The sequence below is a fragment of the Lygodium microphyllum genome, chromosome 7 (assembly GCF_053477565.2).
Source record: "Lygodium microphyllum isolate KBCC chromosome 7, Lygodium_microphyllum_v1.1.10, whole genome shotgun sequence".
Taxonomy (NCBI): Eukaryota; Viridiplantae; Streptophyta; class Polypodiopsida; order Schizaeales; family Lygodiaceae; genus Lygodium; species Lygodium microphyllum.
Genome location: NC_141141.1, coordinates 58,118,356 through 58,183,450, shown reverse-complemented (window position 1 = coordinate 58,183,450; position 65,095 = coordinate 58,118,356). Strand labels below are relative to the sequence as shown.

Sequence of the window (65,095 nt, the reverse complement as noted above, 5' to 3'; positions counted from 1 at the left end):
GTTACAAACAAGGCTACCCAAAGGCGTACGATGCCACCCAAGTAGGTCTCATAAGAGCCACGGGTCACACTACTATGTAGTTGTTATCAACCCAAGTAGCAAGTAATATCTCCCTTTTCCTCATGATGTATATCATCATCTACCTTTGGGTAGATTAACACAAAAGCAGCCACAGTTCATCACAAATGCCCATAAGGAGGATTTAAAGAAGAACCAGATAGTCACTTATATACCCATTTCAAAAATATTTGCAAGAGATTACTAAATTCAATGGTGAGGGTATCATTTTGAAACCCCTTGTCTCTATGCTTAATTCATTCCCCTTTGACAAGGACCACCAAAAAAGCAAATGGAAGTACGAATGCCACCTCTATGTGTAGGGTTAAAGGCTATATGTGCCTAGCTATCTATATTTACTTTGTATAGAGTGCTCACACACCTATACACTATAGGTGGCAATCACCCATCACTATCACTTTATTCTTTATTCTCTCTATAATAATAGAATAAGAAAAGTCAGGTCACACATTGTGACTGTTGGAGTTTCCACATATCATCTTGCTTGAGCCTCCATAGCTCTTATTTCCTCTTGCTTCCACTTGTACTCTCACCCCTACTCCACTTTCCAAATGGTATCATATCAAGCATTTAAAGAGCTTCATCGACCTTTGCTTCAACATGGGAAAGCAAATTCATTCATAGTTTCAATGGCACCTACTCATTGAGATATGCATCAATCCCTTTGCTTCTTTGATCATCCCCACACCTACCAAGCTTGTTGAGGAACTTTCAGGCATTGCTTTGAGCCTTCTCCAATGATCATTGAGCTCTAGTAGCAACAACAATATCCCTAGAGATGGGATGTGTGAATTGTGTCTATTGACTTAATTGCTCCTCCTCAATCCTCTCTAGTCCTACTTTAGCTCGAGCTTGGTAGTCCTTGGCATTTACTCATGGGTACTTATGGCTTGTTCTTCTTTAGCAGCTTTTGAAGAGATTGAAGTCATCCATTGCTCTACTGTTCAAGATGTTGTATATTATTTAGATAGCAAGTATTTGAAGTGAGAGGGTAGGGGGGAACGGAGGGAAATTTCTTCCCTCCTTTCTCTCATAAGAGAACAAATTTTCCCCCTTTTCAAACCTTCTTTCCTTCTTAAAAACCAAGAAATAATATTACTAAAATTAAAATAATATATAATTAATTAAATTTAATTACTAATAAAAAATTGCTTTTCAAAAAGTTTTAATAAATTATTAACAAGTGATTTCCAAGAGCATCGTTATATAAAAATAGATATAAATTTAAGAAATTTTCAAAAATAAAAAAGGTTATCCTTGTATTAGGAAATTTCCAAAAAGTATTTCCATCGAAAGTAACATCCAAATTTATTAAAAATTAATAGTAATATTGATCACATAAAATTAGATAACTGTCATTTATGAAGGAAATTATTACTTTAGAAATTAAAACGATGTCATTTGTCAAGAAATGATTGCTATGAAAAAAAGTATCATTACAAATAGATAATTTCAAGTCAATTTCTTCCACCATTTAGTTTAAAAGACAAATATCATTGTTTTTTTTCCTAGTTAAATTAATTAATGTAGGGAAAGCATATATGTATCGCATTCTACATAAGATATATACATACATATCAACTTTAGTGATGTTATTCATTAGCAAAATATTTGCCAAAAATTGTTGTATGATAAGTGAGATGAAATTCTCCTTAATTAAATATTCGCATTGTCTAAAAAAAGACTGTTTGTCTTAGTCAATTTTATGAGATTAATTGTGATCGTTGCGAATCCTCTAAAATACTAATAATCCTCTATACTTTTCACAAAGCCAAGCAAGATTAGGATAACTTGCCTTCCCCCAATGCCAAGTGCAAGCCCTTCACCCAAAGTTAAATAATACTACCTAAGATGGTCAACCACCACTTAGGTATATTTGGTTTTCCATATAGGAAGGTTCCCCCTTATGGCGAGCACAAACTAGTGGGGCTTTGGTCAGATGTTGTAATCATTGCATCCCATCCTTTGATAGGGAAAGAAACCTATACTAGCTTGACGAGGTTTAGCATTGAAAGACCTAAGATGAACAAGGTAAGGTGTCAACTTAGGTTTTGGGTTGGTTTTAGCAATAATACAAATGCCTTGTTTATGAAGGAATGTCTTCATGTTTGTGCTTAAGAGGGCATGTGAATGAACCATGTGTAGAAAGCTATTTTTATATATCTTACAATAGATTAGCATGCTTGTTTTAAAAATGAAAGTATGCCTCATTCAAAATAGAAAAGCAAGTGGGTAGCATCCCCGATTAAACTATCCCATTGTCGAGTGGACTTAGTTAGCCGCATGGCTTCTCACAATTATTACAAACAAGCCACTAAATGTGACTCCGATGATTGAGTTCTAAAGCTAGCATAGCACTATTTTGGGAGGTTGCTATGAGACTATTCCTTATGGGCAAAGGGATCGAGGCTTAGCTCCCCCTTGTTTCTCACTCTTGTTGAACCAAATGCAATTCTTGCTGGCATCGAGTCTTTGGCAACTTGTGTAATAGTGACCACCTTAGCTCGATGCTAGTATGCCATTAGAGATCATAGATGTGTCATTAGGAACCTACAAGTCGATCCTTGTGGGTTGAGGTCAAGATGCTTTGCTTGTGAGACTGAACTAGGGAACACCTAGTTGCCTAAATCCACATGTTCATGGATGGCACATATGATGACGTCTTGGATTGGATCCCTAGATGGCTACCAAACTCCCTACCTGATGAAGAAGGATCAGGATGTCTCAATCAGTAAGTTGGTAAAGTTTTTTTTTGTCTACCTTATCATTTGTTAAAACCAGAACCAATAAGTTGGTAGCTACCAAATTGATGTTGCTTTGAGCAACTCTTACTCAAACCATGTGCCTTCTAACACTTGCCTCATTTGTGGTAGCTACCATCATTAAGCTAGTAGCTATGAATTATAACACCATAAGTTGGTAAGTTTATCTAGCTTACTTCATAAAACTACCACCAATACCAACTTCATGCTATTTTCAGCACGTAGCAATCAAAACTAATGCCTTCTAGTGCCTATCTCGATTGTTGGTAGGCTACCATTAGTAAGCTACTAGCTACATATTATAAGTTGGTAGTAGCCACCACCAAGCTGGTGAGTTTGTTCTTTAAACTGTCACCAGTAAGTTTGTAGCTACCAATTGCATGTTGCTAAGGACTACTCAAAACAAATATCTATCACCAATAAGGTGGTACCTACCACTAGTAAGCTGGTATTTACCATCTCTAGATTGATAGCTATCTCTCAAAACCACCACCACCAAGCTGGTGAGTTTGTTCTTTAAACTATCACCAATAAGTTTGTAGCTACAATTGCATGTTGCTAGGGACTACTCAATACAAATATCTATCACCAATAAGGTGGTACCTACTACTAGTAAGCTGGTAGTTACCATCTCTAGATTGATAGCTATCCCTCAAAACCATGTTTTGCACACACATACTTCTGAAACAACTACACACACACACACACACACACACACACACATCAAGACTTGATAAAAAATTGTTTAGCAAAAATACATATTCAACTTATGCAATAGTCTCCAATAAAGGGTTTCATTTACATATACTACAAAGCCAAAACAAGTTGATATAGCTTTCTCAATGAAAATACATATTCAACTATGCAATGGTCTCCGATAAAGGGTTTCACTTACATATACCACAAAGCTAGAACAAGACGATATAGCTTTCTTAATGACCCTGATCCATGTAGAAATATTTCCATTTTTTCATAACCCCGATGCTCTTTGCATCAATTTCAATCTCCAATTGAAAGGTGCCTATGCAATGTAAGTAATAAGAAACTCTAAGCCATTAAAAGAACCAGGAAAGCATAGTGAAGGTGATATATTTTCCCACCTTCTATGGGTTTTGATTCATAACTATTTCACTTACAATATGGTGCAATCGAGATTCAACATAGCATTGTAAAGAATGTGATCAACCAAAACTATACTAGTTGGGTTGTATCTGGGGAAGGATTCCCAAAAACTCTATAACTTATTATAGAAGATGGGTCTTTCATTGTCAATATTGAACAATTCCTCTTTGTTTCATTGCTCTTGTGTGAATGCAATTTTAATTTGATGACAAGATTTTGGAAAGCACCATGTTAGCATATTTCTAGCCTTAGGATGCATGACACATCCAATAAATTTTTTTAAAATTCTCAAGGCACTACTCTAAGAAGTCACATACATCTGACTACATAGGAACATATGTTCTCTTTCTATGCTGAATGTGCTACTTTCATGAATTGGAAGAATGCACACAAGGCCCTCCATATGAGGAAAACATGAGCACGCCATTGAGATCTAATATCAATGTAGATTTGACTCAAAGTCCTAATGATTTACGTCTTTCCAAGCTTGATACCTAACATGGATGTCATTCATTTCACAAGTTTTTAGTTGGACATCTATTTCACTCTTCTTCATCAAACACTTTTCCTCCCCCCTTTGGCCTCAACATGATGGCGTGAAAGGTGGTGCTTGCTTCTTCTTCAACCTTTTGACAGTGAGAGGGGGAGGTCTTATTCTCTTGGCGCTTACAACATTATTGTCATTGTATTTATATGATCATGTATTTGCATCATTATCTATTAGCATCTCGATGATCATGCTTGTAAAAGGGTTCTTGGGCAAGTGAACAATTCTTCCATCAAAGCACTGCTCAAGCCATACCACTAGACTATGGATTTCATTCTATTTGAGCATGACACTTTGCATTACCACCTGCACCTCCCATGCATTGGCATTTGGTTTGTGTGAAATTGAGCACTTTGGTATGGAGGAAAGCTTACATGATAAGATGAGGAGCTACAAGCATGAGAAAGTAAGAGAGAGTAAGAGAGCAACACACAGACACATGTGCATGCGGAGAGAGGACTAAGAAGTTGCTTTCCCTTTTTATGTTCACTTTGGCTAATCTCTTTTTAGTTTTCATTTTAGTGTTTCTCTTTCCTAACTAAGCTCCATCCATTGTAAACAACCCTCAAAGGCTAATCCCTCCTATCTTTGTTTGAACTCTCATCATGACATCAATTGTAATGAAAAGAGGATCTTCATCCATGTATTGCTCGACTTTGAAAAGACTCAGGGAATAGAAGGTTTGATTTCCTTCTATTTGATGTCTTCTACTAAGGACAATCCATGAAAAGATAAGTATTGCTATATTTAGAGCATGTCTTCTGCCAAGGACAATCCACAAAAAGATAAGTATTGCTATATTCAAGTAGGATTTGTTGAAATGGGATTCTTGATGCATTGATATTGGCTCTAGGACCAATGGGTCTAACTTCTAGATAGGCTATTAGGGCAAGGGGCTACTTTTCCATATGGGAGTCCTATATCATCTTGGTATTGATTCAACACGATTCTATGGAGCGTTTTGTTGTAAACTTGGTTCATTGCTATCCTAGAACAAAAGAACAATGTTTTGGGCTAATCAAGATGCTTATTCTTGATCTAGAATGGGGTGTTTTATGAATGTAAAAGTTGAATAAGTGCCAGGCCATTATGTATATGAACAAGACTATTCTTGTTGCATAAAATGGACACTTATACTCATTCACTATGGTTTATGTTGAGCAAATGTCTCCAAAATTGAGGTATATATTGTACATGTATCAGGTGTTTGCTTTTATAGAATATAGTGGATGTAGACAAGCTTTGAACCTATTTGTCTACCTTATTTGTAAGATAAACTTTATATATACTCGGTTTTAAGACAAATAACTCTAAAAATTTTACTTATCTTTTGTAAGTTCTTGCTTTGTTCTCTCCTTGCCATCACTTTACTATTTTTAGTAAATACTATTTATGGTTGTTGCTATTTTTGATATCTTGTAAATCTAATGCTATCAATAACTCCTAGTACCCTTAGCAGCTTCCTTCACACTTCTAAACTCTTGCAATTGCTAATTTTTAAAATTTTCATGTTAAGTGTTAAATAGACACACCCTTGCCTTTCAAACAATTCCATTTATGGTAGAGAATATCTAAATGTCTTACTACTCATATATTACTTATATGAAAAGAAATGTCTAAGACCCATTAAATTGGGCTACTTGTTGAAATAAGATATCCATTGCCTCTACAATCATGGTAAGCCCTTGGGCAACCCATTGCAACACTCTTGGTTCGATGCCTTGGTTTTTTTTAAGGGATGGGACCTTTTAGGTATAAAAGAGGATTGAGAGGTAACTTATTCACCATCTTAGGAACATTTTGGGCCTAAGAGGGGGTGTCAAGCCACTAAAATTAGGGTAGCAATAGTGTCAATTTATAAAGCATTAAATCTTATTTTATTCTCCTTAAAACAAACCTAAAAAGCAACTGATATTGATTACCAAAAATAAATTATTTTATATTTAAAAATAGTGCAAATGCTTTAAAATCATCTAAAAATAGAGTTATTTGTATGCATCCTTTTCAATATCTATATTATTCATCAATATTTTTAGCTTTCGACCACCTTCCTCACACCACTATCCACACCCCATCCAAAGCTACTCTCACCTACCGAGCTTGCAGCATGTTGCCCTATTAACATCATCTCAAAGATGTTGTAGCTAGATTTGGTCTATTATTGCTACATTTTAATTAGAGACTAGCTGCCCAATTGTGATCATCAACCCAACTCACTTCCATCATCATTGGTGACCATGTACAAGTGTGGATTATTGGATTTCAAAATTATTGCATTTCCACGTCATCATTGACATCAAGCGCACATCATCAGCATCCTTAGTGGACCCCTAGTATTGCATTTTGGATACATTATGAGTACAACACCTTCTAATATCATTCACCTAGTATTGCATTTTGGATACATTACGAGTACAACACCTTCTAATACCAATATCATTCACCTCTTCCCTAGTTCTTGAGACACATAGGTTCAAAGCTCCCTCATTGTATGGTTTAATCATTCTCATCTATCATTCTTTAGATCATGTTCATAATGTTGTCACACTTTTTGTATTCCTATGTGATTGTCATACTATGCCTTCACTTTTATGATTATAAAGAAAATGAAAAAATCCAATGTTTGAAAGAAATAAGCTTTAGACCTAAATAAGTTGTTACCATGTCCATAATTTTGATGTAGTGTGTGCTCATCTCAAAATCTTTCTTAATGGATGGTTCAACAACCACAATAACATGGGGGGGGGGGGTGTGAAGCATCTCATGTGGCATGTAGTAATGGATTAGTTCATGTTAGTGATAGGGGGGATTAGGTCATCACCAAGGGGTTGAGCATGGCTCATCTCACATAATGTTTCAGTTCACTTTAGGGTGACCCCTTGTGAAGATAATTTGTGTAATACTAGAGAGAGAGCTATTTAGGATGGAATTACTTTGTTGCTTGCCATTGTGAGGAACTTTGTAACCATCCATTATCTATTTGGGTCTCATTGTGTGACTCTCCTACCCCTCAAGAGGGTCTATGTTTGGTGTTGGAGCTTGAGAAACAACATTCCTAGACATCTCTAGTCCTCATAGTTCATTATCCGATGTGATGGTCCAAAGCCGCTCTCAAGAGAGGCAATGCTCATACACCCATTATTCAATCTTATGATCCAAATCCCTCTCAGAAGGATGTAGTATTATTGCCTTGAGATGAGAATATAGTGCATTGACATATGTAATGCTCCTCTGACTTTGCCTCCACCTCGTATAATTGGCATGTATGATCCTCTAGCACAATTCCCTTATATCTCCTTATCTTTCTCCATAGCTAGTATGACAAGGTGCTAATCTAGCCATGACACATCTAAGACTATGTGAAAGATGTGTATCATGAGATGTGCCTATATGAAATATGTGTATCTTGTACATCAAGCATGTGATAGGTCCATCCTTAGAGAGCTACAAGGAATGGGTTTGACAATGCGCCATCTTCTTCTTGAACTATTGCATGGGGTTCATTAAAGTCCTCTTAGCATCCAAACTCACATTGTCCATCCTAATCACTCAATTTAACTATAAATATTTGAGTTCAATCTAAGGATAGTCATGGCTATTATCAAATTGGTAGGAGTGCAAGTACCCTTATCCCATGCAAGCTTAACCAAGTGCACATTTGGCATTTCGGTAGTAGATATCTTCCTCCTATGTTAAGTATCCAGAGGGCGGCATAAGTACCATGTGGGGGTACCTCTACCATGGAAGCTCTCATAATCTCCAAAGAAATGTAATTGCATAAAAGGGAGCGTCTCTAACTATAAGTTTAAGAACTAATTCAATTGCCATAATCACATGGGGTACTAATTGTTACTCTTGATCATATGTGCTATCATCATGAACACATAGTCTCTACATGGGCTATCATAAGCATCCACTTGACCAGTATATCAAAAACTCATAGTTTGGTTCATGATTGATGAAAGCGTATATGTGTCTATTGTTTCTCAAGTGCACCTATACTAAAGATTCAAACCTAAATGAAAACACTGAAAACTAACATGTATGTACAAATGTGAATCATGGAGCTAAGATAAGTTTAATTGTGTTTATGTTTATCTAATGTGCACACATTTTAGAGTTTTTATGTTGAAGGAAACATGAAAATATAGTAAAGTTGAAAATAATATAGGATACCTTCCTTATTTCATGTGTCCCATAGAGCAATGATGGAGTCCAATATGAATCTCCTTATATGAACCCTTTTTGTTCCTTTCACATCCATTTAGTAAGGTTAGGGGATAATCTCTTGGCTAGGGCTTTAGTAAAATTGTTGTAAGTTGACGTGAGGTACGTGATTGGCCTCTAGCTTGTCTGTTTATCCTTATCCTCTCTATTATAAATGAGTTTTATTCCCCCTTAGTTAATTTTGTAAGGGGTGGTTGATATATTAGAGATTCTTCCCTGACCATCAACAGTGTCTGAAATAGAAATTCCTTGGATTCTTTAATAGGTTCATAAGATTATCCCTCCAGCTTTGGACATTTTCCTTTTACTAGAGAGTCTGTTGTACCATTGATCTACATTTTTGTGAGCTCCCCATCTAGAATCTTAGCTAAAGATTATGGGATTACCATTTATCTTGTTCTTGCAAATGGTAACCTTGGCTAAGGTATCTTCATGTTAACTTGGTCTAGGAAACTAAAGATATTTGAGAAGAAGTCTTTGGCCGTATGCAAATTTTCTATATTATTTCGAGGTTTAGTTCCATCTACTTTTATAAATAGGGGTATCATGCCTTCTTTTTCCTTCTTTATGATATGGAATATGATGGCTTTGTCTACCTTGCCTACCCACCAAAGTCTGGTAAACTATTGGTAGTCATTGGCTTCTAATTCCTAAACTTTTCTAAGGTTCATTTTGGCTTACTAATTTTGAATGGAGGTGAGTTTTTGCTTTCTATTTTATTTGTTCTAGTTGTGGCATTCCATCATTTGAACTAGCTTAAAACTGACTCCACAACCCATAATATTATTGGTTCCATTTTTTAAAAATAAGAGTTATTTTTTATTGCTTTCAAATATTCTTGAGTATTCTTGATAACTTTAGACTAGGGGAGTACCTATATCAAGGAATGCCTTGTGCTAGATGTCCTTAATACCCTCCCTTACATGGTTGAGTTTAAAGAGGGGTTAATGTGGAACTAGCCTATCTTTATTACATTATCATTCTTGGAAATGTTTAATTGTAGGGTCTATGTGCTAGTAGATTAGTGAACTCATAAGAGAGTCCGCATGCAATTTACTCGGATGGGCACATGAGCTTTTTTTTTTTTTTGGTGCTTAGTTATGTGATTTTATGCCATTATTTTATCGTCAACAAGAATCTTATCATTATTTTATTACTAGTTGACCTAATCTAGATTTAGGCATATTTGTTACCTATCTATTATGGGCTCCCTTATCTACATTACCTCAACACTTGTAGAAGAGTAGATCCTATTGAAGAGAGGGAGTCGATGCTAGTGCCCACATAGCTAGTGACTCACTATTGCATGTGACTATCTCATATTTGGTATATGGATTCCATTTCTCAAGCATATCTTTGAGTTCTCTCTTTGTAGTGTTCATGTGTTCTTGTGTCTTCTATTTTCTCTCTCTCTTCTCCCTTGTGCTGCGTGCAGTGTGTTACAATAGACTTCTACACTTCCATCAATGTACCCACTTCTAACTATATATTGGACTTAATGCTAGAAAATGACAAATATAAACTCATAGACATGTAATATCTATCTAGCTTTCTTTTCTAGGGTTGGAGTTCACTTGGTTCTTTGCCTATGGAAACCCACTTTCTTAGTAACATCTATTAAATCATGAAAAGCTTTAAATTGGTAAGATGAATCCCTTTCCTTAATCATTGTTACTTGTCCCTTTTTTATGTGCTTACCCTATATAGATTCAACCAAAATAAAATCCCTATATTTAATGAGGGAACATACATTACTTCTCTCATTAGAGCTATTTGTGCCACACAATGAAACTATGGCAAATTCAGTAGAAATAAAATGAGAAGCTAACTAGTTGTTGTCTTATCTACCATAATTTGTGTAAAAATGACACTAACTTATTAGTGATTCAATTCTTGCTCCTCCACATCTTGTGGGGTGCTTATTGTTTAGCATTAGTTACTTAGAGATTAGATTTAGGTTCTTTCATAGACATGGGAGAATTTTAATTCTTGTAGAAAAATGATATCACAGGTTGTGGCATCGATTTTAAGCAAGTCCCTAATAATCCAAGCCCTCTTAGGGTCAGTCAACCCTTTGATATTCAAGGTTACAACATTTAGGTTATTAATCATGTTGAATTTTCTTATTGGATTCTCCCTTTTTTCTATGATTCCTTACCTTGATGGAAAGGGTTATTTTCACATTGTTTGACTTTGGAATACCTCTTTTGGAGGCAATAGCAAAAGAACATATCTGTTGTTGTTTTTCTCCTTGTATTGTAATTTTCAATGATTAGATTCTTTTGATTATTGTTAATTTTTCTTCTATTTATAGACTAAACCCATTCTCATAGGACCTTTCTATGTTATCTTGGGGGTTATCTTTTTTTTTTAGAGGCTTGTTTAGTTGGTCTAAGTTATGGGCATTTGTTAATGATGTGGCCTATTTTTAAGTATTTGAAGCAAGCATCGGGAAAGGTTTTGCATACTATTTGCTATTTTAAACAAGTTATCATTTGAGTTCAAAATACTCTAGAAGTTTATTATTTAGGTCAAGCTTCTACTAGCAGGAGTGGATGCCACCTAGGGTTTACATTAGTGAAAGGCCTTTGGCCCAAAAGCTTGGCCAATGGAGATGCTAATTTTTTTAAAAAGAAGGGGTATAAATTTGAGGGTAGATTGAGAAATTCTACCCACGTAAAAACATTGGTTGGTTTAGGGCCTGTGAGGTTGAACTTTATAGTCCATTTGAACATGGACAATGGAGAGTGAGTAAGTATCCACTAGCCATATTTTAGAATATTTAAGACCATTTGCTCACATTTGAATAGGAAGAAGAAGAAATTATTAATGAGAAAATAGTTGGGTCAATGAACTCATCATTTTGTAGTCTAGATGTCCGTTGACGAGCTCCAAAGCTCCAATGATTGTGCCAATGACCATGCTCGCAAGCTCTACACTTCTTGGTTTGTTGTCCTTCATGCGCAAGAAGTTGATCCCCTCAGCTTGTTCCTCCAAGCCAAAGTGAGTCCTCTCTCTCTCTCTCTCCTCGAAGCCCCCTCAAGCTCTTTGGTTTGCATCACAATCTATCTTTCTACCTCTCAAATTGGGAAAGAATCCCAAGAAAGCGAGGAGAAGAGATGGAGGATGTGCAATCAGAAGAAGCAAGAGAATAAGCTAGGGTTCAACACCTTAGCAAAGTTTGCGAAGGCTCTAGCTTGGTAAGCCTTTGTAGATTAATTTAAACCAATGGAAGAGATAGGGATTGGAAGGGATTTACCTAAAAAATTTGATTGATTGTTTGCTAGGTGGAGACCTTCTTGGGTTTTTAGGTTGTTGGTTGGTGGGATGGTGATCTTCTCTTTTCCCTTTTGAGATGAACATTTAATAGTGATTTGATGAACTCCAAAAGTTGCCTCGTTTTGAGAAAGCCCTCAACTTCTTTGTTGCCTTCTCCTTGCTTGTGGAGAGCTCCTCCATAGCTTGCATGTTGGAGACCATTGTTTCTATCGTGTTCTTCTCCATGTCGAAGATGTCAAATGTCTTGGACCCATTCTTGTCCTCCTCCTTAATGGCAGCTAGCTTCTCCTCTATTCTAGAGAGTGTGAAGTCGTGCTAGGTGTAAAAGCGAAATATCTATTGACTAGAGGGTTGCAGACTATTGATCGATGGCTCTTTTGGAGGGAGTTGGCCATGTTGGAGGGTTAGGCTTGAAGGAGATCCTGGATGTTTGCATGATGGGGGCAAGGATCATTCCAAATTGGGATGGGATAGGAGAGAGATTTGAATCAATGGCTCCAATAGAGGAGAAGACCTTTGGCACGCATGCATAAGGTATATCCATTTGTGGATGCATTATGGCTTAGCCTCCCCAAAGGTATGATTATCCTGAGGAAATGCACAGAAACTTAGAATGATTGCCATGCGTAACTTCCAACAATGTGACAAGGTTGTATGCTTGCATGAGCCCCATGAGGGAGGAGGGAGAAGGAGATGGAATGACTACTTTCATTCTGTTCTCTCTCATCCGATCACAAGTTTTCGAGTCAAAAGCCAAAGAGATTCTAATGCGGGGTGTTTGAGTCGTGACTTTGGGATTTGTACACTTGATGCGAGTGTTAAAAAAGAAAAGAAAAGAAAAGAAAAGAAAAGGTATTTAGTTGGTGTTAGTGCTTGGCCTTACCCAACCCTTTCATATATGAATGGTGGTTGTATGTTGGCACTACAGCTAGACAAGACTGTAGAGGATCGATCCCATATTTTGATTCACGAACAAGAGTACACTCTCTTTCGATCTTCTCTCTCCCTCTCACATCTCTTCATCAGTCTCTCGAGACAAACAAACTCACCCGAATAACTGTTTTTTTTTTTTGCCCTGCTCCTCGTTGCGCCTCTTCCCCCTTGCATCCATCCATGTGAACCCTCTTCTTGTCCTTCTCGTTTGGTTGGCGGGGTCTCTGCCCCCCCCTCCCTTATCCATCTCCACTCTGCTGCCATGGGGAAGAACCAGGCGTACAAAGCCATGCAGCGGGCGAAGATGGCTTCCCAATCCACCCCGGGAGGCACCGAGGATGTCGAAGACGGAATGGTATGCGTCCTTCCATACCCCTACTGTGAGCTTTTCGAAATTGCTCGCTCGGAATTCTCCTTGTGTGCTCTCAAATCAAGCATGTGTATAACATTCTTACAATGATCACCTTTGCCTGACTATTGCACTCGATGTTCCTTAAAGAAAATTCAAGAATTATACGTTTTCCTGGCGACTGGACATTGACTGCATAAAAAAAACCTGCATGATCACTCAATAGTCTACAGCTTACATATTTAGTAGAAGGCAAAACATTGAAAACAGAACAATGCTGAAGTTTTGGGGGTTATGATATTGGTATCACATGTTTATGCAGAGTAACTACTTATGTAGTCCTGGGCTTTCTGAAGTTTTATTCAAATTCCAAAGTTTCCGCGTATAAAAGCTTGGATGACTAAGTTGGGCATGCTGTTTGCTTGTGTGTGCGCACCGTGTGCTTGCTTGTTTCATGAAAAAGAACTTCTGTTTACATAAAGACTAGCGATTGATTATCCAGTGGGATGTGTGCCAATGTTTTCCACATACAAAATTACGGTTTTTGTGTCTAATCAATCCTATAGCCTGCATGAGGTTCTTTGTAAAGCAAAAATTGTAAGTAGGTATCATGAACAGTTATTGACAAGGTCCGTCACAGATGGATGGATCTTTCCATTCACCAGAGTGGCATGCTGCTCGGTTGGCAAGTTTACAAACTTCTCACACAATTACCTGGGAGGAGTACAGAAGGCGGCAAAAGGTGTGTATTTGAGGGTAGCTTAAAAGGCTTATTATATTGTATTGCAGTCATAGATTTGAGCACCAGCTTTCGATGTTCTAACTTTATTGGTCAGGAGGAAGCCAAAAAGAAAGAGGAGCAAGAGGACGATGAAGTCCGCCTCATGAGAGAATATAGAGCTCAGCTTGATGAAGAGCGGGCTCGTAAATTGGCTCGTGGCATCAATCACAACAAGAAGAGGCTGTCTTCGAGAGGTAATTATAGTACCTTGTACACTTCCTGTGGCTATAGATGTTGTTCTATGGCAACAATAGTTTCATGTTGCGTTTTGGTAATTAGGTAACACATTTTAGGTTTCATTCTTGGTCACTGACAAAGGTTTCTGTGTTACTTCAATTATGATCTGCAGACAAAAAGAGCAAAGACAAAAACAGAAAAAGGAAGGTATTTTACTCCTCTGTGTCACAGCTCCTTAGGATTGAATACTACGACTTGGTTCCATTGTTTGGCAATGTAGATGCCAACCTGAAAAAATATGTTTACAAGTTTCCTGGTTAATGTTATTTGTCTTGATAGCATGAACTTCTACCCACAGGGTGTGCCACACATATGCTATTATACAGCTATTCTAGAGTGATTACACAGTAGGCATCTGGATATTAGTCTTGATAGTTTCTTGAAATATTTGTACGACTAGCTAGATGTTAAATTTTAAATAGCAAGAAAATGTTTTAATGGAGTTTAGTGAGGCAGTGGCACTTTGGACTCACATTATTGACTCAGCTACACGTGAGTCCTGCATGACTTTGTGGTAACGGATCTTGCATTATTCCAGCTAAGGGCATTTGCCTTTTAATCTAGGACTCAAGTTTTGGATTAGTTGCATTTTAGGTGATGGCCTGAAACCAGTTCTCTAAGAGGTCAGTGGGCACATTTTGTGCTTCAAGCCAAGGACACAATTTGAGCCTTGAAGCACAAAATGTGCCCTGCTGATGTTGACCACCCTGCTTGCCCCTAATGGCTATGAGGAATCTGGAATTTGTGGATCATTTGTTGGTGGCTTGTTTGATACCATCTGGGCTGATCTAGAGATTTGTGATCCAGTTACCACAGAGCTTGTCAAGCAAGCTTGTGTGAGTGTGCAATACAGAAGCAAAATGGAACAGAGAGAGAAAGAGAGTGTGTGACAGAAGAAGAATGCAGATAATGAAGGAATCAAACTCTGGTCTGAAAACACAAGAAAGGATAAAGCAAAATGAGCACAAAGAAAGAGAGAGATTCATCATCAAACTCTGATCTGAAAATGCAAGAAAGTCTGCATACAATCAGGCCCTGCATGTATGGACTAGCCACATTATTGAGGCTGCCAGTGCTGACTGCCCTACGGAAGGGCTGGGATGCATCGCAATTGCCAAAAGATGGCCAATCAGCATGAGAATTTAGAAACGTGCCACCCAGCTGCTCACTGTGAATGCACCCGTCTGGCTGGAAATGCTGAATGAAAACAGGCTGAAAATGCAATGATGACAGCACCCTACAAATACATGACAGTTAGGGCTCCAATGTCCCTAACAGAGCTCACAATCAAGAGATGACAGGAGAAACACATATGCTAACACCCCCTCTCAGAATCAGAATCCAGATCTTATGAGTGGTCGAAGGCCAAGAATGCTGATGTGATGGAGTATAGAAGGCAATGGAACGACCTTTGTGAAGATTTCTGCAGCATTGCCATTTACAGGACAGTAGACCAACTATAGCTCTCCATCCAAAACATGCTCTAATGGTACTGGGCCTTGATGTATTTTATGCAAGGAGGAAACATTGGGTTATTTGCCATGGGAAGAGCACTTTGGCTGTCGACGCGAAAAAGAGTAGATGTCACAACTCTATAGAAACAGAATTTGTATCCTTTTTCATTAATTTGTCTATATAATGATTTATTAAAAAATTGTTTTCTTTGCACTAATTAGATATAAAGAAAAGTGCATTGGAGCTGGCCACTGATGAGTGGTCACAGGTTATGGTGGACACACGTGGTGGGTTAGAGAAAAGATAGTTCACACTTCCACCTATATGGCCTGATTGGGCGCGTGTGACCAGAACTCACGCATATCAGGGTTAGACTCGCATACAGAAAGGATTGATGCCTTGAAGTGTGGGCTAGATCCACCAGAACAAACAGTTACAATAAACAAGATGGCATGATCATGAAATGCTTGTACAATGTGCATGTGTGAGCTGAAAGCTTGAACTGCACATTTCTTTGCATAGGAAAGTCACATGAAGATTCTGATACCGTTTTTGCGATGTACACGGAAAAAGCTTTCATATGACATCCATATTGGGGGGTCCCTAAATTTTAGGAGGTCCCTAAATTTTAGGAGCCTCGAATTAGCCTAAAAATGCTAGTCCTAAAAAATAGGGATGTCATTCTAAAAATAGTAAATTCTGTACTCTGACTGTGCTTACTAAATTTGGTTGTTTCTATTCTTGACAGTATTTAGCCCAAAAAGGAAGGCCATAGAGAAGAGACAAGTGTCAAGACACTTGTTACACAAGTTTCCAAGTGTCCCACTACTTGTCACATCTCATGACATGTGGCTGGGACACTTGTCTTGTACTACTCCACTATCCCCTTTTGTACTAGCTCTTCCCCCTCCTATAAATAAGAGCTCGTTTTTCTTCATTCAGCATCATTTTTCTTTGCTGTAAACTCATGTACAGCACCCACAGATAGCCAGAAACTGGCCCCATCCATCCCCATTATCATCCCCCACTTCTCCATTATCAAATTCCTCCATATTCCCTCTTCTATCACTGCTGTTTTACAGGATAGCAAGCCTGTAAATTCATTACAACACCTCCTTCTCGAGCTCTTTCTTCCATTTTAGCAACAAGAAGCAAGCCCTATCCATGTACTGCTGATCAACGATGGAGAAAGGCTGATTTCCCCTCTTTCTTCTCTCATACTGTAAAGAAATCAGTTCTTATCATTGCATAATAGATAATGTATGTGTGTTTGTACATCTTTGCATGATCTTGTGAGAGTGAGAATTACTTCTCCTCACTCTCAGGTTGATTGTAACCGAGCTCTTCCCTAAGGGACTTGGGTTGAGCAGAAATACATTCCTTCGGGGGGGGGGGGGTTGCCCATCTTCAACCCTCAATCTTGTCTCCATTACTTTTACATTTTCATGGCTACAATTTGTGAGTAATTTTCATTTTCAGCTTTAAGTGTTCATTCTCTTTTATATTAAAACTCGAAAACAAGCGAATATCATAATTGTTAAGTATACTACGTTGTTCGGGGCGTTTACAGTGGTATCAGAGCTTTGGCTCGGTCTTGACCCCAACACTGGTAGTGCTTACAATTATAAGTTTGTTTGTTTTCAGCCCTTGCATTGAGTGCTTGAGCATATTTTTCTTAAGAGTCTCAATGGATCAGTCGAGTGCTATCCTTCAAGCCATTCAAAGTCTTAGAGAGGAGAATCAACAAATTGGTGAGTAACTTCTCAAACTAGAAAAAGTTAAGAATCCCAAAGAATTCAAGGAAAAAAGCCCATCTGCTTCAAGGAGACAAAGCCATAACAATGAAAGGAGCCGATCAAGAAGTCCAACTACTTCTAAGAGGCAGTCCCGTTCTACTTCAAGACAAAGAAAGAGATCGCGTCGAAGCTCATCCTCTTCTTCAAAGTCATCTGGCGCCTACTCTGATGGACCCTTTTCTAGTGACGAAGAGTCACACCCTTCTTGTGGAAGACCTCATCATCGTCAAAGGCGTCGACATTCTTCACCCTTGTCTCCATCTTCATCCCTATCAAGCACTTCATCATCTTCAACCTCAAGATCCGGACATGGACGAAGGCATAAGAAGAAGAAGAAGACTAAGTCACTATCTCAACTTGAAAAGAAGATCAAGTTCAGTATATATGATGGTTCCCGAAATCTTGATCTTCTTCTGAAGTTTATTCGTCAATTTCAAATTTTATATGGTCGTGACAAGTATAAAGAAAAAGAAAAGATTAAGGTTGCAGCTTTGCATTTGACCGACTTAGCCCATACTTGGTGAACGGGGTTGGAATATGATCATGCTGTCCCAAAATCATGGCGGTCCTTTGTTTGCATGATACAAAGCCAATTTCTTCCTGTTCATTTCAAAAGAGATGTAAAAATGGAATGGGATCGGCTTTGGCAAAGGAAAAATGAGTCACTTGGTGACTATACCAAGAGATTTTGGGAGCTACTTTTGAAGGTCCAACATTTCAAGAAGATCAGTAGTTCGAAAAAGCTTAGGAAGTTTCAAGGAGGTTTGCATTTTAAACTTCGTACTGCTCTTAATTATTATCATTGTTCTAGTCTCAGGGAACTCATGGACCATGCTGAGACATGGGAAATGGAGCACAATGGCAACAAATCATTCCAAAAGAATGATAAGAAGAAAGTAGCTGATGATGAGGAGTATTCAGCCCCAAACGAAGGACAAAAACAGCGGCAAAAGCAGCCATCAAATCAAAAGAAGATGAAACCTTATGCCCCTCCTAATGCTCCTCAATTTTGCTCCAATCTATACCCACAAGCAAAGCAACTTTCCGAAGAAGAAAAGCAGCGCTTCATGAAAGAAGGAAAGTGCTTTAAATGTGGACAAACATGCCACATAGCGAAGCAATGTCCAAACAAAGGACAAAGCAAGGTTTTTGACAACAAGCCTAAGTCGCCGGTGAAAATCAATGCTATCAGTGATGTAGTTGCAAACACAACTCACACTCCAGAGATGCGCAAATTATTAAAAGCTTGGGGACAGTTGCAAGGTAAGCAAGTACTATTCTTGATAGATCTTGGGGCGAATGAAAATGTCATTTCCTTGCAATTAGCTAAAGAGCTTGGATTAAAGAATGAAGAGATGGACACTCCGGCAGAAGTTCGCCAAGCTTTAAATGCCGATGAAGGTGACACAATGAAGACTGTGACACCCTACATTGGCAAGCTCAAGTTTCAAATTCAAGGCTACAGTGACGAAGATACCTTCTGTATCGGAGACCTTGATGGTTGCGATGTGATTCTTGGCATGCCTTGGAATCATAGAGTAGATTCAACCATCTTCTCTTAGAAAAAGAAGGTAGAACTCACCAATAAAGGCAAGAAGTACGAGATCCAAGCTGGAGTTTCTGGAGACACCATACCTATGGTAAGCCATATGCAAGTCTCTAGAGCAATTAAGGATTGTATTCAATGTTGTTTGCTTTATGTCACTGATGTAAAAGATAATATGAATGTTGAAAGCCAAGAGCGACTTCAGCTCTTGGAAAAGTATAAAGATTGTTTTTTGGAAGATCTTCCTTATCAGCTTCCCCCAGAAAGGCCAGAAGACCATCATATTGATATTATTCCGGACAGTTCTCCTCCTAATATAGCACCATACCGTGTGAGCCGTCCTCAACAAGAAGAAATTAGAAAGCAAGTCGAAGATCTACTCAACCGTGGGCTAATTAGGCCAAGTAGCTCACCATTTTGTTCACCGGTTCTTCTTGTTCAAAAGAAAGATGGCACATTCAGGATGTGCATTGATTATCGAGCCCTCAACAAAATCACTGTGAAGAATCGGTTTCCTATTCCCAGAATTGACGACATTTTGGATCGACTAGGAGGCTCAAAGGTTTTCAGCTGCATTGATCTAAAGAGTGGTCATCGTCAAATTAGGGTAATACCACAAGATGTACACAAAACTGCTTTCCGCACTTCATACGATCTTTATGAATTCTTGGTGGTTCCTTTCGGATTAACCAATGCACCAGCCACCTTTAATCGAATGATGGAGCGCATCTTTAGACAGCATCGACAATATGTCGGTACTTTCTTTGATGATATTCTTGTCTTTAGCAAGAATGAAGAGGAGCATCATCAACACTTGGAGATTGTTCTACAATTACTTCAACAAAATCAACTCTTGGTAAATGGTAAAAAGAGTGAATTTTTCATGCATAAAATAAATTACCTTGGGCATGTCATCTCTTCTGAAGGAATTCAGATGGATCCTGAAAAGATCAAGATAATCCAAGAATGGCCTCATCTTCATGATGTACATGAGGTGCGATCGTTTCTTGGCTTATGCTCTTATTACCGCCGCTTCATCAAGCATTTTGCACAAATGGCTTCTCCACTTCATGACCTTACAAAGAAGAAGACCTCTTTCCAATGGAAGGAAAAAGAGAAGGCAGCCTTCACAAGGCTGAAAACAGCTCTTACTTCTGGACCTGTTCTTATCATTTCAGATTTGGTAAAACCATTTGTGGTGGAAGCAGATGCTTGCGGTGATTGTATTGGTGCAGTGCTAAATCAAGAAGGCCATGCCGTAGCCTTTGAAAGCCGCCATCTAAATGATGTGGAGAAAAGGTATGACATTTATGAAAAGGAGCTCTTAGCAGTGGTTCATACTTTGAAGATATGGAAACATTATCTTTTAGGCAATAAATTCCTTATTAAAACTGATCATCAGAGCTTGAAGTATTTCAAGACTCAAAAGCATTTGCAGGAGAAACATGCAAGATGGGAAAATTTCTTGTCTATGTTTCATTTTCAAATTATGTACACTCCAGGGAAACAAAATGTAGTTGCTGATGCACTTTCTAGAGTGCCTCGCATTGCAACTATTACAGTGGCTCATCATGAAGATTTTCAAACGATGAAGAATACTTATGATGAAGATATTGATTTTGTAGCAATTTGGTCAAATTTACAGCAAGGAGGTTCTCATCCAGATTATTCCATCAAAGGTAGTTACCTTCTCATGAACAATCGCCTTTGTGTCACTCTTCCTGTTCGACAAAAGGTGCTTAAAGAAAGTCACGAACCCCCTTATGCAGGGCATAGAGGGAGGGCAGCCACTCTAAGTGCAATTGAGCGCTACTTTTATTGGCCAACATTACGAAGAGATATACATAACTTCATTGAGGCTTGTCTAGTATGCCAAAAATCCAAGTATGATAGGCAGAAGACTCTAGGATTGTTGCAACCTCAGTGCCCAAAGATCCATGGGAATCTATCACAATGGATTTCATCTCAGGTATTCCAAGAACACCTCAAGGTCATGATATGATTTGGGTCATAATTGATCGATTCAGCAAGCAATCACATTTTATTCCATATCATAAAACATTGAAATCCGCACAAGCTGCAAGACTTTTCATTCAACATATCTTCAGATTACATGGTAGGCCTTCTGAGATCATTTCAAATAGAGACTCCAAATTCACAAGTAACTTTTGGTGTGCTTTATTTGAGAATTTGGGAACCACTTTAAAGTTCTCCTCAGCTTTTCATCCTCAAACTGACGGCCAAACAGAGGTGATGAATCTTACTCTTTTTGGATATGTTGAAAGCTTATGTTAGTGAATATAAGTCACAATGGGAGAAATATATTCCATTATTGGAGTTTGCTTACAACAATACAGTGTACTCATCCACAGGGAAAGCTCCAAATGAAATAGTACAGGGTAAAGTGATTCCTCCTCCAATTATTCGCACTAAAGATAAGATTTTTGTTGCTGATGAGTTTGCTTCAGATTTAAAAACAACCATGGATCAAGTTTGAGCCACTATCAAAGTTGCCCAAGAGCGACAAAAGAAGCAAGCAGATAAACGAAGAAGACCTTTGGCTTTTGAAAAAGGTCAATATGTCTTGCTAAAGTTTGATAAAAGCAGGCTCAAACAAGGTTCCGGTCAAAATTCATCTTTTCCAAAGCTCTCTAGTAGATACTTTGGACCCTTCAAAGTGATTGAGAAAATAAATGAAGTTTCTTATCGACTTGAGCTTCCTACTCATTGGAAAATACACAATGCTTTTCATGTAAGTTTGCTAAAACCTTACATAGGACCAGAACCAAAGAAACCCATTACTGAAGATCCCCCAGAAATTGAAGAAACAGAGCAACTCTTGGAATCTGAACAGATTTTGTTTCACAAGGATCGAACCACGAGAAGTGGCCTTGTGACACGAAAATTCTTACTAAAATTCAAAAATCTATCCACAACAGATGCACAGTGGGTAGATGAAAAATTCATGAAGGATTACCCAGACATTCTTCAGCCATATCAAGAAGCTTTTCGGCTGAGGACAGCTGAATAAAAGCCAGAGGGCTGTCACAACTCTATAGAAACAGAATTTATATCATTTTTCATTAATTTGTCTATATAATGATTTATTAAAAATTTGTTTCCTTTGCACTAATTAGATATAAAGAAAAGTGCATTGGAGTTGGCCACTGATGAGTGGTCACAGGTTATGGTGGATCCACGCGGTGGGTTAGAGAAAAGATAGTTCACACTTCCACCTATATGGCCCGATTGGGCACCTGTGACCAGAACTCACGCATATCAGGGTTAGACTCGCACACAGAAAGGATTGATGCCTTGAAGTGTGGGCTAGATCCGCCAAAACAAACAGTTACAATCAACAAGATGGCATGATCATGAAATGCTTGTACAATGTGCATGTGTGGGCTGAAAGCTTGAACTGCACATTTCTTTGCATAGGAAAGTCACATGAAGATTCTGATACCGTTTTTGCGATGTACACGGAAAAAGCTTTCATATGACACCCATATTGGGGGGTCCCTAAATTTTAGGAGCCTCGAATTAGCCTAAAAATGCTAGTCCTAAAAAATAGGGATGTCATTCTAAAAATAGTAAATTCTGTACTTTGACTGTGCTTACTAAATTTGGTTGTTTCTATTCTTGATAGTATTCAGCCCAAAAAGGAAGGCCATAGAGAAGAGACAAGTGTCGAGACACTTGTCACACAAGTTTCCAAGTGTCCCACCACTTGTCACATCTCATGACATGTGGCTGGGACACTTGTCTTGTGCTACTCCACTTTCCCCTTTTGTACTAGCTCTTCCCCCTCCTATAAATAAGAGCTCGTTTTTCTTCATTCAGCATCATTTTTCTTTGCTGTAAACTCATGTACAGCACCCACAGATAGCCAGAAACTGGCCCCATCCATCTCCATCATCATCCCCCATTTCTCCATTATCAAATTCCTCCATATTCCCTCTTCTATCACTGCTGTTTTACAGGATAGCAAGCCTGTAAATTCATTACAACACCTCCTTCTCGAGCTCTTTCTTCCATTTTAGCAACAAGAAGGAAGCCCTATCCATGTAATGTTGATCAACGATGGAGAAAGGCTGATTTCTCCTCTTTCTTCTCTCATACTGTAAAGAAATCAGTTCTTATCATTGCATAATAGATAATGCATGTGTGTTTGTACATCTTTGCATGATCTTGTGAGAGTGAGAATTACTTCTCCTCACTCTCAGGTTGATTGTAACTGAGCTCTTGCCTAAGGGACTTGGGTTGAGCAGAAATACATTCCTTCGGGGGAGGGGGGGGGGGGGTTGCCCATCTTCAACCCTCAATCTTGTCTCCATTACTTTTACATTTTCATGGCTGTAATTTTGTGAGTAATTTTCATTTTCAGCTTTAAGTGTTCATTCTCTTTTATATTAAAACTCGAAAACAAGCGAATATCATAATTGTTAAGCATACTATGTTGTTCGGGGTGTTTACAGTAGATCCCACCTGAGGAAAGCCAACTTCAGCTAGCATTCATTGAAGTCAATTTTTTTTTGAGAAGGCTTGAAATTTGGAAGATGCAAGATGCCTCAAGGTTGTATCCAAGGTTTGAACTCACACACCCATGTGTAGATCCATGCAGTCAAACCACTTCATTGAAGTCAAATTGCCTCTTGAGTGGAAGAGCACATCACATAGTACTCTACCTTCGTTGTAGAAAGGACAACGGTAGGTTGCTTCTTGCTGCTCGCTAGATCCAAGGGAGAAAGCATAACTTATCGTAGATGTGTAAGTGTTGATAATGAGAGGCTTCTTCATGAAAGAAGAAAGAAGAGCCACCATATAGGAGATGCTGGGTTGGGTATGAATGAGCCCCATATAGATAATCCAATCAGATTGAGATTGTGGGATGCCACTGCTAACTCTTTGTACTGCCGTGGAGAGAAAGTTTGGAATTAGAGGCCATGGGTTAGGAGATGGTCTTGCATGGAGCCTTTGCGAATACAACAAGCATCTCAAAGATATAGTGTTGTTGCAAGATAAAGATGTCAGAGTGAAGCAATGCAGAAGCGAATGACCGTGACAAAGAGTGAACGGAGAGAGAAGAGAGAGAGAGAGAGAAAGAGACAGTGAAACGCAGAAAATCTGCAGTGAAGAATGCTGTATAAGAATGCAGAATTATACGTGGGTGTAGAAAGAATATCTGCGTATGTCTCCGCCTTGAAGACCTCGACCTCCATCAACCCGAGTGCTGTCTCTGTCACTAGCAGGCTGTAATCTGTCAGATACAAGTGAGTGACAATGTGTTGGAGGGCTGCTATAAATAGCAGAAAAAAAAAGGCAAAAAATGACCAGGTCAGCTGGTTAATGCAGCCGATTGGTGCTGAACTGTCCGACTGCCCCTGCCTGGCCAATTGCCACGTGGCATATGCCCTAGGTGCTGATGTGGCTGCTGATGTGACTGCTGCGCTGTCCTGCTCTGACATGCTCTGCACACGGTATCACTCCTAGCTGTCCAAGAAATGACAATCTCTAACACCCTCTCTCAGATCCTGGACTGGTCATAAGATAGAGGGATATGGCATGTCGGTGAAGAAGCGCCTGGGGAAGTGCCTTCGTAAACAAATTTGCAAGATTATCCTGTGTCTTGCGGTACTCCACATCAATGGTCGCATCTAGAAGCTTCTCCCTAATGAAGTGGTACTGGATCTCTGTGTGCTTCATCCGGGCATGGAATACAGGATTTTGTATCAAGGCAATACAACTCTCGTTGTCACACCGCAGAAGAGTGGGACGAGACTGGGGGCAGTCAAGCTCCTCCAACAATCTCCGAAGCCACACAACCTCACATGTGGTGGAAGACGTGGCCCGATACTCCACCTTAGTAGAAGAAAGGGCTACGGTGGGTTGCTTCTTGCTACTCCATGAGATAACACGTGCACCCAAGGTAAAACAATAGCTTGTAGTAGACCGCCGGTGGTCGACATCGCTAGTCTAATCCGAGTCGCTCCAACATGCAAGAACAAGATTTGAAGCACCTGCACCTGCTAGACAAGAAATCCCTAAGTTAGAGGTCCCCCTCAAATACCGAAGAACCCTCAGGGCAGCCTGCCAATGCACCTGTTTTGGTTCACTCATGAATATTCGTCAAGAGAGAATCTGAGTATGAAGTGGCCTTTCAGTTCGGATCCATAGGAGTAGAAATGGTCTCTCCATCTCAAAAGTCACCAAGAGCTCCTAAATGTATCTTTGTTGAGAGATGAAAATGCCCCTCTGAGGCTGATAAATCTTGTGACCCAAGAAGAAATGAAGAAGCCCCAAGTTCGTCATCTTGAATGTTTGATGTAAAGCCGTCTTTGTCTCTTGGACCTTTTGTGCATGGTCACCTGTAAGAATCAAATCATCAACATACAACATAAACAACACACGACTAGCCTCAGAAGTGTGTACATAAAGCTGCGGATTGGCCTTGGAGCACTGATATCCCAACTTTGACTGAAGGAACGAGTTAATCTTCTTGTTCCATGCACGCAAGCCTGCTTTAGGCCATACAAGGCCTTCTTCAACCTGTATACTTTCCCATCTAAGGATCCAAAGCCAGGAGGCTGCTCCACATAGATTTCCTTCTTCAAGCCACCATTGAGGAAGGCCGACTTCACATCCAACTGGTAGACAGGCCATCTCCTATGGCTAGCCAAAAATAGCTCGAATAGTTGCCATACGAGCAGTGGGGGCAAAAGTATCATGGAAGTCAATGCCTAGGCGTTGAGCAAAACCTTTAACAACAAGGCGGGCCTTGTGCTTGTCAAAGAACCATCACTAAGATACTTGGTCTTGAAGACTTACTTGACGCAGATCACCTTCTTGTAAGAGGGACGAGGCACAAGGTACCAAGTGCCATTCCTCTCAATAGCCTCCAACTCGGCTTCCATAGCTTTTTGCCAATGGTCAGATTGCAAAGCCTCCTTCACGGGGGTGGGCTCGCGATCTTGCCCACATGGGTCATCAAACAATAGTTAGAGCCAACAAGCTCCGTAGAATGTGCCTGGTGTCTCCGTGACCTCCGCGGTCCATCTTGCGGTTCCCACTTCTCAGGGACCCCCTCAATCCCTGAATCTCGGAGTGTGTCATAGTCCCAACGAGGAGGAGGCCGGATCTCTCCTTGGTGCTCTCCATCTGTTGAAGACTCGGGTACATCCATAGGCGGAAGCTCCATTGGGGTAGTCGGTGGAAGAGAAAACTCTGTATCTGAAGTAGAATCATCATCAAGAGGCTGGGCTCCAAAGGAACCGTCTCGAGAGTCCAACTCTCCCGTGGATCTCCAAGTATGGGGTGCTCCTCATCCCCTTTTGTCACGAACCGAACATCTCCACTCGTGTAGACATCTCGCTTGATGAGATCAAACAAGCGATAACCTTGGGACTGGGAGCTGTAGCCAACAAATGCTTGTCTTCAGGAAGCCGCCTCAAACTTGTCACACTGTGTCTTTGGGATGTGCACATAGGCGTCACACCCAAAGATCCGGAAATAAGAGACATCAGGCTTAGTCCCAAAGCAAGCCTCAAAAGGTGCCATCCTGTCAACGGCCGAAGTGGGAGATCGATTTAGGATGTGGACTGTTGGGCCGACCAGCATTTAATGCTAGTCTGACCAGCAACAAATGCTGAAAAAATGGTCTAGTGACATGACAAAAATGCTAGGGCGGTTGGATATTGTTTGACAGATGGAGACAGCCTGGGAAATCAGAAATTGCTCAAGGAAAAGCCAATAGAAAGCCAAAAAAGGAGGAAATGCACAAGAATGCATCCAGACGGTCACTCTAGAGTGAGATACCTCCTTTGTCAAAACAAGTGACAGACATGTTGGAGCTCCTAAAGTCCTTGTCTGACACAGATTGATGTTCATAGGTAGGAGATGACAAAGCAAGAGAAACATGACTGCTAACAATACGCACTATGTTTTGTTTTGCAAACCTTAGCATATCTCTTCTTCTTCTTCTTTGAGATTTTCTTTTTTTCGTTGAGATCTTGGTCATTGTATACTTTTTGGACAATTCTGTCATGGAGAAGGTGACTTTCTCATAGTTCTATTATGATAAGTCCCTCTATTTGTGAGAGGAACAATGCAAGGATTCATGGGGACTATGTACGACAAATATCTAAGTGAATGCTCCATGAATTTGTCTTAATTGCTAGGCTATCAACTCTAGGTTTTGGTAGGCTGAAGTCTTTACGTGGTTGTTTGAAAAGTCTAGAGTTGGTAAGAGACTAGCAATGAAGGTGATAAAGTTATTGAGCGATTGTGGGTCAATTGTGTTGTGAGAAACTATTGGAGATTCAGCCTATTGTAACTAATTGAGAACATTCTCTCCACATCAATCTTGCTAGTGTCAACCATTGAGCGTTGCACTCCCTTGATTTGGTGTCTTTACAAGCAAAGTTGAGAAATCTAATCTAAGCACTACATAGTTGGAATCCTTGAAGGGTTACCATATTGCTCTGCCCTTGTGGTCCCCCTTTGAACTTCACTCCTGTGAATATGTAGATACCATTTACATGCAATTGATTATCAACACCCATAAATTTGGTGATGTGGGTAGATGGGTATAGTGACTCCATTGCCGCCTATTCAGATGCCTCACACGTCCTCTAAGGGTTGCGTGAACTTCACTAGATCACTTCTTGTGTCTTGCAATCTTTGCATGCATGGGATGTGCTTGACAAGCTCTCATACATGCAATGGGTGGGTCACAATTTTGCAGGTCCAAAAATACTTAAAGAAAGAGTGTTGACTTTTGAAACAAACGTGGCTGATTGTGTTAGGTTAGGGTTCAGCAACACGCATCTACATTTACAATGAACAATTGAACAACAAGAGAGAAGAGAGGGCTAGAAGGTCACATCCACTACAAGAGAATGAATGAAAGTACAATCCCTTCTCATACAATCCCTAAGGTACTAAGTACCACACTCGCACACCCACTGACGAGTGTTCACACGGTGAAAAAGCCCTTCTCTAGCTAGAAGGTAAAACGTGCGCGTGAGATAAGGGAGCGCTCATACCAAAACATAGGAGAAACATGATAAGTCTAACAAATCCCCTTTGAGTGAATGGTGTGACATATATATGGAATAGACATATCAATCCCCAAATAGTATGAAGTTGAGAGCCTTGCGAAAGGCTTCGAACTTCTCTGTAGAGAGAGCTTTTGTAAACACATTTGCCAAGTTGTTTTGTGTAGGGACGTAAACCAAGTCAATCTCCCCGATGTGGAGGCTCTCTGTGACATAATGATACACCTCAATGTGCTTAGTGCGAGCATGAAAAGATGGATTTCTTGCAACTGCCATGGAGCTCTGACTATTAGTGTAGATAGGAGTGGGTGAGTGTTGTGTCACACTAAGATCGACCAAAAGGTGTCTACTGTCTTCACATCCATTTGAGGCACATGCCAATCATAATGAATAGCCAAAGCAATGACACTACGAATGGTGGTCGTATGTGAAGTGGGTGCAAATGCCTCATCATAGTCAATCCATGCTGTTGGGCATACACTTTGGCAACAAGATGTGCCTTGTAGCGATCAATAGTATCATTAGATTTGTATTTTAATTTGTAAACCCACTTAATGCCTATAGCACACTTGCCAGTAGGCAAGTCATATAACTCCCATGTGCCATTTTTATCAATAGAGTTTAACTTTAATTGCATAGATGCTATCCGTAAAGCATCATGTAAAGAAACATGTTCTTTATTGCATGCAGTAGCTACAAATGCATGCACAACCAAGTTACCCTGTGCATGGCGTGTGGTGTCAAAAGATGACGTACCAGCGAGACAGTAGGGTTGGCGGGGAGGAACACGAAGTGAACTCAGCAAACATAGAGAAGAGAAGAAAAGAGAGAAGAAACTCTGATGAATGGAATGATGAAGTTCCGAATCATGGAGTGAATGTGATACAAGGGACCAAGGGTGCCGTAGCACAAGGAAGATGATGAAGACAGCCACGAACCACGAACCGCATTGTCCTCTTGAAGGGGTATGAGGGTAGTGGAGAGGCTGGAGAGAAGAGGTGACAGACTGAATGAATCAGCCCCAGAGGAATGAATGAGAGAGTGGCCTATAAATAGGCATAGTCTAGGATGGCGCGCCTTTTTGGGGCTGCAAACCCTAAATGCAAAATGTAGAAACGCAAAAACGGAAACTGCGGGTGAAGGGTTTCTCAACACCCCCTCTCAAGCCCAAAAAGGGGAACAAGAGAAGAGTGAGATGGAGATGCAATGCTACATGTTGAAGAATGCTCATGCAGCAGGTGCCACTTGGATAGTGTCCCTCGTGGGGAAATTGCTCTCTTGCCGAAGCGCCCTAGTACAAAGATGATGAAATCATGCAATGCATAGGAGGTAGAGGATCCCTAAGATCCAAGATTTCCACCTGAAAGGGAACCGCAGTAAAGGACAATAGACAGAATGAACTGGAGAACCCGAAACTCAACCTTGGGAGAGAAGCCACTAGCTCTGTGCATCCATGCTGGAAGGAATATAAAGGCCTCGTCACCAAGTGGCGGTTAAACCTCTGAGGTCTCGATCTAGGTGGTACCTGAAGATCTTGGGTATCAATAGAAGAGATGACTGGTCGAAGACAGCCACCCCAAGAAAGTAGAGGATGTGTGAAGAACTTCATGTGGAGTAGGTTCCCCCTCTAAGGTCGGAGGTGGAGGGCCCCCGCCAGAAGTCGAAGAAGAAGTAGATGCCCCCTTCGCTCTCTCAGTGGAGCAAATTGGGTAGCCGAATAAGAGGAAGGAGTCGAGTAGCCATTGTCTCTCGAAGAAGCGGACTGATGAGGAGACGGTATCAAACAATCACCGTCTCTCGATGGAGCGGACTGCAGAGCCGTAGGTCGTGGAAGCCATAGTACCTGAAAATAAGTGGGAGAAGACTGCCGCTGGCATTGCGATCTCTAGGAGGTCCTAGCGCCAATCGATCCTCCATGTGCTCGAAAGGACTTAGTGCGCATCGGACGCGTCTTATTGCCTTGAGCATAGTACTTTGATAGCCGATGCAGAACAATCTTTGTAGCCCAGAAAGGAGAGGTGGCACAAGGAGTACATGGTGGAAGATGCATATACTCCGGGGGGGTGGGGAGCAAAGGTCGAAGTCGATAGTCTTTGGTGAGATGACCATTCGTGCCGCAGTAGGAACACCTAGTAGACGGGCAATCTGTCGGGGGAGACGCCATGGTACGTGTGTGCCTTGCTGACAAAGGAAGAGGTTAGCCACCATGAATCACGAACCGCAATGTCCACCTCAAGGGGTGGGAGGGTAGTGGAAGGGCTGGAAGTGAGCTGCTAGTGGGAGGAGGATGCGACTAGCAGTAAGAGACTGCAACCAGTAGAAAAACGCAGGTGAGGAGAGAGAAAGACTAAAAACGCAGGCAAGACAGCCTGTAGGAGAGAGAAAGACGCAGGTAGGACAGCTTGCAGGAGAGAGACTAAAAACGCAGGTAGGACAACCTGCAAGAGAGAGAAAGACTAAAAACGTAGGCAGTAGGTGAGAGAAAGATTAAAAACGCAAGCAGGACAATTTGCAGGAGAGAGAGAGAGAAAGACTAAAAACGCAAGCAGGACAGCCTGCAGGAGAGAGAAAGACTAAGAACGTAGGCAGCAGGACTGTGATGACGTGGCATGCTGTACGACAGCAGGTTTGCACAAGAACAGCAGTTATCTGCTGGAATCAGCTCCAAACTACGTGAAGAGGGCCGGAAATCAAGCGCCAACCAATGGAGATAGCAATGGACAGCTTCGGCTGAGATATCCTCCATGAACGGGGTGTGGGCAGCAAGCTGAAACACCTGAAATCTGCAAAAACGAGATTTTGATGCAGCGGAATAAGAAGAGAAGTGGATGCTGAACCTGCCACCGGTCTTTGCCTTCACTGGCGTGGAGGATCTTTGCCACTGTTTGAGGAAATCCAACTCTGATACCATGTTAAAAGATGACGTACCAGCGAGACAGTAGGGTTGGCGGGGAGGAACACGAAATGAACTCAACAAACATGGAGAAGAGAAGAAAAGAGAAAAGAAACTCTGATGAATGGAATGATGAAGTTCTGAATCATGGAGTGAATGTGATACAAGGGACCAAGGGTGCCGTAGCACAAGGAAGATGATGAAGATACAGCCACGAACCACGAACCGCAATGTCCTCTTGAAGGGGTGTGAGGGTAGTGGAGAGGTTGGAGAGAAAAGGTGACGGACTGAATGAATTAGCCGTGAGGAATGAATGAGAGAGTGGCATATAAATAGGCACAGTTAGTCTAGGATGGCACCCCTTTTTGGGGCTGCAAACCCTAAATGCAAAACGCAGAAACGCAAAAAACGCAAACTGCGGGTGAAGGGTGAAGGGTTTCTCAACATGTGGCTAATCTAGTTCTACCGGAAAGAACGGGTTGTTTGCTATCCCATAATGTATCTAACAGCCATCTAGGGATTGTTTTAGCTTTCTTGAATAGCAACCTTCTCATCGGCCACTTCATAATCAATTATGCCTTGATCAATGGGCTGAAAATCAGGTTGTTGCTCAGCATGTGTTTGTTGCTGATTTTGCTACTGTAAACCATTAATAGGTTGCTGAAATTGGCCAAAATCAGATCCACCTTGCTGAAATAAAGGCAATAAACTATCGAACGTGTCCATAAGCCCCACATTGGGCTGATTTTTGCAGTCCATGAAGGGCTAACCAGCATGTTCAGTGGATATCACATCTCTACTAACAAAAATCTTGTTGGTGGAGGGTTAGTACAATCAGTACCTTTTACTTTTTGCACTATAACCAATAAAGATGCATTTGACAGCCTTGTCTTCCAATTTATGTCTTCGTGGTTGTGACACAAAAGCATATGCCAAACCACCAAAGACACGGATATGTGACACCATTGGTTTCTGGCCATTCAAAGCCTCATAAGGTGTACAATCAACTAATGCTTTAGTTGGGTTACGATTTAGTGCATACATTGCGCACATGATAGCATCAAGCCAAAACTTTAGGGGTAGTTCATTGTGTGACAGCATACAACATGCCATTTCCATCAAAGTGCAATTTTTCTTTTAGCCACACCGTTTTGTTAACATGTGTACACTGATGGATAATGCCCCTTTTAGCCAAGGAGTTGAACTCCCTGTGACATATATTCCCCTTCTCGGTTAGTACGTAGTGTAATCAGCTTGCATCCACTGCTATTTTCAGCCAAGGCCAAGAAAGTTTTAAAGCATACAAACGCTTTAGATTCGTGCTTCAAAGTATATACCCAACAATGACGAGTCATATCATCAATGAAGGTAACAAAGTACAAGTATCTTTCGATGGATTTGACACTCATGGCCCCACAAACATCACTATGCACAAGCTATTATTATTTCTAATCAGCACGCATAGTACTATCCTTTGGAAATGAAGCACGATGCATTTTGCTAAGTACACAACTTTCACATACATTGTGAGTAGGTGCTTTTAACGGAGGAAGATCGAGCACCAAATTTTTGCTTTTTAGGTGTAGCAAACTGCCATAATTAAGATTACCAATGTCATCACGGGGACGTTAAATTTTGAGATGCTTTAATCTTGCTAGTAACATTTGATTAAGTTACTAATCAAATGTGGAAGGTTGTTTAGCACATGTGATGCACATGGCAGTTATTTCATGGGAACGGGCCAAGGACCCCGAGGATGTAGTGGGTGTTAAAGGCAAAAGTTGTGTTAAGTTATGCCAACTGGGTTTTGGTGGTCAGTTGGTGCCAGGTTGGATCCTAGGACAATTGTTTGGCCATTAAGTGTCAGTGGTGACACTAGGGACTAGCATAAATTAATTAATTAATGCTAGTCTAAGGGTCAACAGAGGTTGGAAACCACTCCAAGTTGCAAATGGCCTAGCCAATTTCATTCCAGATGGGCATGTTTAATTTTGGGCAGGGTCAAAAGGGTTGAAATTAATTTTTAGAATTAAATAATTCTAAAAAAATAATTTAATAGCTGAAAATGCATTAGGAAGGTTGCCACTTGGCAAAACCTTCCCATGCAACTAGGGAGAAGGCTGTTGGAGGGTGGTGGAAGCTGAATGGCAGCCATTCAAAGCTTGGTGGAGGGAGAGGAGGTGATCAGATTTGGCTCTGAGAGGCGACGACGATTGATCGCGCACCGCGACAGGACAGGGGACAGTAGGTTTTCTCTTCCACCTCAAGAGAGGCGACGGCAGGAGAGGAGGGCTCGTCAGCTGAGCTGACATTTTACCCCCCTTTTGAAGCTGTTGGTGCCGTCAGATTTGTCATCAGAGCTACGAATTTCTCTCTTTCCACAGCATTCTCTCATCTCCTCCAGTCTATGCTTAAGTATTCTCAGCAATTCTCAGCCATGGGTAGTAGAGTACAGCCAAATTTGGTGGACAGCAGAGAGTTTACTGCTGTAAACCCTAAATTACAGCAGTAATTAGGGTTTACCAGTCACCTTGGGACCCATGCCATCAGTCAAAGGCATTGTACACTGAAATCAGCACCGGAAATTCGTGGAATTTTGAGGATTTTAGATGCCAGCCCATCTATTGTGAATTTGGGGCAGCATTTGACCAGTTGGGGTTCCATTAGAGCCTTGGGTGAAAATCAAGGGGCAATTTGTCCGAATGCTTTGCTGATTATTGGAACAGCAAGGGGCTTTTGAATCAGCCAAGGAGATTGTGAAATCTCGGCTTGTAATTTATCCATCAGCAATTGAAATTAAAGAAATACCGAAAGGGGCGCCAGTTTTGGGGCCAACAGGGTGTCCACTGTCCAAGCTTATGAAGGTAAAGTGAGCATTTCAGTTTATGTTCATTTGCTAATTGCTATAATTAAGTGCTTAATCAGGTTAAACCACCCTATCCGAGAAGGAAGGCTGGTTTCATGGTTCCATTGCCGGGATAATCACTCAATCTCTTGATTTGGTGAGCCCGAGGCACCTGATTGCAAGCCAAAGCTAGTGCCGATTCTTGTGCTCAGTTGACAAATTACAGCAACATGTCTTTATATAGTGAGGTGGAATCAAGCAGTGACGATGCCTCTCAGTATGGACATTCTCATGGGAATGAAGGAAATGCAATGCCTAATCTTGGACAAGGCTCTCATGATGGACAACAAGCTGAAAATGTTGCTATTGGGCAAGATGCAGGGCCTTCAAGCTGTCATGAGGTAGATAACTAGCAAAGTGAAGAGGAATTTGATGACCAGTTCAAGAATCGGATGAGAACAGCAGCAAATCTCTTTGCTGAATTGGCAAGGGATCCTCAGTTCACCCGATTTTTGAATGCTCCGAAGAAGGACAGCAAGGGCAAGAAGAAGAAGTCAACTTCTACACCTTCGGGACAGCAAGATGCACCGAAGGTAGTGCCAAATCCTTCACTTGAAGCTCCTAAAGAGGCCAATGAAGCTAAACAGTTGGTACCTATGGGGCAAGGAATGCAAATGCAAGGCCATTATGGAAGTGCCAATCCAATGGATTTTGGACAGCCGGGCATGCATGCTATGATAGGGCAGCCAGGATACTTTGGTGGTAGCACGATTTTTCATGCAATGGTTGGCCAAGGGCCGTATATGGGAATGCATGGCACAAATCCCTATGGTATGCAGCATCCAATGCATGGTGTGCAAGGTCCATTGTTTTCGGGTATGGATGGAAATGTGCAAAACCCTATGTATGGTAGCATTGGTTTGATGCCTGGGGTACAAAGTGGAATGTTTGGCAATGCGTCTGCACCCCCGAATGCTTATGGGGCTCAAGGAATGACTGCTGGTCATCCAAATGCTTCATTTGGGCTTGGTCATGATGTAAATACAGCAAATGCACCCTTTTTGCAGCAGCCAGTGTATGACAACTTGACTCCCAAAGGGGAAGCAAAAGACTATGATGAGGGTGGAAAAGCAGTGAAGTTTGAGTCCTTCAGCGGTGCACAAGATAGGCTAAAAGCTTTGACCTTCATTCAGCAGTTTGATGCAGCCTATTTAGGGGGAAACTTCACCGAATCCTCTAAGATTCGAAAGGCAGCCACTTTCTTGAAGGGGAATGCATTGCAGTGGTGGTCCACGCTCTTGATGCAAGGTAGAGCACCGTCAACATGGGTACAATTCAAGCAAATGTTTGCATCGAATTGGTTGACTAGTACCTTTGAGGTGGACATCATGACAGCTTGGAACAAGCTTGATGCTAAGGAATGCAAGAATTTGGAGCAATACAAGAAGAAGTTTTGGGATGTATTGCTGCCCGTCACTTCTTATCGTGCCATACCCCTTCATGAGCAAGTGGAAAAATATGTATGTGGGCTGCCCAAAGGAATCGGGGATTTTTACATAAAATCCACCGTGTCTAGCATGTCTCAGCTTATAGAGACTGCTGCTACAGCCAATGCTTTGCTGCATGGAAAGGATTCGGGCTTCCAAGAGAGCGGGGAGAAACCGAATAAAAAGTTGTTTAAGGCCGAGAAGAGAGGCATATCTGAAAACCAGCCTGAAAAGAGGCCAAAACAGCAAAGAAAGGGCTCGAAAACATTGGCACAATGTAGGGAATTGATGGCTGCAAATAAATGCTTTATTTGTGAATAGGAGGGTCATATTGCAAAGAATTGTCCCAATAGGCAACAAGCTGCAAAATGAGAAAATTAGGGAGATCCTAAGGGTAAAAGGCCCAAAACATCAGTGGGATTGGTGCCCAATGTTGTTAGTGATCAGCCCAATGATGATGCTAGTGAGTTGTGCAGAGCATGGGGCAAAATTAGGGATCAGCATGCATTGATCTTCTTTGATAATGGTGCACGAGTCAACTTCATCTCTATTGACATGGCAGTACGTCTAGGCATCAAAGAGGATGAGATGGGAGCCATGGGGGAAGTTGGAATGGCATGTAAGGGTCATGCAGAACCTGTTACACCACTCATTGGAAAGCTTCGGTTGCATATAGAGGGATATGTGGACAACGAAGAGTTTTACATCGCTCCACTTAAGGGTTGTGATGTGTTGCTTGGTATGCCATGGTGCCACCGTATGCATGCAGTGATTGATTCATATGCAAAAGAGATCACTATTCAACATAAGGGAAAGACACTCACACTTGATGTAAAGTTGAAAGGGGAATCTGTCCCTGTTGTATTTGCAGCTGCTATTTCAAAAGTAATGAAAAATCATCTTTCAGCGTATTTAGTTTTTGCTAAGGATATATGTCTAAATTAGAGAAGGATCACATGCCATTTCTGAAAATGTATGCTGATTGCTTCTCTCAGTCACTTCCAGGGCAGCTACCACTTGAAAGACCCGAAGATCATGGCATAGATCTTATCCTTGGAAGTAGCCCTCCTAATAAACCACCCTATAGAGTTCGTGCAGCCCAACAGGAAGAGATTATGAGTCAGGTAAATGAGCTTTTAGAAAAAGGGCTGATTCAGCCCAGCTCATTTCCTTTCTATTCTCCAGTGCTTTTGGTGCAAAAAAAGGATGGTTCATGGCGTATGTGCAATGACTATCGTGCTCTGAACAAGATCACGATAAAGAACCGCTTTCCAATCCCTCGGATCGATGATGTTATGGATAGATTGCAGGGGGCAGCAATATTCAGCCGTATAGATTTGAAAAGTGGGTATCATCAGATACGCATTAGACTGGAGGATGTGCCTAAGATAGCTTTTAGGACATCTTTTGGGTTATATGAATTTCTTGTCATGCCTTTTGGACTTACGAATGCTCCTGTCACTTTTAATCGGATGATGGATCACATCTTTCGGCCACATAGAGCATTTGTGGGTACTTTCTTTGATGACATGATTGTCTATTCAAGAAATGAGACGGAGCATAGAAAGCACTTGGACATTGTTTTCAATGAGCTAAGCATAGGCTAGTTATCAATGACAAGAAGAGTGAATTCTTTTTGCATGAAATCCACTTCTTGGGACATATTGTATCGGCTGATGGTATTCGTATGGACCCTGCTAAGGTTGAAGCAATACGCTCATGACCAACTTTGAAGAATATTCATTTCATGAGATCCGCAACTTCTTGGGTTTATGTTTTTACTATAGGAAGTATGTACGCGGGTTTGCTGAAATTGCATCTCCATTGCATGCTTTGCAAAAGAAAGATGTGCCATTTGGATGGATATAAGTGGAAATTTCAGCATTTGAAAAGTTGAAGGAACAGATGACTTCAGATCCTTTGCTTGTGTTGCCTGATTTAAGGAAGTCATTTGTGGTTCAGTGTGATGCATGTGGTAACAGCATTGGGGCTGTTCTTATGCAAGATGGTCGAGTTGTGGCTTATGAGAGCCGAATTCTCCACGGTGCAGAGAGGAATTTACAGGTTTATGAGAAAGAGCTCTTGGCTGTAATTCATGCATTGTCTACGTGGAAACATTATTTGTTGGGGGCTGATTTTACAGTGCAGACAAACCATCAGACTTTGAGGTACTTTCTGACACAAACAAAGTTGTCAGAGAAGCCTATGAGATGGGCAAATTTTCTCTCTATGTTTCATTTTCAAATTGTACACATTGATGGTAAAAAGAATGTTGTGGATGATGCACTGTCACGTAAGCCACAAATTTCAGCCGTCACTATGGTTTATCACATTGAGTTGGATGCCATGAAAGAGCAATATGTTGCTGATTCGGACTTTGCTAATGTTTATGATCAGCTTTGCAATGGCCAAAGGCATGAGCATTTTATGCTAAGAGATGGATTTCTGTTAATGCATGGACGACTGTGTGTCACAAAGCAGGTTAGGGTGATCATTGAAAGTCATGCTCCTCCGTATGCAAGACACAGAGGTATTGATGCCACAGTCAAGGCAGTGGAGCATTTCTTTTATTGGCCAGCTTTGAGGCATGATGTAGAGCAGTTTGTTAGGGCATGCATCATATGTCAGAAGGTAAAGCATGATAGGCAAAAGATGTCGGGCTTGTTGCAGCCCTTGCCTATTCCAGATAGGCCTTGGCAGAGCATTGCTATGGACTTTATCTTTGAGCTTCTTAGGACACCTACAGGGAATGATGGAATATGGACTATTATTTGTAGGTTTAGCAAACAAGCCCATTTCATTTCGTTGAGGAAGAAGATAAAGGCTGATTATATGGCACGATTATTTATGCAGCACATTTTCAAGTATTATGGTATGCCTGAGTCGATCATCAGTGATCGAGACCCTTGGATGACCAGTCTATTCTGGAAGGGGTTGTTTGAAAATATGGGTATCACGCTGAAATTCTCATCATCCTTCCATCCGCAGACAGATGGTCAGTCTGATGAAGCAAATTCCACAGTATTGGATCTTTTGAAGTACTATGTTTCAAACCATAAGACACAGTGGGAGCAGTATTTGCCATTGGTAGAGTTTGCATACAATAATACAGTGCATAGTTCCACTGACAAGGCTCCATTTGAGGTGGTTGAGGATGGCAAGAAGGTTCCACCTATTTTGCACACTAAGGATAAGATCTTTGAGGCTGATCGCTTTGTGGAAAGCTTGGATGCAGCCTATGCAAAGTTAAAGTATGCACTTCAGAGGTCACAGGACAAGCAAAAGCGGGCAGTTGATCGCCATAGACGTGCTTTGCAGTTTGCAGAGGGCGATTATGTATTGCTGCGTTTCGAAAAGGCAAGGCTGAAAAAGATGAAGGGAAGAGAGAGGTTGTATCCGAAGTTAAGCATGAGATACTATGGGCCTTTGAAGTGTTGGAAAAGGTCAGCGATGTTGTATATCGGCTGAAATTACCTCCACATTGGCGGATACACAATGTCTTTCATGTCAGTTTGTTGAGACCTTTTCGTGATGATGTGCCAGAAGATGTATCTGCTGAAATTCAGCCAAAGGTCGAGGAACTAGATGAGATTTTGGTACCCGAGCAGATTTTGGCACATAAGGAAAGAAAGGTTAGAGGTAAAGTTTCTAGAAGATATTTGGTGAAGTTTGATAATTATTCACCAATGGATGCAAAATGGATGGAAGAGGATGACTTGGCGGACCATTCTCAGTTGTTGCAACTTTATCTCGATGCCTTTCAGTTAGAGCCGACTTTGGATCGGGCTTACTCAGGTTTAGTAGAGCGGGCGTTCGGAGCATTGCCTGATGCTCAAGGGGGAGGTAGCACTTCCACTCCACCGGTTTTGGACAGCTCTCGTATGTAGTGGATCTCGGATGTATTCAGCACACATCCAAGGTACTGTGCTGACAGTATGTCTGCCATGAGGTCACTACTCGATATACTAGTCATTGTGAGATACATGTATATGAGTATGGTTGTCACTATGGCTCTGAGACTATACTTATGCATGAGTTTTTGGACGAGTTGGTATGAGTTTTTGCCTAAATTTTGAGATCAATTTCTGATTAGTTTCAGCTCAGTTTTTGATCAGTTTGAGAACCGTTTATGATCACTTTGGGATCAGTTTTGCATCAGTTTCTGATCAGTTTTTTTTACCATCAGCTTGTGATCAGTTTGGAGTCACATTTGCAGCCATTTGTGATAAGTTCTCATATCAGTCCATGATCAGTTTATGATCAGGTCATGCTCAATTTTTAATGGTTTACAGCTGATTCCATGGACAGCCGCATGTAAACGAATGTCATTGAAAGTTTCAGCCATGGTTTATGCTGAGAATATGCTTTACTGTGGTTTGAAGTCAGAACAGTTGAGAAACATGAGTTATGGATGCATCCAATGGTTTCTAGCAACAGTTTTGGACTGTTTTTCAGTTTTCTATTATGTTTTGCTGGTTGGAAATTTTCAACAAGTTTTGCGTATATGCAATGGTTTGACAACACTAGTGACTGTCATGCCAAATTGAAATTCCAGTGCAATATACTTTTGCTTTGGCCCAATGCAGTGCAATTGAGGACGATTGCAAGGTTTTCAAGGGGGAGGTCTATCATGGGGACGTGAAATTTTGAGATGGTTTAATCTTGCTAGTAACATTTGATTAAGTTACTAATCAAATGTGCAAGGTTGTTTAGCACATGTGATGCACATGGCAGTTATTTCATGGGAACGGGCCAAGGACCTCGAGGATGCAGTGAGTGTTAAAGGCAAAAGTTGTGTTAAGTTATGCCAACTAGGTTTTGGTGGTCAGTTGGCGCCAGGTTGGACCCCAGGACAATTGTTTAGCCATTAAGTGTCAGTGATGACAGTAGGGACTAGCATTAATTAATGCTAGTCTAAGGGTCAACAGAGGTTGGGATTCACTCCAAGTTGCAAATGGCCTAGCCAATTTCATTCCAGATGGGCATGTTTAATTTTGGGCTGGGTCAAAAGGGTTGAAATTAATTTTCAGAATTAAATAATTCTGAAAAATTAATTTAATAGCTGAAAATGCATTAGGAAGGCTGCCACTTGGCAAAACCTTCCCATGCAACTAGGGAGAAGGCTGTTGGAAAACTTTTGAACCACATACATAACCCCAAAGCTATTTGGCAACAAGCACACGCTTCATTATGTATGCCCACATGGGATAATTAGTGCCATCTAATTTTTCTAAGTCCCCAAACATGTTAAGAAAATCATTTTTCTCGGCCATTGCTTGTTGAAATATCTGGTTTTTCTGTAACCAGTTGCTGTCCAAAGTACAAATGTAGGTGCAACACAAAAGGAAAGCAAAAAAAAGACCAAGAACTCATAAATTTTTGAAAATTTGATGACGTGGATGAAGAATTTTCAGCCAATAGGACTCTAATGCGCACGAATGTCAATGTAGAAGGTATAATTGACATCAATGTCAATGAATTTGTGAAAATTTCGCAAGATTTTTCAGCCGAAAGAATTCCAATGCACACAAATGTCAATGTAGAAGGTATAATTAGCCTCAATGTTGATGAATTTGGGAAAATTTTGCAAAAACCCCAAATTTAGGCAATGAAATTTGGTGAAATTGGAGCTTGAATGTGAAAATCCCCAAATTTTGAAGTAAGACTGATCAATTTCTGGGCATCGAGTGCAAAACCCTTGAAATTATGGTCAGATTCAGGTTTTTAGGAAAACCCCTAAAATTCAGGAAGAAATTTGGGGAAATGAGTGATTGACTGCAAGATGTCCAAGTTTTGTGCTTCACAGGGCCCTATGTGCGAACAGGGGCAATTTAAGTGGATTAATGTTGATTAGGGCTTGAGGAACAATAATAATTAAATATGTGACCGTCGGGCATTAGATGCCAAATGTACATGGGTTGTTATGTCTTTAATGAGGCAAGTATACGTGGCAATTAGATGGGGCTGATGGCGTGCGTGATGGGTCTAATGGCAATCTGGTTGGGGCTGTCACAGGGAAAAGGGGAGTAGTCGGCGGCTTGTGTGGTGGCTGTCGGCACTTTTGATGGCTGGTTGGTGACATGACACCTAGCGTAAGTCACTTTTGATGGCTGTCTGTTGTGTGGTGCAGGGCAGTCTAACGCTGACATTGTGTCATCGACCTAAACGTGGCGACGTGTGTGGTAGAGGAAGGACACAGGCTATTAGGTCCCTGATGGGCAATGCAATGGAAAAGTAGGCCACATGAATCTTTGGGGCAGCGAGCATAACTTTGAGGCTTACGGCACAAGTCAAATAATGCAATAGGCAATTGAGTGACGATGACGAGTAGGGAAAAGAGTAGCCAAGTACAAAGCTCAATGGCAACTCAAGTGGCGATGTCGTCGGTTGAAAGGTATGGCTCTGATACCAGTGCTAGATTAGGGTTTAGTAGCACATGCACACTCACACAGTCATAGTGAACAAGTGAACATCAAGAGAGAAGAGAGTGTTGGAAGGTCACAATTCACATCCACTAAAAGAGAATGAATGAAAGTACAATCCCTAAGGTACTAAGTACCACACCCACACACCCATTGATGGGTGTTCACACGAGGAAAAACCCTTCTCTAACTAGAAGGTAAAAAGTGCCCATGAGATAAGGGAGTGTTCACACTAGAACATAGGAGGAACACAGTAAGTGTAACAGACAGCCTCCTTTTCAAGAAAATCGTAATTGCATGAAAGTCAAACACTTAGAGCTAGACCACATGAACTTGCCAATGGATCTATTATTTTATGTCGAACATAGAATCATGTTGATACCTACACAAGGTGTATTGGGCAAGAGCTCCTACACACCATTTGTGAGTCATGGTTTTGCATCTCAATATTTTTAAAATATTTTGACAGTGTATGCCAAATAGAAGTATGCCAATGCTATCGTTGCATTGCGTCCGCAAATGAATTGATATAGGATGATCCATCCAGTCTTGTCAGACTTGCATGATCCCTACAATCTAAACTATTTTTAAAAATTGTCCATTGTTTTGACCGTTGGAGTTCTAAAAAGTATTTTCCTACCCAACTTCTGGTGACTTTATCACCATTTTTTGTTTGTTTATTCCTCACACTCGCCTCTCACCTCTACCTATTACCATAAGCTTCAAGCTTTTCCTGTCTCTTCATTCTTCCTTTTCCTATTCCTCTGCAGCTACCTCTACCTCTACCTCACTTACCACTACCTCTTCCTCTACCTCTCTCTTACCACATCCTCTTCCTCTTATCTTTTTTCTTCCTCTACCTCTTCTCTTCCTCATCCCCTACCTCTAGCTCTCTTCTTCCTTCCTCTATTTGGAACTTGTATCTATCTCTGTTTTCACTTGCCTTGTCACTCTAGTTAGTTTTGTATCATGTGTCATCATGTTGAAAGCATGAAGTATTTTTCAATGACCGTATGGAACATAGTATTTTATCTGATAAATTTTTGTGTACGTTTGGTACCGTACTGAAGTCCATCTACTGGACACATCGTACACATCGTACCTGACTACCCTGGAGTCTGTGCCAGGACCTTGACAATGCTGTGAGCTTTGACCAAGATTTTTCTAGTTCATATAGACCTTGCTGCTGCTCATCTACGAGTGTGGGGCTCAGCCAAGAATATATCGTCAATGTGAAAGATTAAATGATTTTAACTATGGAGGTTTTTGGCTTGAGTTCTGCTAGTTGATGAGCTGCTGAAATTGTGCAGCACTCAGGCTGTTGAGATTGTGAGACATTAGTATATCTGCCAGACATTTGTACAGAATCTTTGGCTTGAGTGTTACTTGGTGCTCCTTTTGAATCTCTATTTCTGATGTCAAACTTGGTATTGGGCCTTGTGGACTGTTTGGACTGCAAGGAATCATAAACTTTTACCAGTACAAGTTGTAAGTACGTAGAATGTTTTGAACCTTCTAAGGTTCACTTTGACTTTCTTTATATGATGCTTCTCTGGTTAGACGAAGACCAATATGCCAAGTGATTTCCCCTGTTCTAACTCGAAATAATCATGCACTTTTACAAAAACCAGTGGAATTATGTTTTCAACCTTCGCGGGTTCACTTTGACTATAATTTCACCAGCATAAGACATTGTCAGAAAAAGTGGGCATGCAGGTACTGCATGCCTTGTGCACTTATGTGTGAGCATGCACATGGTTTGTGTGCATGCCTTGTGTATTTGCAATTGTATGTGGGGGAGCAGGTGGCGTGCCTTGTACACATTTGATTGTATATGCGGGAGCAGGTGGTGTGCCTTGTACACGTTTGATTGTATATGTGGGAGCACGTGTGTGTGTGGGTGTGTGCACATGTGTGTGTGTATAGCTTAGTCAAGACATTGGCTCCACACAAGAAGACAATTGGCTTCCACCAAAGAAAAAATAATAGGCAACTCTGCTTTTGTGGACCTAATTTAAAAGGATTGCTTTGGGTGCAGAAGAAACGGAGGCATTCCAGCAGCAATGAGAGTGAATCAGAATCCGAGACATCTAATGATGAGGCAAAAAAACCAGGAAGAAAGGAGAGGGAAAAAGCTAAAAGAGATAGAAAGGAAAGGCGACATAAATCACACAGAAAATCATCTAGATCTGGTGGCGAATCGTCTAGTGACGGGGAATATGGACCTGTACCTCTTTCTTCCTTCTTTGAAGATTGTAAATCATAATGCAGAGCTTGATTTGACATAACAAGTGCAAGTTGATGCATACACACCGATTTCATTTTACATTGTGCCCTGAATTCACTGTATGGTAGGTGGTCCAAATTTAGGTGCCCTCAATATCATTTTGAGTCCGTTTCTGCATCTCAATTATGTGAGCATCCTCCCGATTGGGTGTGAGTTTCTGGATGACTGATTTTAAGGGGGTGAAAGTGGTGTTTGTTAGTCACATATCTAACAGGGTTGATCGTGCTACTGGGTTTTTATGTGGGAAGTGCAGAGATGCTGTGCATCAGGTTAACAATTGGATTCGTGTTCTCCAGCCTGATAAAGAACGATGTACAACATTGAATGCTCGTTTAGAGATTTTGTATGCCATATTGGAAGAGAGCTCTTCTTCACACATTTGCCAAAAAGATGTAACTGTGGCTGGAAGTAGAGCTGAACTTGTGGATATTTTGATAAACTGCATATTTGTTTCAATGAAGAGAAGACATATTCTCATATTGTACATATGTTTTTGAATTGTGAACCAACTAGTGTGGTCATGCAAGGCATGATGCAAGTGAGTTTTTCAGATGAGCCAATGAAGAGTGAATATGACAGCTGCAGAATTCATGACAGGAATTCGTGAAGAAACCAAAAGAAAAACCTGTCTACCATGTCTGATATGTTTCATTTTTCTGTGAACATGCCCTTTCACATTTAGCTCTTTTTAGTGAGGGGTTTCATCCTTAGTTTATCATGTTTTACATGTAGGACATCTAAAGGGTGAGACCTGTTTGAATTTGGAAATCCTATCATGTGTAGCAAGCTTGTTTGCTATGATTCTTTAAAGAAATATGCAAATAATTTAAAGAAGTATTCCATTACTTGCAATATGCACTTTTAGGTTAGTTATTGAAGTAGAGCCTCTTTTTTCTATCTTGTATTCAATGTGTGTGTAGCACTCACAAAAAACATTTTTGGTAGTAGACACAAAACCCTTTAACTCATAATTTTGATGGGATTTTTAAATTGAGGAAAAAATATTTGCCATTTTTATAACTTAAAACTTTCGTAAAGCTCAATGTTTAAAGCCTCTTCCTCTAAATTTTGGAGGTTCTTTTGAAAGTTTTCCAATCATTTTACATGAACACTCAATTTCTTTAAGTATGTATTCTTCAAGGATCAAAGTCCTCTCTTTAGGCATAGTAGAGATGGCACTCAAAATTTCATTCCAGATCTCTGAAGTTTCATTTGTGAAATTTAGTGTTCACGAGCTCATCAACATAGACAAGGAGTAGATTTCTTTAAAAAAACTCATTTAAAAACTTTTGAGTGGTAAAAGATTTTCAAATAGGAAGAGTTCACATCAACTAACTAATTATCGTGACTTGTACACGCACTGATATACATCATTGTGTAACATTGAATGAAATCATTATCTTCATGAGAGAGAGAGAGAGAGAGAGAGAGAGAGAGTCGGTCTTTGCAATAGGCTATAAGATAAAAGATAGATACATATGAGACATGTACCTCATGTATAATAAATTGAACATGATTATTTAGAAAAAGAAAAACATAAAAACTAGGAATAAAACATAAGGAGGAAAAATGAAAATAGGGGCTAGATAGAAATAGCAAAGTTGATGAGTGGAATTGATGTGACAAGCTACATAGGAAGGAGAGGACATGTATGTCCCATGTTGTTCCTCATGCCTTGATAGGCTAAAGCACTGCGATTGGGCAATTCATGACGGAACAATGCCATATGCATCCTTTGGTGGTGCCTCAAGTGAGGGAGGACCTAGGCCAATGGATTGTGGGCGATATATTGCATCTCTTTGTGGCTTTGAGCAAGATGACTCCCTACAAAAGTTTGTAAATAGTGAAATGGCCTATGGGCCTATGGTGCCTACCCTAGAATTGCAAATGGTGTTCTCTATGTTAATGTAGTTTCGAAAGGAAGAGTAAGACAATGTCGATTTGGAAAATCCGTAAGTATATAGTGGTCTTAATTGGAACAAGTTTGAACCACCCTTTGATCTCATAATTCACTATGCACTTGCATATACAGTGCTCTCAAGTAAAACTAAACTTCAGAAATCCAAAAGATAATAGTCATAAACTTAAATTTGCCCATCACTTTATCTTAAATCACAAAATCAACAAGAAAATAATCAACATGCACAATTTAACAAAAATTAATATGCTTAAGATAGGGGAGCTACAATGCTCTTGCTTAGCAACCAAGCATAGATATCTTGGAGCTTGGTGCCCCTTGTGGTATGAGCTACACCGATTGAATATAAAAGAACTTGTAACTACTTCAAAAATTGAGTTTCAGCTAGTAGCTTGTTCATCTTTGATATTTGTCCTCATAGATTAGCTCAACACTACTTGCTAACTTGGCAACCAATTGCTCTCATCAATTGTGACTACCAAGCATCAAATTCGATAGATTTGCAGTAAAGGCATGCAATCTCTATGCCAAAATTAGAAAAAGTACTTGTATGTTGTCCAAAGTAGTTGTTGATGGCAACATTGGTGCCCTTTATGAGAGAATATAGCACATGGCTTGCATGCAATCCTAGATAGTAAGTCTACGTTGTCCAAAGTAGTCCATAAGTGTTACTAGTCCAACCTTGCGTATTTCTATTCAACTTGAATTGTGTCTAGGAAAGAAGAAAAATAGATGTCCTTGCATACATTGATAGAGAAGTAATTGGATAAAAAATTGCCACGATCTTCCCTAATGGCACCTTCACTTTACTTATATTTTCTTAGCTTTTTCACGTTTTTTCCCCAAACAAAAATATGCTATAAAAAATTACTGAATGTAGTGTCATTGGCCAAGACCTTGGACATATTGCCCAAATTTTAGTGAAGCTTTGGCACCTACATATTTAAAATTTTAATTATCTCTAACTCTAGCATTGAACCCTTGGGCCTTGCCACTAATGGACTTGGCTACGACTTGCACAACTTATGCAATCTCTTGCATGGCCAAAGAGCCAGGAGTTAATCAAATGTTAGTTTTAAACTGGGAAAAACACATCTTGGTGACATACCATTCTTGAAAAGTTGTGTGTCCTTGATTGCATTAGAGCATGACCAAAAGGTGCCTCAAAAATCAAATGCATTAACCCAATGATATTCATACACTTCCTAGACTATTTTTTGTCAATTAAAACTATCAAATTCTACTTGTGAAATAACTTCTTTTGTTTGTGAACCAAGCTCTTCAAATTGGAGCTTGTGACAGTCGAACCAAGTCCATAATGATTCTCTCCATAATGGTCCATTCCATAATGATCTCCACATCAATGAGTCAGGAGCATCTCAAGGGATGCCAAAAACACATTTTGCATGAACCGGATCTTCATGTTGCAAGGTATGAGTTCTTTTGAGATTGATTTTGAGTATCCATTAGGGCAAATGGCAAAATGACTATGGAGGCACATGAGAGATTAGCAAGGATCTTAGGAGCTCATAAATCTCTTATGATCATGGAAGGAGTGTTATCACATATGGCATAACCTTTCACGATTGGGAGGTGCAGTCTTAGGTGGGACAATTTTGGGCACTCTTATAAGATGATGGTTTTGTAATAAACTTTTGAATATATATGTATTATTTTCCATAGTGTTTATATTGTGATTATAGACTTGTGACAAGGAAACTTGTGTAATGGAATAAAGACAACCCCACTCACTATAAACCAACTATGGTGTTAGCCACTCTTATCTTTCATTAGTTGCAAAGTGGCCCTTCTTAGATGGGTGTTATACTACTATTAGAGTGATTGCCCTTGTTTTCTCTACAAGATAGAACCAAAACTCCCATACTCAACTATGTACTTTGTTTTTCCTGAGGAAAGAATGGATGGTGATGAATGTGGACACTCGGGACTTTGGTTGACTACTTGGAACTCCTTTAGGGCCATAGAGGAGGCCCCCAACATCACATGTTCATCTTGTATTAAAAAAGAAAAATACACTCCTTTGACATGCATCATAGTAGATAACATAAGCTTTTCTTACAACTTATTTCATGCTATAATTTTCTTGCTGCCTCACATGGTGCCATACTAGCTTTTGTAACACATGTAAGACCCCCAATAGGGTTTCTTAGACAAGCCCTAGTTACTTGTATATCTTGTATGTTTACAATGCTAGAAAATTTGCACGCATTCCATTGGGAAATTTTAGTTACAAGCCAAAGTTCCCATATATTTCATTCTATGCATTGGGCTGCATGCCTCCATACGTGGAACCATGAATAACACTAAGCCTGGTAAGAAATAAATGATAACTTTAAAATTTCACACTTTACCACTTTGGGCAAGAATGCCATCTAGAAATTGAGACCAAGTAATACCCTATTCGCCCCAAAAATGTTGGCACCCATTGTGGTATTTCTTTTCACTTTAATTTTAGAAATCGTTAAAAATGGACTAGGCTACATGTTCGAAAGATTGATCGGCCTCCCCATGAACTCTCAAGATCTCGAATACATTTGAGTTTCTCCAACTAAGTCCCTAATACACTATACATCAAATACAATTCCATACTTTTTCTAAACTGCTTGCTATTCTTTGTAACCAAGAATCCAAAAGTTCAATTTGTGCCTTTATTCCACATCCTAGGGAGACCAGATTGAATCTTCTTTAGTCTATATACAAATCAACCCTGTTGAAGGCTACCAAATTTCATCAATTCTATTGTTCATTGATCGAATTTACATCCATAATATTCTTCAATCAACTGAGGCATGCATGCATGCATTCCAATGCATCCATGCGAATCCTAATCCTTATTGGATACATACTAGGATCAAAAAATCCCAACAACGATTCACATTCAAGTTCAAGGGTCTTATCAACAATTTCCTTTACAAGTATCAAATGTGTTAAAAGACGCGGGATCTAGAGCATGGCAGAAGCTATGGTGGATGGAAGATGAAGATTAAGCTCATGATGACATAGACAAAGACTTGACCTGCTACACAAGTGAATTAGGTTCCAAGATTGAGACTTGGACTCATAAACACAATCTTGTGTATAAGACTGAATGAAGACACTAACTGCAAGAGGAAAGCATCATGATATTGCATTCATCATATACATGAAAAGGTGATAGTCAAGTACAATGCTCTATGGTTGCTAGATAGGTAGCAATCTCCCTCTTTGTGCCTATGGGATTTAGTTTGCCTGCATGAGGCTAGAACTGCCTCATACAAAGAGACTGAGTTAGGTGTGATTGCAAACATCTCAACAAAATGCATCAAGAAAAAATGAGAGCGAAGTAAGAGAGACAAATCTCTTATTTTTTGTCCTAAAATAGTGGCTAGCATCAAGTCCTAGCCTAAAATAGGGACTAATATCATTCATCCCAATTTACCCCTTGTTTCTAACTACTTTAAGAGCCAAATTGAGTCTTCAACTATTGTATGCAAGTCGTCCTTGCTATAGATGTTGAAATCTCTTCAAATCTGTTGTTAGTCTTTAGATTTGCAATAACAATTCGTTATGCAAGGCTACAATTATTTGGCATGCATTCCAAGATAACCATGCAAATCCCAATTTCTATGAAATTGGTCTATAATAAGCAAATTCACTATTGAATTTCTTTAAATCCTCTAATGAGTCTTCAATTGGCTGAGATATATATATATATATATATATATATATATATATATATATATATATATAGAGAGAGAGAGAGAGAGAGAGAGAGAGAGAAGAGAAGAGAAGAGTAGAGTAGAGTAGAGTAGTTTATTATTGTCCACAGAAGGCCAAATTATGACCCATGGGACCTTTCCACATATACAATGATTCTCCTCCCCCATGGTAGGAAAGGGTGGCTATGGTGAAAGAACGATCTATGTAGCATGGTTCTCCTGAAAGTGTAACATGCAGGTGATGAGAGCCCCTAACTTCGATGTAGGACTAGTGGTCAGAAACTGGTGAAGTGGCCCGTATAAAGGGATATCAAAGTCAGCCCGTATGTGTGCATATGCTAGGGATGTCATAGTCATGTCCTCCTCTGATTCTACACTCTATTGTAGTCCACACAGCTTGCATAACCTCGTCTCTCTTGCCTGTCCACTCCATGCACCTGTCTCGATCAATAAAGTGTGTGATCGAGTTCAAAGTCATGCAATACTCCATCTAATTACCACTGAGAGCGGATTGGCTATGTATGGTTGCACGTGTGCGAGAGAGAGAGAGAGAGAGAGAGAGAGAGAGAGAGAGAGAGAGAGAGAGAGAGAGAGAGAGAGAGAGAGAGAGAGAGAGAGAGTAAAGGAGATAGAATTCTAATTTTCTCATGTAGAACATGCCCAAAATAGGAGTTGCACACACACTGGATTATGCATTGAATGTTGTTGCTACAAATAAATGCCACACTAGATGTTGTAAAATGTTGTTTTGGTAACCCTTTAGATATTCAGGTTTGCTATGAATTAGGGTTTTAACTTAGAAGGTAATCTTTCCAACATGGGATTTAGAGTCATGAATCTAGGGAGCTTACAAGTGCATGTTAGGGATGGATTGACTAATCCCCAATGACACTCACATTTATTGCAAGAGAGGTCAAATCACATTCTAGGATCAAAAAGGAAAATTAGTAACCACTTAAGGTAAAGCTGGGAACCCTAGAATTCAGCCTAGCACAATCTTCTCTAGCCTTGCATGGCCTAAAAACCACATCATAATGGGAGAGAAAGAGCCCAACATGGAAGATATACTTGCATGTAGCCAAAACTAACTCAAACTTGACATGTGGAAATTTTCAAATTTCATTGGGGTCTCCACATGTGAAATCATTTTGTGTGGCCCTTTGCCCTTACCCAAGTTTTAAAATAACATTAAATGCTATCCTATCTCAAACTTAAATTTCCTAACCTCTTTGAACCTAAAAGTATTAAAACTTTGCACAGACCTTAGTCAAATACCTCAAACTATTTAATTCTCTGACCCCCATGATATGAAAGTCATTTCCAAGGGTTATTTAATGTCCTCGCTGCCCAAGATCTATTCTAGGCACTCCATCGGCATCTCTTCACAGCTTCTACTAGTGTCCCCCACTACCCAAACTAGGATTGTCTATCACGTGACTCACATTCAACTTAGTCTCACGTATGCATGTTACATGTGTACAATTTAAGTGTATGAAGAGAATTAAGTTAAAAATTCACAACCCATGACACATTTGCTTGCATTTCTTACATCTGAGTTTAAATCCCAACACTATGGTTTCGAAGCATACGTGAGCTAGCCAAAACTTGGATAGCCTTAGCTTGAAATTTTAAATAACCTTTAAAGTATTGTGGATGCTCTGACAATGCCGATTGAATAATTTGTTTCTTTGAATTATCTATTGAAAATTATAGCCTTATCTAGTCCACACCTAGCCCAAGAGTGAAAGCTTTGCAAAGAAGCACCTTGTATAGTAGGCATACCTAAAGGCTATCCAACTTAGCATCTACATGTGTTTTTTTTCCTAGAGGCCCTAAAGTGAGAGACTTACCCTCTCCCCTACTAAGCTATGTGATCTCATCAAACTCATCGCCACAATCAACAAATCAAGTGTAGACAACATCCCACCAACATGCATAAAAGAGCCAAGTCAAGTCCATTGACTAAAGTCTATGAAGTCATAAGTGTTGAAAAAAGCGCATGAACATATTCTGAAGTAGTTATTGACAATGACACATATGCCCTCTTTTGAGAGAGAAGGTTTTGCATAGCTTACATGCAACCCTGGACCATTATCCATAGTAGCCCACTATTGTTACTAGTGCAACATGACCTCTTCCACCCTTGTATATTGGTTTCCAACTTTTGAGCCATGTGCAAAAAACAAGATTGGGTATTACAGGCAATTCACATTGAGCTATGCATTGATTGTTCAACCATTATACAAATTGATGAGTGGATCAATGAATGCCAAATTGCATATGAAGATTTGAAAAAGGCTCTTAGAATGGCTCCTATCTTATGAGCCCTAGACTTGTCAATAACATTTCACATACACATCAATGAATGCCAACATGCATACAAAGCTTTGAAGAAGTCTCTTATAATGGCTCTTATCTTATGAGCCCCAAATTGGTCAATAACCTTTCACGTAAACATTGATACACCAAATTTGCCATGGGAGCAATGTTGTGTCAGCCTTGAGAACATAACATGGATTTTCTCATGAGCTTCACAAGTAAGTAGCACGTTGATGCAAAAATGAAATATTCTACCACCAAAAGGGAAGGCTTGGCAATGGTGTTTGTAGTTAAGAAATTTTGCCACTATTGTTTGACAACACCACTCATGTTTCTTATTGATTGTTGGTATTGCTCTATCTTTTTAACAAATTATGCACAATAAAATGCATTGCCAAGTGGTTACTAATCTTGATGGAATTCAACTTCTCTGTTGTTTTTGGAAGGGCAAACAACACTACATGGTCGCCCATATAAAAAAAATAATGAATGGAAAAACCATAGGAAAAGGTATCATTAATGATTTATTGGACACCCATTTGTTTAAAATCTTAAGCGAAAGAGAGTTGTACAAAGCAGACCTCACTCCATATTATTGAGCTAAAGACATTGTTCTTGAAATTCTTGAGATCACCCAATCGAGAAGGCTTGACTTAGGCATGTTATCATTAAGACTCAACACTACTTGCTAATTGCAAATCAACTATATTAGTTAGGCTAGGACTGTCTTTTGAAAAGATGCCATGCGAATATGAGATGTATGCTATGCTCACATCAAAGCACACAGGGAAATTGCATGAGGATACTTTGATAGAGATACCATTGCAAGGAAGGTTCTTCAATCTCAATTGTGGTGGCCTACTTTTTTTCATAACATAGCTAGATTTGTTAAATATTGTGATGAGTGCTAGTGCATACATCCAATTTGCAAGGATAAAATGGAATTGATACTTATAATAGCTTGTCAACCATTCAAGAAGTAAGGCATTGATTTCATCAAACCTATCAATTTTGTAGCCCAATGCTCACAAGCAAAGTATATCATCATGGTGCAATTGAGTATCTAATAAGATGGGCTAAGGCAAGGGCCACTCAAAAGAATGATGCTAGGATAATAGGTAAGCTCTTATGGGAGAATGTGATCTCTCAATTTAAATGTCCCCTCAAGATTATGAGTGACCATGGTATGTATTTTATTAATAAAGTGATCACTCGCTTGGTGTCCACCTTCATGATCATCCATACAAAGTCATCACCCTATTATCCTCAAGCTAATGGTCAAGCTAAAGCTAAAAATAAAATCATGTTTAATGTGTTGAAAAAGACAAACTTAGTATCTTGAAGTGGCTAGGACAACAAGTTGATAGTTCAAAAGCTAGCGTATGGGACAGTTGCAATATTACTAGTTGAATTCTTCATTCCTAGTTTGCAAATTGTTGTGCAAGAGCGTTGGGAGGGCAAGGAAGTTGGGATCAAGCATCTCATTTAGCCCAAACGCCTATTAGAAATTTGGCTCTTGGAAACACATGTGCTAATCTGCAAAAAGGCATAAAGGAAAGCCTAGTTTGACAAGCACATCAAACAAAGAGACTTTGAAAAGGGCCCTCTTGTATTACTCTACTTCATCAAAGGTCACAAGAAGAAGAAATTTAGAGGTCTTGAACCTTTTGGGTATGCAAAATAAAAAAAAAGGACAATGTGGAGCTAGAATTTCTAGAGGGCAATGGGATCAACTTTGTCAATGGAGCCATATCAAGAAATACTATCCACCCATGCATCCATTGCATGAACTACCAATGTTATTACAACTTATCGATGTATGCACTATGAACATCATAGAAGTTAACACTCCTAAAGATGAAGAGACCGTATCATCAGCTTACCTTAGGGTCAAGATCCTTACAAAGAGGGAGCAAACTATAAATGCTCTAATTGATGAGGGAGCCAATCATAAAATCATGATGCATGAAGATGGGATAAGATCAGGCAACCAAAATTGGTCTGACTACTGCCAAAATCAATCCATATATGGTATATATTACACTCTCCAAGGAAGTGCAACGTGATGTTGATCATCAAGATTGAAAGCCTCCCCACAATTCTTTATGTACTACCAAATGTAGAAGCAGTTGGGAAATAAACTCTATTGGGTTGAATATTTAAATAACAAGGAAAGTGCAATCAGATTATAATGTACAACAAATATATGTAGCCCTACCCAATGTGAAAATAATCATAGATTTTAATAAGGGCAAGCTTTCTTCCTCAAAGTAATAGATGCCATTGATGACTTCAATTACATTGAGTAACACCAATGCCACTCATGACTTCAACTATACTGAGTAACACCTCTAGTGAGGGGGGTAAAACCTTGCTCAAAGAATTACTCAAATCGCATGAAAGCTACCAGAAATGAGTGAACAAGGTGTCTAAACCAAACATAATTTAAAAGAAATGGATTCCAAGTTTGAACATGTGAGCAATGAGGCTACCTCTCTTGTAAAGCAAACAATGGGGCTATGACATCCTTGCCTGAGTTGCTTTTCCTCATTGGCACATTCTTAATAGCCCATCAAGAGATATCCTAGACAACGCCACCTGGAACTACATGGAATACCTTGGATTTTGCTATCTAGGCTCACTTGAGTCTACCTCGCAGTGGAAGTTTTGGCCGTCCCATGAGGATTGTCTTGAGTTTTAGGTTCTTAATATTAGTCAAGTCACATATTGGTCAACTAGCATCAATAATTCGAGCTTCCACTTCTTATAGGATTACTTGACTTGCATTGCACTTGGTTCAAAGAGAATGGGAGACAAAGGGAGTAAAACACATCAACCCTTCTGCCCATAAGGAAAATTCCCATTTCAGTCCCCCTAAAACGTTGCAAGTTAGGTTTTCCTAATATCTAGTGGTCATTCGCTTACCTATCTATGAAGGTAGTCTTTTCCTTTGAGAAAAGCCCACGACTTATTGAGACCACCCAACCATAGGTCTAGACCCATGACATCGGGGTTGGGGTGGCATGTGCAATCCTGCTTGTAGGGCCCTATAGGCTATGCTTAGTTTCTTCTTTACCACCTCAAGGGACTCCCCTTTCTCTGAGTGGGTGGTATCCATTAGTGCATTCAAGAAGGCTTTTTGTTGAGTGTTGAAGGCTGCGGCCTCTACACTGCTCTCTGTGAGGATTTTCTCTTTTTCCACGAGAGCCAGGCGACACGCCAAGGTCTTCATCCTTCATTCATTCTATCCCGCCCATGCTTTGGCTCTCTTCTTCATTTCCTCCATGCCTTCCCCCTGCCTTTGCACCAGAGCTATGAGTCTTTGCTCCTGGTCTTTCAATTCTTTGCTCATTCTCTCCCGCTCTTTTCTTTCTAAGTTTAGCTTCTCAGTCATGGTCTCCATCTCCTTGTGATGTTCTTCTTCCTCTTGCTTCCTTTCCTCTTCTTTGGCGGCAAACTCATCCATGCCTTGTTTGATCTAATCAATCTTTGCGGTCAAGTTGCATGATCAAGAGTTTATACTCCCTCTGCATTTTTACCAACTCCTGATTCTCATCTTCCAACTGTTGCCTCCAGCTTTCCTCCCTGTCGTCCTTAGCCTTCAGCTCTTGTTTGAGATCAAAGATCTCCTTTTGTTGCATGGCTATCTGTCGGGTCTTTTCAAGCTGAAAAGCAGCTTCCGACTCTTTTTTCGCAGCTAACTCGGCCACATCTATCTTTCTCTCCTCTTTAGCTTTCTCTACTTGAGAGAGCAATTCAGCAACGTATTCGTCATAGTTAGCTAGTGGCATCATCATTGTGTGGATCGGAGTGGTTGAGGTCTCCACTTTCTGGCATTTTGGATATTATCTAGATTTGGCATCTGTGGCCGGCCTCTTCTGCCCCGTGGCTATGGTTTCCATGTTTTTCCCTTGGGCTAATTCTTTATTGATGAAATATTGCATCCAAGCCACAAAGTTTGAGACGTCGGCACTAGTGGGGATGCTGGGTGAGGGAGGCTGCTTCGGTGGTAGGCACCAGAAGGGTCGGGATAGGATGGATGGGGGCTTTACCCTTGCCTTCAGTGACGGCTGGTGGTATGATCTCCGTTACCTAAGTGCTTGAGCCTGGCCCCTCCTCCCTAGGGCGGGGCTCAGAGCTCCTAGGTCATCTGCCCTGCTTTGTTGCTCTATAGACCGATGTGTGGCTTCGGCCATGTCTTCCTCCTCCTTCCTTCTCAATTCCTCCTCTTCCTCAGCATCCCTTCTCTCCCTCTCTTCTTCTGCTTTCCTAGATTCTTCCTCCAATTTATCTACTTCTTCTTTTTCTTTCTTCTTCCTCTCTTTCACCTCTTTGAGGGATTCCCTTTTTGCTCTCTCTAAGTCCTCCTTCTCCTTTTTGCGGCCTTCGTCCTGCTTCTTCTTTTGTGTTGTCCCCTTCTTAGGTTTCTTTGCTTGCTTTTTGCTTAATTGTTCCTTATGTTCTTCCCCTTCTTCATCACTTTCGGTCCTATCGCTAGATAACTCTTGGTCTTGGTGAGGGGGCGATTTGTCGGGTGTTTCTCCTTCTCCTTCCTCTGTATCATGTGCCTCTTTTACTGCCTCCTAGATGAGGGCAGTCAAAAAACTTCTATAGCCGATGAAAGAGGCTTTGGATGAGGCTTTCTTCCTCTCAGTGCTTTTGGAGGTTGGGGACTCCCCGCTTGCTGGCTTACTCTCCAAGGCTAGTGCTTTTGCTGTCTGGTCTATGGTCTTGCACACATAGCCATTCCAGTCAACCTCATCCAGGGTGCGAGCTGCCACATTCTCCAGCACAAGCACGCTGATCTGGTGCATGAGGGAATTGTAGCGCTGGTTGGAGAATAGTGTGTGCAGTAGTTTTGCATGTATGCGGGCTTCAGCATCAGGGATATCCTGGATGATGATGTCGTCGTTGGTCAGCACCTCTTCCCTCTTCATCTTAAGCATGGCATAGGCGTCTCCTTTTTGCTTCTTCTCCACCTTAGACAATAAGCCCACTGCCTTCTCCACCACGGCTGGGCTTAAGGGTACATGTACCTGTTTGGCCTTCTCCCCCCTTCTCACTATTACAGTTCCACATTCCTGATCTGGGTTGTAAGTTTTGAGGAATTCCACACACTTTGTGTGGTTAGGCTCTTGTGCGAGCTTCTCGAGGTACTTAGCGAGGTTGCACTACTCGACCCTCTTGGATGCTTCCTCCTTGGCCACTACTTCCTCAATGTTATGGATGGTTTGAAATTTTAGTTACTTGAAAGCCAAGTGAATCAGTCATGGCATCTTTGGCAGCCTCTCTGAACCTCAAAGATCAGATCGCCAGCATCAGATTGCATCTCGAAAGCTTCCAAATAGTTGGATTGGCAAGATACCCTCCATAAAGAACTCCTCTTCTTGGCCACAACTGATGAAACCCCCTCCCTTTAATTTGATTATAAATATGGGGCATGAGTAGCCATAGGGGACACAAGCTAAATCAGAGAAGAGACCCTTTCCAAAATGAGTGAGAAGACCAAGAGAGAGAAAGAGAGCAGCAAGAGAAGAGAAAGAGAGATAATTCGGCAAGGGGGATACTCTACCACCTCTTGAAATCGAACCCACCTCTTCTACCTTCACTCCCTTGCAGAATCGAGACTCTACTCAATTTCCTCTTAATTCCTAATAATCGTCATCCCCATCAGTCCAATCTTGATGACCCAAAGCTCGAAACCTTCTCTCCAACCTCATGATCAAAGACCATGACCCTGAAGAAGAAAATTATGAAGGCTGCGGAAGTGGGAGCTAGTAATAATGCTACGGGCACATCCAATACAAATGGAATGGCAAGTATTGGGATTACAAACGACGCCGCGAATACTAGCAATAGCCAAGCGCTCGTCGTAAATCCCCATGTGCTATATCTTATTATTATTTTAAATATTAAAGATGAAAAATAGATCATCATCCCATGGGCTGGTAACAAAAAGTTGCATTCGTAAGAGTAGGACCTTTTTAAAATATAATCTCTTGCATAGAAAATCCTAGAGAAAATTCTTAATCTCAAATTTCAAGGATTAATTTGGGGCTACATGAGATGTACTAGGAGTAGGATGTAAGGAAGATACTGCACTACCCGAAAGAATTTATGATTTTACTACATCAAAAATAGGATTTTTTTAAAGATTTAGATTCAAGGACTATGACTTTTGTAATAATAAATATTTAAAATTTTGAATCCAATTTATATTGAACTGACAGAACTTCTAATTGATAAATACGGTTACTAATTCTTTGAAAAAAAGTAATGAGATGAGATTGTTGAAATACTTTTCGTAAATAAAAATATCCAAGAATTTTGGAACTAGTGAATTATTGCTAGACAAGGATCTACAGAATTCCATTAAGGAAAAGAAAACATCATCATTGGAGTAACTCTTGTTAAATCTCATTTGGGTCTAGATCCCAAGGGGAAGAGTAATCCGAGAGGATTTTTGGAAGATATTACCACTTATGCTAAGTTTAGCCTTGATATTATTATTCTAGAAAAAGGGTTTGTCTTGGAAATAAATTCGTTAAAATTTTTGTGTATAACGAATGTGAAGTAAGCTGTTTGTGATTGTAAACTAGGTTCTGATCTTTCTTAATTTATTAGGATAAAAGATGGATAATCGAGTACAGATCGTCAAACTAAGGCAATATTCCGATGGGCACAAAATGTTGACTAAGGCAATGTTCTCTAATGGTGCTAGACCTCCCCAAGGTCAGTGTGAATAAAATCTACTCCAATAGATTTTTGTTTTCATGTTAATGAGTGTGGACTGATCCGCAATGTGAAAGGTCTTGTTGTAGGGAATTCTAGTCGGCAAGAGGAGGCAAGGATACTAGGGAGCTTTGATCACAAACTCCTTAGACCCTTATGAACTGACAATTACCCTTTGAACCCAGATAGTACTTTGGAAGTCCTGACATACTAGTCGAGGGACTAAGCTTGTAGGAATAATACCTTCGGGTTGATATTACGTCTAGTAAAAGGGCAAGAAACATTGTAAAAAGATATTTTTCTTAAAGGAACTAATGAGAAAGATTTGCTTTATATTGTTTGTGTGCCATTAAATAAAGACGTGTAACAAAATTGTGAGACTAGAGGTAATCAAGGAAGTTGTTTTTAATATGTCAAACCTAAAGTGGTATGTAATTAGGTAGTTAAAAATACTATCTCGAGGGAAACAGGTGGATGGATCCCCATGGGGCTGAGCCTTGATGATCAACGGAAGTACTTATTGATGGCTGGCCTAACCCCCCAGGAGGTTGATGCACTATGCTTTGAAGAGGAAACACAGCAAGCAGGCCGACAGAGAGATGAAGCTAAATTCCAAATTGATAAGGGTAGATTTAAAGAAGAGGTGATCCTAGAACCCCCTCGCCACATCCCCAAGAGTAGCCATCAATTGACACATCTGCAAAAAGACAAGCCACCCTTAAGAAAAGGAGAAAGAAACTGGTGGAAGAAACCAGGAAACAAATGAGAGCCAAGTCGGTCGTGCAACCATCTACACCCCTACCACCGTGCCCACATGACCTCCTAGCAGGTTTCCTCGCTAAATTAATAGTTTGGGAGCAACAGGAAAGGGACAAAAAACCCTTCTCCTTTAGCTTCCTTCTACCCAACAGCCTAAGGAGAGTCGTGCCACTTAAAGCAGTGGAGGAAGTGATTGCGATTGAAAGTCGACTAGGCCAGCAATGGCTGGAAGAGAGAGAAAAGAATCCCACTCTCTGGGGGACCGAAGAGGTAGACTTTTGGCAGAATAAGGTCTTTGAAGTTCCACATTCTGTACAAGGCTATAACTGCCAGCCCATGTGGAGATGGGTATGTGACATTAGCATGCTCGCCTGGATGGCCTTTTGCAACACCTTATCCTACGAGAGGAACAACCCTACATTTATGGCGTACCCTCATAGGGTAGGAGTAGATTTTGATGCTACACTCCATGGACGCTATGACTTCCCCATTATCTATAATCCTAACTGTGCCTCTTTTGAACAAGCTCTCACCTTCACCTTAGAAAGCCTAGATGTTTCCATGATCTGCTTCCTCTCTGACTTTTCCTCTTGCCCTGATCCAGCCTTCATAACCACCTATAACCATCTTAGTCTTCTTAAACTCTTACTTAAGCAGGACCCTACCCCACAAGAACGTGGCCTCCCACCCCTCTTTTTTTATCCTGACGCCATCGATAGCTGGGCCATGATGTGCCTGATGATGACAGCTAGCCTTCTACTGTCTTTTTGCCTAGCTCTTCTTGAAGATATGAACGATAGCCAATTCACCCGATATAATCACCCCGTCCTCTCCACCACTTCACTCCATGTTCGCATGAATATCAAGGGATACATGCAGAGCTTGTAATTTTTGAGCAAATCTATCCAACCCCCTTCTCCAGCTCACTCTCACGATGAAAGTTAGAAACTGGCTGTCATCCTGGCTTAATTTTTTATATTTAAAAAAAGAGAAAAATAAAAATAAAATAAAGTAAAAATAAAAGAAAGAAAAGAAGGCAAGAAAACACATCACAAAAAGAAAAAGACATGGAAAGACGGACTCACATGAAGACACAATGAGGACCACACCGGACACGATCACTGCACCTAGGGGTCCTCAAGTTAGGCGTGTCTGATCGCTTCGGTCAGTCGGCTCCACTCCTAACCTCCTAGCCCTTTTTTGACCCCCCATTTCATGCCTAGGGCACATCAAGGGCAGGACATACCTAGGGAGGTAACCCTCGTCTATGGTTAGACCTGTCACCTTACGCTACACACACCGCATCTCCCTACCGCACGTGCAAGAGTATGCCTTACTCTCACATATCATGTTATCTTTCAGTGTCGTGTCGAGTAAGTGATTGAGTGTAGGTGCATTAGGGAGGGGCCTTAGCACTATCTCCCCTGGGGTCTTAAAGACCCCAAAGAGTTGGGATCTATGGTCCAAATTGCATCCGATACACACAATCGATCATGATCGTCGTTTTTTGAAAAGTAAACACATCCCAAATAAAAAACCCAACTTGCACTTTTCGATAAAGTAAACAAAGTCAAAAAAGTAAACACAGCCCATTGAAAAGTGATTATCAAAAAATTGTTGCTGAAAATTGGCATGCAAAAAGGTAATTACTTCATATTACTTTAAAACTTGTTGAATACAACATGGATAGTGTAATGGTTGAAAGTTTACTATGCTTTCCAAAGGTTATATATTCAAAACCTCCAAACCTTAAACTTCTCTCTTTGTTTTTTTTTTAAATTTTTCTCTAGAATTTTCAATAGTTAAACCTTACATTTTACAAGTTTGCTTTTTTTTTTTTGAAACCCTCTTCCAAGCTTTCAAAGCCCAAACTTGAGAAAATAGCTTCTAAGGAGAGATAAGAAATTCTAAGGAGAAATTTGAAGGAAATAACTTCTAGGGAGAAACAAAAATTCTAAGGAGAAACAAAAACTTACCAAAGAGATTAATTTAAAGAGAGAAATTTTATAAGGTGAAATTCTAAGGAGAAACAAAAACATACCAAATAGAGAAGTTTAAATATATAAAATTTTGGAGGGTTTGAACCTATAACCTCTTCAAAACAAGGTAGACCTTCAACCATTATACTATCCCTTGTACACATGTTGAAATTGGTGAGTTTTAATGTATTATGTAGTAATTACCTTTTTGGCAAGTCAATTTTTAGTAATAATTTTTTTATAATCACTTTTCACTAGGTTGGGTTTACTTTATCAAAAAGCACGGGATGGGTTTACTTTTCAAAAAGTAGCAATCATGATTGCTTATGTGTATCGAGTGCAACTTGGATTGTAGATCCCAAATCTTCGGGGTCTTTAAGACCCCATGGGAGATAGTGTGAGGGAGGGGGGAGAGATACACTACTGCTCATAATTGGTTCCCTATCACCCTTTTTCAGTGGCCTAAAAGGCCATGGCAAGTATGATTGACATCAGACTTCTCCCCTCCTTCAAGACATCATTCATGACACTTAGATAGGGTTCATCCAAGATTGAAATATACTCAACAATATTTTCACTTTCTTCGAGGCCAAGTGGATCTAGCATAGTGGATAGGGATTGGAGTGCTTCTATCGTCTATGGATTTTGATAAAGCTTATGGCATGTTTGATTGGGACTTCCTACAAGATACCATGGTTTAGCTAGGCTTCCCACCATAGTGGAGATGTGGTCTCTCAACAATTTATAGGACAGCCAACAAAGTGATCGTAGAAGGGTGGACATGAGGGGAGTTCTCATTGGAGAGGTTGATCAAATAGGGTTCCCATTGGCTCTATACATTTTTATGTTCTTTTCAAGGCTGATGTTATATTTCCTTTACTTGAGAGTCAATGGGTTGAGGAGTCTCGAGTTGTAAGTCTAGACAAAGATAGAGTTACTACACAACCTTAAATGTTAAGGATGATGAGTTGATGTTTGAGGGGGTCAAATTGGCCTTGGAGAGGTTTGACACTATAGCAAACATAAGTTAGTTTGTTTTTTTAAATAATCTTATCTCTCTAAGGAATTTGCTTAGGGTTTAGATAGGTGTGCAAGGAGCAAAGTTGGTGCACTAGAGTGCAAACCATCTCTTGCTGACCAGAAGAGCTTGTACAAGTTGATACGTGAGGTCTTTGCATGCCGTCTTGCTCTCACAGCCAAATCCATTTCTTTGGCTGTCAACAGCGGCCTTTTGACCCCAAGATTTGCCTTAGTGGTCCAGGTTGAGACCAAGCCTTCACACTCAGCCTCGGCAATCATGTTGAGCTCCTTGTTGAGCCGGATTTGCTTCTATGAACTTGGAGGGTGAAGCCTCCGCGCAACCTGCTCGGTTCGATCATGGAGCCATCCGACCACAATGATGTCACTCAGCAAGTTGCACCCCTTTGGTCCTGAGATCGGAATGGGCTTGAATGCGCTCGTAGACTTCAAGGTTGAAGTAGGTTCCTTGAAAGACACCCTCATTCGGAGCACAAGGTCCCCAGCCTCATGCGCCTCCGCGACTTGAGTCCCATTCCAAGAAATCCACTCGTCACTATTTTTCCACACGAGGGGCACCCCAGTACCCCTTTCTTCTTTGCTGTATGAGGGCTTGTCCCCCTCAAAATCAGCCACTATATCCCGGTCTTTTTCCTCATTGATTTTGTAAGGATACACTTCCACCTCCTCACTAAAGCATACATGATTCCCCTTTCTAACTAACTCAGTTCTTTGCGGTTTCGGAGTTGACTCTATCATCTCCCCCTCCACCCTAGACCTTGAAGCAACCTTAGATTCAACTCACTCCTCAGCACGGGCCTTTGTCTTTACCCCTTTTTCTGCACAGCTCTTCTCGTTACCACACGTCCCACTAGTCTCACCATCTACATCATCCACCCATCTATCACAACACATGGCCGTTTGTTTATATCCGCGGCTCACGAGTTCTTCAACCCCTCCTATCTCCCTGATCTCCACCTTCTCCTCAACACATCCAACGCATTCATTTAGACTCGCGGCTCCACGAGTTTGGTCTGCCTCTTCCCCCAACACGGCCTTTTCGTTATACTCGCGACTCACGAGTTCTTCGACCCCTCCCATTCCTCTGATCTCCACCTTCTCCTCACCACCTTCTTCTCCCAACACGGCCGTTTCTTTAGACTCACGGCTCAGAGTTCTTTCTCCACTTCTATCTTGCATTCGGCCGTTTCTTTAGACTCGCGGCTCACGAGTTCTTCCTCCTTTTCCACTCTACATCCGGTCGTTTCTTTAGATTCACGGCTCACGAGTTCTTTCTCCATCTCCATCCTACATTCGGCCGTTTCTTTAGACTCGCGGCTCACAAGTTCTTCCTCCTTTTCCACTCTACATCCGGCCATTTCTTTAGACTTGTGGCTCACGAGTTCTTCGACCCCTTCCATTTCTCTAACCTCCCCCTTCTCCTCAACACACTCGGCACATTCGTTTAGACTCGCGGCTCCACGAGTTTGATTTACCTCTTCTCCCAACATGGCCTTTTCTTTATACTCGCGGCTCACGAGTTCTTCATCCATTTCCCTTCTACATCCGTCTGTTTCTTTAGACTCATAGCTCACGAGTTCATCATCCTCTTTCATCCTGCATTCGTCCGTTTCTTTAGACTCACGGCTCACAAGTTCATTATCCGCTTCCATCCCGCACACGGCCGTTTCTTTAGACTCGTGGCTCACGAGTTCGTCGACAGTTTGCCATTCGCCCTCATCTTCATCCGCTGTCATCCAACCATCCCCTTCCTCCAACTCCACATCCCTCTCATCTATATACTGAAACTCATCCTGTCCTGGATTGTTTATACTCCCCTAGGTGCATGAGTCTGTGAATAATCTGCCCTGATTTCTTTATACTCCCTCCAGGTGCAGGAGTCTTCAGCACTAAGATCATCCACTTCCTCAATCCTACCATTATCGGGTCCGTACGCTTCAAATTCATTGGGAACTTCAAGTTGGAATCTGTCTCTTTCACCCTCATTCCTTATTCCACGCTCCTCTAAGATCACTCCATCTGGTAGTAGATTTGATTTGTAGGCCATCTCTTCTTCCGCACAATCTTTGATGAGAACTCCATCAAACATGATAACCGGCCCGCAAGCCTCCTCTTGTCCTCCTGGAGACTCTATGGCTACGGTTTTGTTTATACTCACCCGCTCTGTTACGAGTTCTTCAAGTTGCCCCTCATCATATGGCCCATCGGCCCACCATTGCTCTGCTTGGCATATTTCGTGGTCGTTTTCATAAGAATATGGCCCATAGGCCTCCTCTCCTTCCCCTTGATGCCACTCATTGTTCTGTACTTCATGCTCGGATCTTTGAGATTGTGCATAATAATCTGGAGCCCATCCTGGATTCCTTTCTTCCCACCTACCCTCTTCAAACATTTCTTCTTGATCTCCAAAGTAGGCTTCTTCGGGTTGGTCACAATATTCGTGGTAAGGCTCGTTCGCCCCCCACTCCTCTTCTCTCCATTAACTCACCCCACACATTCCATCTTCTTTGATCGCATCGTCACATTGGTTTG

At 40.6% G+C, this 65,095-nt stretch overlaps 2 protein-coding genes across 4 annotated transcripts; both read left to right on the top strand.

Annotated features, from left to right (window-relative positions):
• The first annotated feature begins 12,928 nt into the window (after positions 1-12,928).
• LOC148033486 (stress response protein) lies at positions 12,929-44,583 on the top strand. 3 transcript variants are annotated; one of them, XM_087681425.1, is made up of 5 exons: positions 12,929-13,303; positions 13,938-14,039; positions 14,134-14,272; positions 14,428-14,462; positions 44,353-44,583. In XM_087681425.1, exons 1-5 carry the CDS (start codon positions 13,211-13,213, stop codon positions 44,371-44,373), a joined length of 390 nt encoding a protein of 129 aa, XP_087537551.1. In that variant the 5' UTR covers positions 12,929-13,210; the 3' UTR covers positions 44,374-44,583. The 3 variants fall into 3 exon arrangements, with proteins under 3 accessions (XP_087537551.1, XP_087537550.1, XP_087537549.1); XM_087681424.1 differs by having other exon boundaries at positions 12,930-13,303; positions 43,854-44,583; XM_087681423.1 differs by having other exon boundaries at positions 12,934-13,303; positions 43,851-44,583.
• LOC148033487 (uncharacterized) lies at positions 32,643-35,716 on the top strand. The gene has a single exon (XM_087681422.1). It carries the CDS (start codon positions 34,356-34,358, stop codon positions 35,709-35,711), a length of 1,356 nt encoding a protein of 451 aa, XP_087537548.1. The 5' UTR covers positions 32,643-34,355; the 3' UTR covers positions 35,712-35,716.
• Positions 44,584-65,095: the final 20,512 nt, after the last annotated feature.

What these genes read in the sequence shown, in the direction of transcription:
- LOC148033486 (XM_087681423.1), top strand. Translation starts at nt 13,211, where the DNA reads ATGGGGAAGAACCAGGCGTACAAAGCCATGCAGCGGGCGAAGATGGCT. An exon ending in AGGATGTCGAAGACGGAATG is followed by an intron (nt 13,304 to 13,937) that starts GTATGCGTCCTT and finishes GGTCCGTCACAG; the next exon opens with ATGGATGGATCTTTCCATTC. An exon ending in ACAAAAACAGAAAAAGGAAG is followed by an intron (nt 14,463 to 43,850) that starts GTATTTTACTCC and finishes CTTTGGGTGCAG; the next exon opens with AAGAAACGGAGGCATTCCAG.
- LOC148033487 (XM_087681422.1), top strand. Translation starts at nt 34,356, where the DNA reads ATGAGAACAGCAGCAAATCTCTTTGCTGAATTGGCAAGGGATCCTCAG.